This window comes from Triturus cristatus, chromosome 6 (assembly GCF_964204655.1).
Source record: "Triturus cristatus chromosome 6, aTriCri1.1, whole genome shotgun sequence".
Classification (NCBI taxonomy): Eukaryota; Metazoa; Chordata; class Amphibia; order Caudata; family Salamandridae; genus Triturus; species Triturus cristatus.
Genome location: NC_140589.1, coordinates 850,924,920 through 850,997,008, shown reverse-complemented (window position 1 = coordinate 850,997,008; position 72,089 = coordinate 850,924,920).

The following is a 72,089-nucleotide window of genomic DNA, read 5'->3' as shown; positions in this document are numbered from 1 at the left end:
GTGTTTGGGGTGCAATAGCATTTTTTGGGTGTGTGCTAAACAAATTGGGCTATTTTGGCCTGCATGTAAGGCAAGGGATTCAGCTCGCGAACTTTCGGTAACTCTGCACAGCGCGACAACGCGGACTTACAGTTTTCGTCATTTTTGCGCTCGCAATATGCGTGTTCGCGCACGCGAGAAAGCCTTTTTGTACAGTTCGCGATCCCGAACACGCAGCTTTTGCAATCTGGCAAACAATATCTCGCGAGCAACATAGACCCTTCTCGAAAACGCTTTTTTGTGCATTTCTGCACAAAAAACTCCTCAGGCTGTCATTGAGCTGTAGGTTTGGAGCAGGGAGAAGCTGTTATTTGTCTGGAAAACATTTTTATGAGAGGGATTAAGTTCCGCAGACACTACAACTTCCTCTTCCTGTCCTTTGCAATCACTTTTTGTGTGTTATTGTGGTGGGTGGGCTGGGCATGTGTGTGGCGGCCATTTTAGGAAGGCATGCATTGTGCCTTTGCCATAGGCGTCCAAACTTGTGGCCTAGTCGTACAGTAGGCCCAGGGGTACAACTCAGCAATCATCACGGCGGGTTTTTGTTCCTTGCTATTCTTCTTCCTAAGTGTACACTACAGTACAAATACAACAGGATCCCTGGCCTTGTCAGTCTCTTAATGGCTGGCTATACTGTTGATGTTGTTCACTGACTTCATGAAATTTAATAATTGTGATGACCACCCACGAGACACTAATAAGTTATATATTATATTATGGATCTTTTGACTGATGTTCTTCTGGCTTTTTTGCTTTTAGGTGCACAAAAGACAGAGGTGTGTCATCATCATCCACTGTTGTGGTGCCAGACCGACGTCCTGCTGCTGTAGTGTACACAACGTGACGTGTCAGTGACCTGACCAGGCATCTCTGCAACTTGTGCAACTGAGTGCTGTTTTGACATCTGTTGAAGATGCCCCCAAAGAAAGCAGGTAGCAGGTCCTCCGGTACCAAGAAAGTTGCCATGGAGAAGAAGGAACAGAAGAAGAAGGAAGTGTCACTTAAGTCTGGTGTGCCTCCCAAAACCTTTTTTGGTTCACCAAAAATGAGGCCTGCAGCAGCGGTGTTGGGGGGGCAAGCTGGGGGCAGCACCTCCACATCAGTGGGCCCAACCCACCAACCCATGCCCAAGCAGATGAGTGTGGAAGAGGTAGCCAGCCTTATGGTAGAAAGCAGTGATGCTGAGCCTGAACTAAACTTATCGCTATCTCAAAGTAGTACACAATCAACGCAGGAGGGAACATCATCAACACAGCAGATAAGTGGTCAACAGCTGCAGCCACCGCCCGCAATAGTAGCTGTTCCTCCCGAAGTAGGGGCAGTTCAGGAAATTGAGCCTCATGCAGAGGAAGAAGAGGAAGCCACTCCTTTAGAAGTTGCATTGGCTTTTAAATCCCCAGCAAGGAAAAGGAGGGTTAGTACATCAAGTTCTTCACCAAGCCCCCCTTCTGATGATCTAGATGTCACTTGGAAGCCACAAACTGAGTCTGAGAGGGAAACACATCACAAGAGCAGGCATGGCAAAAGGAAGGTTCCAGAAAGCCTTACACTTATGGATGTTGATGTAGAAGAGCAGGTTGATGATGATGATGATGATGAGCCAGTCATCACAAACATCACTCCCGGGCCTGAGGAGATGGAGAGCAACATTTTTACATTATCCAAAATGGATGCGAGGGATGTAGCACGCATACCTCCAACACAGGTAACACCAACACGACCTCCAGCTTCCATATTTACATTAGCAAAGGGCCGGCAGCGTCCTACATCCAGCACAACAAGCACCACCTCAGCAGAAGTAGGTAGTGGTCCTGCACAGAGTCAAATTCAACACACACCCTCCAGTTCATCCGGCATTGGAAGTGGGAGTGGCACCTCCAGCAGGAGACAAAAGTTAAGCTCCCCAGTGTGGGACTACTTTACGGTTAGCCCAAAGGAGGAGAACATTGCTGTATGCTCCGTTTGTCATTCCTGTGTTAGCCGTGGAAAGCTTGGTACAAACTATGGTACCGGAGGCCAAATGACCCATCTGAAAAAACACCACGCAATCCAGTGGGAGGAGCACCTTAGGCTCATCAAAACTGGAACCATTGCTGTTGGGCATAAACGAGTAGAAAGTCCGCTCACGGTGGAACAGGAAGAAGAGGGAGACATTCTCTGTGCTAGTGGTACACAAAGTAGCCCTGTCCCCAGCACTGCAGTGGTAACGCCCACATCCTCAGCCACATCTCATTGGCCCAAGAGTAAGAGCCAGCCTGAGACACCAAGGAGTACTGCTGGCCCAAAAAGTGCGACGTCGACCACAGGAAGGAATACCATGCAGCCTACCATTCTTAGCATGTTTAGTAGGCCGGAGGGGCAGTACGAACGCAATCACCCAATAGCACGTTTGTACAATGCTAAGCTGGCAAAAATGTTAGCACTGGACCTTCTCCCTTTTTCTTTTGTTGAAGGGGTGGGTTTTCTTGAGTTTGTGACCACCATCTGCCCAAAATGGAAAGTTCCCAGCCGCTACTATTTTGCAAGAGTTGCTGTTCCAGCACTACATCACGACGTGCTGGAATTGCTTGGAAAAGCCTTAAAAAAGAGTGCTGTTCAGAGTATACACCTGACAACAGACATGTGGACCAGTTGCCAAGCCACTGATTACATGTGCATCACTGCACACTGGGTCTCTTTTTCGGGTGTTAAAGATAAGATATCTGACGGCGTTGTTGACACCGCTGAGATTTTTAAAGACACTCGCAAACATGCAACTGTAGCCATGTTTGCAATGGAGAAATCTCATACTGCTGCTAACATTTTGGATGAGTTTAACAGCAAGGTGTTTGAGTGGCTGCGACCAAGAGGTCTTACCATTGGTTTTGTTGCCACGGACAATGGCAGTAATGTAGTTCGGGCCATGAAAGATGGTGGGTATTTCAGGGTGCCATGTTTGGCACACTGCATTAACATTGTTGTGCAAGACTTTCTGAAAAATGAAAGCAAAGTCAGCAGCTTACTGACCACCTGCAGAAGAATATGCACACATTTCAACCATTCTTTTAAAGCCCGGAAGGAGCTGAGGGTGATTCAACGTGAGCATAAAATGCCAGTCAAAGCACTCATCCAAGAGGTGCCAACACGTTGGAACTCAACGTATTACATGCTTGAGCGTCTGTTTGAGCAGTACATACCACTTAATGCTTATGTCATGAAAAGGTCAGGGGATCCTACAGTGAAAGGCATGAGAGTTGAGATGGCCCAATGGGACCTTGTCAAAAGCCTGACAGAGATGCTACTTCCTTTTGAGGTCTTCACCCGTGAAGTGAGCCGGGAGGACTGTACTATGGCAAGCTATCCCATTGTTGTACATGCTAGAGCAACAGCTGAAGGAGGTGGCAGAAATGTACGCAGGTGTGGATGACAAAGTAGACGCACATTCTTTGGCAGACACCTTATCCGCTCGCTTATCTCACAATACAAGGATTCAAAATAACATTCTGTCAGATCCACATTACATTACTGCCTCAATTTTGGATCCACGTTACAAATTATTGCTGCGCAGTAATGAAGTCATTCCTTTTTCAGAAGTGAATGTTGCCCAGTACAAAACTTTGATAGCTGAGGAAGCCACTGAGTTTGAAAACGAAAGGATCTTCATTAAAGGCCTGCCCCTCCAGGGCAGAAAAAGTACTGCAGGGCACCCAGAACGAAGTTCTACTTCAGATGCCAAGAGCAGTGCGTTTGCCTCCCAGCAGTCAACACTGCCAGCAGCAATAACATCAACAGCACCAACAGGATCATCAGGCACATTTACAAAAACGGCAGGTGATTGGTTTCTACGGAAAGGGTATTGCACATCAATGACTGATGCAAAGGCAAAAGAGGCCCAGGAAATCGGAGCACCCCTGAACATTGAGCGGATGGTTCAGGCCTATCTAGATGACACAACAGAGGTCTACATGGAGCAAAGCCCATTGGTGTATTGGTATGGGAAAAGAAGCCAATGGCCAGTGCTCAGCAGGCTGGCGATAAAGTATGTGGCTTGCCCTGTTGCAAGTGTCTCTTCAGAGCGTGTTTTCAGTGCTGCTGGTGCCATTGTTGCTGTCAAAAGGACCAGTCTCTCGCCCAAAAGTGTTGAGAGGTTAACCATGATCAAAATGAATCAACACTTTATACCACCAGAGTACAAAATACGTGAATCACAGGAGGAAGAGGAGAGCGACTTTGATGACATAAGTAGTGGATTGTTAGACGTACTGCTGTCCGAACCACCAGAGTTTGAGGACGAGCTCCTCTTCCCTGACAACCAGGCTTTCAAATTGTTCTCCCTTCCTTTATTTGTGAGTGACTGTGTGTATCTGTTTTTCTGGTTCAAAATCTACATTCACAACAAAGCCATCAACAGTCTCCTCTTGTTATTTCCCTATTGGAGTTGCACGTCTGTGCATAACTGTCCACTCCACTCCTCAGGGTCCTGCTCCATGTTCCTTACTCTCCCTAAGTACATTTCAAGCAAGTCAGACATTATATGGAGATGGAGAATAGTACAATACAGGTTGCCTCTAACAGTCCCTCCATAAGAAGTGAAACGTGACTCCACCTATATTCCATTTTGTTTCCAATCCGAAAGAAACTCATCACTGACTGGCAGAAGGCTAGGCAGGCATCAGATCAGACAGCCAAAGAGAACACCAAGACAGGTAATGAGTGATTATTGTGAATGATGGTGGCATGGATTGCATTGGATGCTGGCTGACTACGAAGAATTGTGCATGCCATGAAGAAGAACTATACTAGTTTATCGACAAAGTAAAAGTGACTCAGGTGTGGTGACAGTTAATGTTTCCATGTTGTTTAATAATGACCACATTGTACTCCTACCACTGCAGGTGCCGGCCAATATCCGTTGCAATTTGGTAATATGGAATATATTATAAACTTAATCAGTCACTACAGACTGAGTTGGTGTTGGAGAATACGTACCACACGGTCACCATCATTGAGGATGCTGAGCATACTATCTTTGCACACAGTCAGTTGGATTGGAGAAAATTGATGGAATAACTGCGTTTCATGGGCTGACTTAAAAGGTAAAAAGTTTGAACAAGAACCACAGCAGACCTAGGCTAGATGTCCGTGTAGTGGTGTGGACTGGAGTAGAGTGTAGTGGTATGACGGACTGTGGCGCATTGATTTAGTCACTTCATTGGGAAAATTCTAGGTTGCTGCAGTGCATATGACATTTCTCTGGCTCGGTCAAAATGTAAGTAAGGGGTAGGGTGCCTGGCCTGTGCCGCGGTTCTCCTGTTCTGTGGCTGTGCTGGCTCCTGAATCCTGTCCCGTTGTTGTTGTACCTTAATGCTGTAGAGTAGACACACTATGTTGCCTATCCAAGCTGCCTCAGTCTGAAAGTGTTCTCTCCAGAGTGTTGTCTTGCACTCCACTGTAATTGAGTTTATTGTTGTAAAGGCTGTAATTTTTCAATACCCCGTTTGTTTTTCCATCTATACTTACAGGCCGGCCTTTACCCTGTGCTACAGTGGGAGAAACGACTCACACGTACCTTACCAATCCGCATCAGGCATTTCATGGGCTGACATAAAAGGTAAAAAGTTTGAACAAGAACCACAGCAGACCTAGGCTAGATGTCCGTGTTGTGGTGTGGACTGGAGTAAAGTGTAGTGGTATGACGGACTGTGGCGCATTGATTTAGTCACTTCATTGGGAAAATTCTAGGTTGCTGCAGTGCATATGACATTTCTCTGGCTCGGTCAAAATGTAAGTAAGGGGTAGGGTGCCTGGCCTGTGCCGCGGTTCTCCTGTTCTGTGGCTGTGCTGGCTCCTGAATCCTGTCCCGTTGTTGTTGTACCTTAATGCTGTAGAGTAGACACACTATGTAGCCTATCCAAGCTGCCTCAGTCTGAAAGTGTTCTCTCCAGAGTGTTGTCTTGCACTCCACTGTAATTGAGTTTATTGTTGTAAAGGCTGTAATTTTTCAATACCCTGTTTGTTTTTCCATCTACACTTACAGGCCGGCCTTTACCCTATGCTACAGTGGGAGAAACGACTCACACGTACCTTACCAATCCGCATCAGGCGTTTCATGGGCTGACATAAAAGGTAAAAAGTTTGAACAAGAACCACAGCAGACCTAGGCTAGATGTCCGTGTAGTGGTGTGGACTGGAGTAGAGTGTAGTGGTATGACGGACTGTGGCGCATTGATTTAGTCACTTCATTGGGAAAATTCTAGGTTGCTGCAGTGCATATGACATTTCTCTGGCTCGGTCAAAATGTAAGTAAGGGGTAGGGTGCCTGGCCTGTGCTGCGGTTCTCCTGTTCTGTGGCTGTGCTGGCTCCTGAATCCTGTCCCGTTGTTGTTGTACCTTAATGCTGTAGAGTAGACACACTATGTAGCCTATCCAAGCTGCCTCAGTCTGAAAGTGTTCTCTCCAGAGTGTTGTCTTGCACTCCACTGTAATTGAGTTTATTGTTGTAAAGGCTGTAAGTTTTCAATACCCCGTTTGTTTTTCCATCTACACTTACAGGCCGGCCTTTACCCTGTGCTACAGTGGGAGAAACGACTCACACGTACCTTACCAATCCGCATCAGGCGTTTCATGGGCTGACATAAAAGGTAAAAAGTTTGAACAAGAACCACAGCAGACCTAGGCTAGATGTCCGTGTTGTGGTGTGGACTGGAGTAGAGTGTAGCGGTATGACGGACTGTGGCGCATTGATTTAGTCACTTCATTGGGAAAATTCTAGGTTGCTGCAGTGCATATGACATTTCTCTGGCTCGGTCAAAATGTAAGTAAGGGGTAGGGTGCCTGGCCTGTGCCGCGGTTCTCCTGTTCTGTGGCTGTGCTGGCTCCTGAATCCTGTCCCGTTGTTGTTGTACCTTAATGCTGTAGAGTAGACACACTATGTAGCCTATCCAAGCTGCCTCAGTCTGAAAGTGTTCTCTCCAGAGTGTTGTCTTGCACTCCACTGTAATTGAGTTTATTGTTGTAAAGGCTGTAATTTTTCAATACCCCGTTTGTTTTTCCATCTACACTTACAGGCCGGCCTTTACCCTGTGCTACAGTGGGAGAAACGACTCACACGTACCTTACCAATCCGCATCAGGCGTTTCATGGGCTGACATAAAAGGTAAAAAGTTTGAACAAGAACCACAGCAGACCTAGGCTAGATGTCCGTGTAGTGGTGTGGACTGGAGTAGAGTGTAGTGGTATGACGGACTGTGGCGCATTGATTTAGTCACTTCATTGGGAAAATTCTAGGTTGCTGCAGTGCATATGACATTTCTCTGGCTCGGTCAAAATGTAAGTAAGGGGTAGGGTGCCTGGCCTGTGCTGCGGTTCTCCTGTTCTGTGGCTGTGCTGGCTCCTGAATCCTGTCCCGTTGTTGTTGTACCTTAATGCTGTAGAGTAGACACACTATGTAGCCTATCCAAGCTGCCTCAGTCTGAAAGTGTTCTCTCCAGAGTGTTGTCTTGCACTCCACTGTAATTGAGTTTATTGTTGTAAAGGCTGTAAGTTTTCAATACCCCGTTTGTTTTTCCATCTACACTTACAGGCCGGCCTTTACCCTGTGCTACAGTGGGAGAAACGACTCACACGTACCTTACCAATCCGCATCAGGCGTTTCATGGGCTGACATAAAAGGTAAAAAGTTTGAACAAGAACCACAGCAGACCTAGGCTAGATGTCCGTGTTGTGGTGTGGACTGGAGTAGAGTGTAGTGGTATGACGGACTGTGGCGCATTGATTTAGTCACTTCATTGGGAAAATTCTAGGTTGCTGCAGTGCATATGACATTTCTCTGGCTCGGTCAAAATGTAAGTAAGGGGTAGGGTGCCTGGCCTGTGCCGCGGTTCTCCTGTTCTGTGGCTGTGCTGGCTCCTGAATCCTGTCCCGTTGTTGTTGTACCTTAATGCTGTAGAGTAGACACACTATGTAGCCTATCCAAGCTGCCTCAGTCTGAAACTGTTCTCTCCAGATTGTTGTCTTGCACTCCACTGTAATTGAGTTTATTGTTGTAAAGGCTGTAATTTTTCAATACCCTGTTTGTTTTTCCATCTACACTTACAGGCCGGCCTTTACCCTATGCTACAGTGGGAGAAACGACTCACACGTACCTTACCAATCCGCATCAGGCGTTTCATGGGCTGACATAAAAGGTAAAAAGTTTGAACAAGAACCACAGCAGACCTAGGCTAGATGTCCGTGTAGTGGTGTGGACTGGAGTAGAGTGTAGTGGTATGACGGACTGTGGCGCATTGATTTAGTCACTTCATTGGGAAAATTCTAGGTTGCTGCAGTGCATATGACATTTCTCTGGCTCGGTCAAAATGTAAGTAAGGGGTAGGGTGCCTGGCCTGTGCCGCGGTTCTCCTGTTCTGTGGCTGTGCTGGCTCCTGAATCCTGTCCCGTTGTTGTTGTACCTTAATGCTGTAGAGTAGACACACTATGTAGCCTATCCAAGCTGCCTCAGTCTGAAAGTGTTCTCTCCAGAGTGTTGTCTTGCACTCCACTGTAATTGAGTTTATTGTTGTAAAGGCTGTAATTTTTCAATACCCCATTTGTTTTTCCATCTACACTTACAGGCCGGCCTTTACCCTGTGCTACAGTGGGAGAAACGACTCACACGTACCTTACCAATCCGCATCAGGCGTTTCATGGGCTGACATAAAAGGTAAAAAGTTTGAACAAGAACCACAGCAGACCTAGGCTAGATGTCCGTGTTGTGGTGTGGACTGGAGTAGAGTGTAGTGGTATGACGGACTGTGGCGCATTGATTTAGTCACTTCATTGGGAAAATTCTAGGTTGCTGCAGTGCATATGACATTTCTCTGGCTCGGTCAAAATGTAAGTAAGGGGTAGGGTGCCTGGCCTGTGCCGCGGTTCTCCTGTTCTGTGGCTGTGCTGGCTCCTGAATCCTGTCCCGTTGTTGTTGTACCTTAATGCTGTAGAGTAGACACACTATGTAGCCTATCCAAGCTGCCTCAGTCTGAAAGTGTTCTCTCCAGAGTGTTGTCTTGCACTCCACTGTAATTGAGTTTATTGTTGTAAAGGCTGTAATTTTTCAATACCCCGTTTGTTTTTCCATCTACACTTACAGGCCGGCCTTTACCCTGTGCTACAGTGGGAGAAACGACTCACACGTACCTTACCAATCCGCATCAGGCGTTTCATGGGCTGACATAAAAGGTAAAAAGTTTGAACAAGAACCACAGCAGACCTAGGCTAGATGTCCGTGTAGTGGTGTGGACTGGAGTAGAGTGTAGTGGTATGACGGACTGTGGCGCATTGATTTAGTCACTTCATTGGGAAAATTCTAGGTTGCTGCAGTGCATATGACATTTCTCTGGCTCGGTCAAAATGTAAGTAAGGGGTAGGGTGCCTGGCCTGTGCTGCGGTTCTCCTGTTCTGTGGCTGTGCTGGCTCCTGAATCCTGTCCCGTTGTTGTTGTACCTTAATGCTGTAGAGTAGACACACTATGTAGCCTATCTAAGCTGCCTCAGTCTGAAAGTGTTCTCTCCAGAGTGTTGTCTTGCACTCCACTGTAATTGAGTTTATTGTTGTAAAGGCTGTAAGTTTTCAATACCCCGTTTGTTTTTCCATCTACACTTACAGGCCGGCCTTTACCCTGTGCTACAGTGGGAGAAACGACTCACACGTACCTTACCAATCCGCATCAGGCGTTTCATGGGCTGACATAAAAGGTAAAAAGTTTGAACAAGAACCACAGCAGACCTAGGCTAGATGTCCGTGTTGTGGTGTGGACTGGAGTAGAGTGTAGCGGTATGACGGACTGTGGCGCATTGATTTAGTCACTTCATTGGGAAAATTCTAGGTTGCTGCAGTGCATATGACATTTCTCTGGCTCGGTCAAAATGTAAGTAAGGGGTAGGGTGCCTGGCCTGTGCCGCGGTTCTCCTGTTCTGTGGCTGTGCTGGCTCCTGAATCCTGTCCCGTTGTTGTTGTACCTTAATGCTGTAGAGTAGACACACTATGTAGCCTATCCAAGCTGCCTCAGTCTGAAAGTGTTCTCTCCAGAGTGTTGTCTTGCACTCCACTGTAATTGAGTTTATTGTTGTAAAGGCTGTAATTTTTCAATACCCCGTTTGTTTTTCCATCTACACTTACAGGCCGGCCTTTACCCTGTGCTACAGTGGGAGAAACGACTCACACGTACCTTACCAATCCGCATCAGGCGTTTCATGGGCTGACATAAAAGGTAAAAAGTTTGAACAAGAACCACAGCAGACCTAGGCTAGATGTCCGTGTAGTGGTGTGGACTGGAGTAGAGTGTAGTGGTATGACGGACTGTGGCGCATTGATTTAGTCACTTCATTGGGAAAATTCTAGGTTGCTGCAGTGCATATGACATTTCTCTGGCTCGGTCAAAATGTAAGTAAGGGGTAGGGTGCCTGGCCTGTGCTGCGGTTCTCCTGTTCTGTGGCTGTGCTGGCTCCTGAATCCTGTCCCGTTGTTGTTGTACCTTAATGCTGTAGAGTAGACACACTATGTAGCCTATCCAAGCTGCCTCAGTCTGAAAGTGTTCTCTCCAGAGTGTTGTCTTGCACTCCACTGTAATTGAGTTTATTGTTGTAAAGGCTGTAAGTTTTCAATACCCCGTTTGTTTTTCCATCTACACTTACAGGCCGGCCTTTACCCTGTGCTACAGTGGGAGAAACGACTCACACGTACCTTACCAATCCGCATCAGGCGTTTCATGGGCTGACATAAAAGGTAAAAAGTTTGAACAAGAACCACAGCAGACCTAGGCTAGATGTCCGTGTTGTGGTGTGGACTGGAGTAGAGTGTAGCGGTATGACGGACTGTGGCGCATTGATTTAGTCACTTCATTGGGAAAATTCTAGGTTGCTGCAGTGCATATGACATTTCTCTGGCTCGGTCAAAATGTAAGTAAGGGGTAGGGTGCCTGGCCTGTGCCGCGGTTCTCCTGTTCTGTGGCTGTGCTGGCTCCTGAATCCTGTCCCGTTGTTGTTGTACCTTAATGCTGTAGAGTAGACACACTATGTAGCCTATCCAAGCTGCCTCAGTCTGAAAGTGTTCTCTCCAGAGTGTTGTCTTGCACTCCACTGTAATTGAGTTTATTGTTGTAAAGGCTGTAATTTTTCAATACCCCGTTTGTTTTTCCATCTACACTTACAGGCCGGCCTTTACCCTGTGCTACAGTGGGAGAAACGACTCACACGTACCTTACCAATCCGCATCAGGCGTTTCATGGGCTGACATAAAAGGTAAAAAGTTTGAACAAGAACCACAGCAGACCTAGGCTAGATGTCTGTGTAGTGGTGTGGACTGGAGTAGAGTGTAGTGGTATGACGGACTGTGGCGCATTGATTTAGTCACTTCATTGGGAAAATTCTAGGTTGCTGCAGTGCATATGACATTTCTCTGGCTCGGTCAAAATGTAAGTAAGGGGTAGGGTGCCTGGCCTGTGCCGCGGTTCACCTGTTCTGTGGCTGTGCTGGCTCCTGAATCCTGTCCCGTTGTTGTTGTACCTTAATGCTGTAGAGTAGACACACTATGTAGCCTATCCAAGCTGCCTCAGTCTGAAAGTGTTCTCTCCAGAGTGTTGTCTTGCACTCCACTGTAATTGAGTTTATTGTTGTAAAGGCTGTAATTTTTCAATACCCCGTTTGTTTTTCCATCTACACTTACAGGCCGGCCTTTACCCTGTGCTACAGTGGGAGAAACGACTCACACGTACCTTACCAATCCGCATCAGGCGTTTCATGGGCTGACATAAAAGGTAAAAAGTTTGAACAAGAACCACAGCAGACCTAGGCTAGATGTCCGTGTAGTGGTGTGGACTGGAGTAGAGTGTAGTGGTATGACGGACTGTGGCGCATTGATTTAGTCACTTCATTGGGAAAATTCTAGGTTGCTGCAGTGCATATGACATTTCTCTGGCTCGGTCAAAATGTAAGTAAGGGGTAGGGTGCCTGGCCTGTGCTGCGGTTCTCCTGTTCTGTGGCTGTGCTGGCTCCTGAATCCTGTCCCGTTGTTGTTGTACCTTAATGCTGTAGAGTAGACACACTATGTAGCCTATCCAAGCTGCCTCAGTCTGAAAGTGTTCTCTCCAGAGTGTTGTCTTGCACTCCACTGTAATTGAGTTTATTGTTGTAAAGGCTGTAAGTTTTCAATACCCCGTTTGTTTTTCCATCTACACTTACAGGCCGGCCTTTACCCTGTGCTACAGTGGGAGAAACGACTCACACGTACCTTACCAATCCGCATCAGGCGTTTCATGGGCTGACATAAAAGGTAAAAAGTTTGAACAAGAACCACAGCAGACCTAGGCTAGATGTCCGTGTTGTGGTGTGGACTGGAGTAGAGTGTAGCGGTATGACGGACTGTGGCGCATTGATTTAGTCACTTCATTGGGAAAATTCTAGGTTGCTGCAGTGCATATGACATTTCTCTGGCTCGGTCAAAATGTAAGTAAGGGGTAGGGTGCCTGGCCTGTGCCGCGGTTCTCCTGTTCTGTGGCTGTGCTGGCTCCTGAATCCTGTCCCGTTGTTGTTGTACCTTAATGCTGTAGAGTAGACACACTATGTAGCCTATCCAAGCTGCCTCAGTCTGAAAGTGTTCTCTCCAGAGTGTTGTCTTGCACTCCACTGTAATTGAGTTTATTGTTGTAAAGGCTGTAATTTTTCAATACCCCGTTTGTTTTTCCATCTACACTTACAGGCCGGCCTTTACCCTGTGCTACAGTGGGAGAAACGACTCACACGTACCTTACCAATCCGCATCAGGCGTTTCATGGGCTGACATAAAAGGTAAAAAGTTTGAACAAGAACCACAGCAGACCTAGGCTAGATGTCCGTGTAGTGGTGTGGACTGGAGTAGAGTGTAGTGGTATGACGGACTGTGGCGCATTGATTTAGTCACTTCATTGGGAAAATTCTAGGTTGCTGCAGTGCATATGACATTTCTCTGGCTCGGTCAAAATGTAAGTAAGGGGTAGGGTGCCTGGCCTGTGCTGCGGTTCTCCTGTTCTGTGGCTGTGCTGGCTCCTGAATCCTGTCCCGTTGTTGTTGTACCTTAATGCTGTAGAGTAGACACACTATGTAGCCTATCCAAGCTGCCTCAGTCTGAAAGTGTTCTCTCCAGAGTGTTGTCTTGCACTCCACTGTAATTGAGTTTATTGTTGTAAAGGCTGTAAGTTTTCAATACCCCGTTTGTTTTTCCATCTACACTTACAGGCCGGCCTTTACCCTGTGCTACAGTGGGAGAAACGACTCACACGTACCTTACCAATCCGCATCAGGCGTTTCATGGGCTGACATAAAAGGTAAAAAGTTTGAACAAGAACCACAGCAGACCTAGGCTAGATGTCCGTGTTGTGGTGTGGACTGGAGTAGAGTGTAGCGGTATGACGGACTGTGGCGCATTGATTTAGTCACTTCATTGGGAAAATTCTAGGTTGCTGCAGTGCATATGACATTTCTCTGGCTCGGTCAAAATGTAAGTAAGGGGTAGGGTGCCTGGCCTGTGCCGCGGTTCTCCTGTTCTGTGGCTGTGCTGGCTCCTGAATCCTGTCCCGTTGTTGTTGTACCTTAATGCTGTAGAGTAGACACACTATGTAGCCTATCCAAGCTGCCTCAGTCTGAAAGTGTTCTCTCCAGAGTGTTGTCTTGCACTCCACTGTAATTGAGTTTATTGTTGTAAAGGCTGTAATTTTTCAATACCCCGTTTGTTTTTCCATCTACACTTACAGGCCGGCCTTTACCCTGTGCTACAGTGGGAGAAACGACTCACACGTACCTTACCAATCCGCATCAGGCGTTTCATGGGCTGACATAAAAGGTAAAAAGTTTGAACAAGAACCACAGCAGACCTAGGCTAGATGTCTGTGTAGTGGTGTGGACTGGAGTAGAGTGTAGTGGTATGACGGACTGTGGCGCATTGATTTAGTCACTTCATTGGGAAAATTCTAGGTTGCTGCAGTGCATATGACATTTCTCTGGCTCGGTCAAAATGTAAGTAAGGGGTAGGGTGCCTGGCCTGTGCCGCGGTTCACCTGTTCTGTGGCTGTGCTGGCTCCTGAATCCTGTCCCGTTGTTGTTGTACCTTAATGCTGTAGAGTAGACACACTATGTAGCCTATCCAAGCTGCCTCAGTCTGAAAGTGTTCTCTCCAGAGTGTTGTCTTGCACTCCACTGTAATTGAGTTTATTGTTGTAAAGGCTGTAATTTTTCAATACCCCGTTTGTTTTTCCATCTACACTTACAGGCCGGCCTTTACCCTGTGCTACAGTGGGAGAAACGACTCACACGTACCTTACCAATCCGCATCAGGCGTTTCATGGGCTGACATAAAAGGTAAAAAGTTTGAACAAGAACCACAGCAGACCTAGGCTAGATGTCCGTGTAGTGGTGTGGACTGGAGTACAGTGTAGTGGTATGACGGACTGTGGCGCATTGATTTAGTCACTTCATTGGGAAAATTCTAGGTTGCTGCAGTGCATATGACATTTCTCTGGCTCGGTCAAAATGTAAGTAAGGGGTAGGGTGCCTGGCCTGTGCCGCGGTTCTCCTGTTCTGTGGCTGTGCTGGCTCCTGAATCCTGTCCCGTTGTTGTTGTACCTTAATGCTGTAGAGTAGACACACTATGTAGCCTATCCAAGCTGCCTCAGTCTGAAAGTGTTCTCTCCAGAGTGTTGTCTTGCACTCCACTGTAATTGAGTTTATTGTTGTAAAGGCTGTAAGTTTTCAATACCCCGTTTGTTTTTCCATCTACACTTACAGGCCGGCCTTTACCCTATGCTACAGTGGGAGAAACGACTCACACGTACCTTACCAATCCGCATCAGGCGTTTCATGGGCTGACATAAAAGGTAAAAAGTTTGAACAAGAACCACAGCAGACCTAGGCTAGATGTCCGTGTTGTGGTGTGGACTGGAGTAGAGTGTAGTGGTATGACGGACTGTGGTGCATTGATTTAGTCACTTCATTGGGAAAATTCTAGGTTGCTGCAGTGCATATGACATTTCTCTGGCTCGGTCAAAATGTAAGTAAGGGGTAGGGTGCCTGGCCTGTGCCGCGGTTCTCCTGTTCTGTGGCTGTGCTGGCTCCTGAATCCTGTCCCGTTGTTGTTGTACCTTAATGCTGTAGAGTAGACACACTATGTAGCCTATCCAAGCTGCCTCAGTCTGAAAGTGTTCTCTCCAGAGTGTTGTCTTGCACTCCACTGTAATTGAGTTTATTGTTGTAAAGGCTGTAATTTTTCAATACCCCGTTTGTTTTTCCATCTAGACTTACAGGCTGGCCTTTACCCTGTGCTACAGTGGGAGAAACGACTCACACGTACCTTACCAATCCGCATCGGGCAGGCAGTGATACCCAAGATTGATGTGCGGAGTGTCCATGGAAGGGAGGACCAAGAAGAATGACGAGAATGATGCAACTCCACATTTGGACCAGGATAATACAGTAACTTTAGTATCATCATTCGACTTTACATTTATTTGCTTGCTTTTTTCTCTTTAATCATTACGACTGTGTGTTGTGGTTTGTTTGTTAATTGATCCAACTTTTTTTTAGTTTCCTTACCTAGCTTGAAAAATAAAAGTAAGCCCGGTACAGCATGTAATTGGGTTCGGTCTGAGCTCTGAGGGCGTCAGACAGGCAAGGCAAATTTCAATTTCGTCCCTGACTGTACTGTCTCATTGGGTCATAGTAGTTATAGTACAACTCATTATCATTAACCATCAAGTTATCCTCCTCAGCATGCATGCATTTGCTTTTTCTCACTTCATACTTTGATTTCCTTGATAATGGATCATGGTTGTCTTACAAGATTGTGTTTTACTTTTGTTGTGTCCATGCATATTGTCTGTTTTTCTTTCTCAAACCTTTCCCAAAACCCCACTTCCCATCCAATCATCAATCCCTAACCCTCTTCCCCCGGGCTGTGTGATTTATATTGAGGTGTGATGTGATGACTATGTACACCAATTGATCACACGCTTGCTGGGGCAGATGTGGTGAAAGCAACACTAATTGAATTTCAACTAAGGCAGGGCAAGGATCTTCTTCTGCTTGACCACCCATGCTGTAGTTTACTTTGTGATCTGTTCCACTCCTCCTCCCAGAGTCTCAGTCAAGTGACTTTCTCTTTCTTTTTTCAAACGCTATTGCCAGTGTCTACTACTACCACCACAATAATGGCATCTACTCCGTCAATTTGGGAAACCAACCATGCAGCCATCAGTGTGCCGAACTTCATCATCAATCACAGGTAAGATAAGTTTGGTGGGAGGTATGGACTAGGAGGAGAGACTGACAGTACTATTATGACAATTAAAAATAACTCAGTGAGGGGTACTGCATCTATCGGTTTGTGTGTTACAAAATCGGCAGATCTTTTAAATCAAACACTGGCTGTGGGCATGCAGCAGCACGGAAACAAAGTAAACAACCATGTAACTTACATTGAATTCGGCAAACTGTAACCCACCACAAAAAACATTAACATCGTATAAATAAATAGTAAGTATATTTTTAATGTCCTCTAACAAAAATAAACTATCCCGCTCTGACCTAACCCACCCCCCTCCCTAACCCCAACGAAACGAAAGTCCAAAGTCCCAATGTCTGTAGAAATCCCCAACGCCCACAAACCCACCCACCAACAAAAGGAATTAAAAAAGGGGCAAACGACGAGGTCCTCTATTGTCGGCGGGCCTTAAGATGTTTGTCCACCAGGATCTTTACCCGCTCCTCCATGTTCTCCTCCAAGCAGGCCATCCGGCGGAGCAGCTGGCGGCGAAATGCCCTACAGTTACATCCAGGGTGGGGGGCAGCAGTGCTGGAAATAGAGGCGCGGCGGCGGGCGAATGCCGGACAACGGCGCCGTGAAAGTGGAGGCCGGGCCTGACTGGGGCCCGGGGCATTGGAGGAGGCTGCAGCTGCAGCCGCCTCCTCCTCCTCCTCCTCCTCCTGAGCCACCAGCCGGCGATAATGCTCGCAGATGGCCTCCAGTTTCCGGCGCCGGGCCCTAGCAGCCAACTCCTTCCTTGATGGTTTAGTGGAAGGAGTATCATCTATATCAAGAAAGAAAAAGAACATGTTGGAGCCAATACTCTTAGCAAAACAGGAACACTAAAATCATTCAACACATAGTGTCACAGTATCACTAGCAAGCACACTTCATAACATTTGGGATTTGGTGCTGGGGTAAGTATCTCTAATCCTACTTCCTTGGACTCTAACATTTGTGACCGTTTCAGACATTATTTATAAATATAATCGTACTATGTATGTACTCCGGTACACCAGTCGTGCTGTTCTTATCTGTAGTTTAGCCCAATTACATAACCTTGTTGTAGGCGGCATGCCAGGTCCATCAGCTAAGCTTGCACCCAAGAGAAACAGATATGAGCCACATGATGCAGACTCACGTTAGTTTTATTTACTACTACTGTCTGCAGGTGGGGAAGCTCATCTTTTTGTCTGACGCCTTACGGCCGTTGGCACTGGTCATACTCTGTTACATGAGGGCAAATGGCATGCACAATTTCACTTACACCCTGCCATGGGTACTAGAAAAAGGCTGATTATTTATTTATCGGATCCAACGATCATTGCTTATATTCATATTATAGATGCTGCTAGTGCTAATACGATATACGACATCAGGTCGGTAGCGGTCGGTGGTGGGAGTGCTGCCGGTCGGTGACGTGGGAAGGTGCAGGGTGGGGATAGTAAACGATGGATTAAGGACATTCACAGGTAATTAAAGAATACATAAAAAAAAAACATTGCTGCACACAGTAGCACACACTGCATCGCATTCGGCGGTGCAGTGCGCACCTTGAAAATAGTTTTATTTATTTTTATGTTGATTACCTGTATTTGGCCGTAACAGTAATACACAGTTTACTCGCCAGTGCCACCCACCCGTCCCCTCCCCATGTCACCGCCCGCCAACAATCCCACCACCAACCGCTACTGCAGAGGGTACTTTGCTTTCATTGATTGTGTAACCAATATACATAAACATTAAACAACAGATAGGCCACCCTTTGCAGGCTGGCTGCCCCAATCGAAAATACATTAATATTAATAGGTAGGGAGTGGTCCCCAGAGTGGGAGGAAGGGGTTTCCGCTTGATAATATGACGTGCTTGCACACTACTGCAAGTGTACTGTATGCTCATAATACTACCTTGATTCCTCTAGGCTTTGCTACTGTCGCGCAGTTTCTGTTACATTTTCTTCAAAGTAAGAATCTCCAGTGACACTTTCCACCTATACTGTCTCTTGGTGATAGTACATCCAGGCATACAACCATTAAAGTAAACGTCTATCCTTTTGTATATATCTCTTAACAAACCTTAGTTGGTTTCACCAACAAACACCCATGCTTCTGCTCCTTCCTTCCTTGCCTTGGCTTTGAGTTTGAACCAAAAACACCGCTGATTCTTGCTATCTAGTACTATCCACCCATACTGTGTCGCCCACCCAGGCAGGCATTCTTTCACCTTCCACCCATCCTTCAACAACCCATGCATCTGATCTTATTACTATCAGACTCCTATACATGCTTCCAACAACATATCCTTCTCTGCCGGTCAGTCATATTGTTTATCTCGCCCGTCCTTCCACCCTTAGTGCTTTCCCTCTATGTTCAACACATCCATGAAGGTCATCTGATCTGAGTTTGTCTTCTCCATAAAACATTCACAGCTGATTTTGGAGTCAAATAGAAGAGCCCATTGGTTACTCTACTCACGCTGGTAATGCTACGTAAAGGGTGTCTTCTTCAACCTTTGTATAATAAGTCGCACAGTACAGTGAAATAGTGAACACAGTTCCATCTAGCTGTAATGTAAAGAAGTAATGAATATAACTTACCGCCGCCGGCCACTGCTGCTGGATCCCCCCTGGGCCCTGTGTCTCCTGCAGGTGCCGCCAGTTCGCCTGCCCCCTCCGGAATGGCCGCATCGCTGGCCCCTTACGGCACTGGTGGATGGTAGTGTGCCTAGAAAAAAGCATCACAAATTTTTTAGATGCCTGTAAACCTCCCCCTATTTTAAGTGTTCACTTGGAACATTGAAAAAAAAGTTAATGCGATCCAACATACATCAGCACTAGACAGTAAGTACAGTCAGTAGACAGACACTAGTAGGATATGGTTCCACTTCCTAGGGTCATCTAGTCCTACTCTACTCTTTTGAAAGTTAGCCTGAGCCATGAGTAACCCTTTTAGATTCATCATGTCGACTACTACTCTTTTGGTGCATATTATACATGCCAGCTTATTGACATGTGCAGTAGATGCCTTTAAGTCCGCTTGACTGTTGCGTACAAGTGAAGAGGTCGAAAAAAAACCAACTTATTGACTTTGTTTAGTTTATATTGCTTAGCCATCACACATACATGCTATACTTTTTGGCATGACTGCAAAATGCTAGCATTCACCAGTATACTATCTAACGGCTAACTCGCAGCGTTTTTCTCATATATCATAGGCGGAACATTCCCTTCTACAAACCAGAGATTTACAGAGCATATTGGATGCAAGATGATGTAACCAGTATTTCTACGTTCTACGGTGAGGGATCTTCCAGAATTAAAAAGATCTTGGCTCTTGTTCTTGTTGTCAATCATGCACTTGTAAATGTTTACTGTTTTAATGTTAGGCTTTTTGCTGGCTTATTGACTATGGCTGTCGTAAATTAAATTTCATATTAACGGTGTACAGAGTTTGATACTTGTTTCAAATAAACCTTTTGAACTTACACATAGACTCTGTGGTATTTGGTTTGGTGGAGTGGACTTACACAAGTGTGTGAGCAAAATGGTGTTTGTTATTATGTTCTGGGTTGTCTCTGTCTCAGTCATCATCAACATTGTGTATCGTCTTCGTGGGGGGGTCGGGAGTGGGACCCTAATGTGAGACACTATAGCTAGTCGGTTAGGGGATCCTGGGTTCTTCGGACTGAGGTGTGATCAGTAAGATCCAACCCCCCATCAGCACCATCCTATTTTGTTGTGCATAGTTCTGTATGTTGCTCTGCAGAATCCTAGACAATAGTAGTATCATGTACTATCCGATCAAAAATACTAGTCAAATATCTGGTTGGGCATTTTGTTTGTGGTAATTGTCAAAGCCTCAACATTGAGAAGACTTGAAGAGGACAACCCAAAGGACAGGACCCAGTGGCTAGAGCTATTGGTCAATCAGAGTTTTATTGTTGCAAAGAAAACCTTCTATTAAAGAGTGGGCAACTGTGCAAGCTTCGCTACACACAGAGTAATAATAGTAATAGTAGTAGTAGTATTAGTAGCACAGAGAGTCATAGCAGAGGGAGTTAGAAGCAACTTCGAGGCAGGGATAAACAGAATTAGTAAACAGATAGTCAAGGTCAAAGAAGTAAGCTTTTGTAAAAAAGAGATTCAGAAAGTGGAACCATAATTTAGAGTTTGGGAAAAAAAAGATCCAGTAACATAACATTTAGGGAAATATAAATGTCAATCTAACCAATGGAGGACTTACTGGGGCCAGCTGCAGGAGCCTCAGTAGAGGAGAGGTCCTGGGGTTCCCCCGCCGACTCCGACCCCGTCTTCTTGCCCCTGGGTGGTGCTGATGATCATGTAAAATATAATAAAGAAAGAGACCAACATTAAGGAGTGCTGTGAGAAAAATAATAAATCATTTGGAAAAACAATAAGTCAAAGAACATTTTAGGAAACAACAAGTGCAAGAAAATTGACCTATCTAATCAGATGGATCGACTACTGGCTGCTTCCTAGTGCATTTACGGATCGTCTACTTATTTATGAACACTCCAGTGTTCCTTGATCATTCTGATTCCAAATACTAACAAAGCCTAGTAAGTACCACCTGACCTACACCACCTATTCCAGACGGGCCAATTGTTCACTAAGTCTGCACTTCAATTTTTTTCAGCCATCAAATGCATAGATGAGATGGAGGACACATGCATAGTTGCATACATTAGTGCATACGTACAACAAATTGTGGGTTGGTTGCATAATGCTGATCTAGTTCTGCTACTGACTGACCATGCTAAGCGTACCACTCACTAAACAAAGTACAAAAGGTTCGACGGAGGACTGGGGTAAGCAGCACTCAGTGACAGAGGATGCGTCACGCAGACCGCATAAAACAATTAGTAACTACTACTAACAAACTAAACCTAGTATCCAATATCCATCCACCACTATTTCACAGTAGGACAATGGAAGGACTAGAGTCTCTCTAGCAAATCGCATTACCTAACTTCAGTTCTGTAAAGTAAACTCTTACATAATCAGCATCAGCACAAGCTAGCGCAAACTACGTTGCAAACAAGTAAGAGTACCACCGTGCACCTGGGTCCTTAAATCAAAGAACATTTTGCTTTTTGGAACGTAATTTACCAGCAACGCTTGGCATGCAGCAGTAATCTTGTTGTTCATCTAATTTAATATACACAATCAGTTACTCACCAAGCCTGATGACCTCGACACCTAGCAGGTCCAACAGGTCCTGCTCCCGGTCCAGGATGTCGGACCACCGGTGAGCTAGCTGGTTGTGGGTGCGCCGGATCCCAGTGCACCGGAACACGGCCCGGCTCACCTTCGCCCACCGACGGTGCCGCTCCTGGGTAGCGTACCCGGAGCCGGGCCTGCCGCCTGCTGCCAAGGTCAAGGGGAGGAGGCGCTGGATAAAGAAAACAAGAGCCGCCACCTCCTCCTCCCCAAACAGTTGCCGGGCCTGCACCCCTGCAGGACGCATTCTGCCGCAAGGCAGGCAGCGCTTCTCTGCGCCTGCAGGTCCCTTGCCCTTGGGACTTGGTGTGCCCTTGGCCATGGTTCTGGGGTGGGTGGGAGGCGGAAAAGAAAAGTCCGAAGGGGAAAAAAAGTTAGGGGGAAGAAGATAGAAATAACTTTATAAAAGTAACAAAAACACAGTAAAAGTAGAAATAAAATGCAAAATATAAACTGAGGCAAACAGAGAGATAGATAATAACTAAAAAAAGTCAGAAAAAAGGCTTTAAAGACAAAGGATTGCTATGATAAAGGGAGGATACAAAAGTAGGCCCAGAAACATGGCATAGAGTGAAAAACAAGATGGCCGCGCCCATTCGCGACCGCGTGGGTAATTTCGCGTGATATTTCTCGCGAACATGTACTATTTATCGCGAACAAGTAAAATGCGCTCCCGAACACGTCAATGCACATCGCGAACACGCTATCCGCGACCCGGAACAGGAAATAAGGCATCGCGAGCGGGCGGGACTATAGAAAAACAAGATGGCCGCGCCCATTGGCGACCGCAGAGATATATCCCCTGAGCATGCAAACAGTTCCCCGAACATGCTTACCGCGCTCGCGAACAAGAAAAAGCCATTGCGAACAGGTTGCCACAAGCAACTACGCAAGCTCGCGAAGCTTCGCGAAGGTCGCGTAGTGCAATGACATCTTCGCGAAGCTTCGCGAAGCGCGACTACGCTAACTACGCCCAGGGTTAGTTGACTGCCTCCCACCAGGGTCTGTTACCCAGAATCCCTTGTAAACCTAAATAATTGTAAAAAAAAAACCACATTTTCCAAACATTTCTGTGGTGGAAAGTTCTGGAATCTGCATGGATACACAAATTTCCACATACCCCCCGTTCCCCCAAAGTCTTACGAGAAAAATGGTACCTCACTTGTGCGGATCGGCCTAGTGCCCGCAACATGAAACGGCGCAAAACACAACGTGGTAACACCTCAATTTCGCAGTGAAAAATTACCCTTTTCGGGCAAAGTGCCTAGCTGTCGTTTTTGAACCATAGGTCTGCCGGGACCTAGAGAAACCCAGCAAACCTATATTTTTTTTAAAACTAGACACCAAGGGGAATCCAGGATGGGGAGACTTGACTGCCTCCCACCAGGGTCTGTTACCCAGAATCCCTTGCAAACCTAACAAATTGTCCAAAAAAAACACAAATTCTCCACATTTCTGTGGTGAAAAGTTCTGGAATCTGCGTGGATCCACAATGTTCCACCCACCCCGCGTTCCCCATAGTCTTCCGAGAAAAATGGTACCTCACTTGTGTGGGTCGGCCTAGTGTCCGCGAAAGGAAACGGTGCAAAACGCAATGTGGTCGCACCTCAATTTCGCAGTGAAAAATAACCCTTTTTTGGCAAAGTGCCTAGCTGTAGTTTTTGAACCCTAACTCTGCCGGCACCTAGTGAAACCTACTAAACCTATACATTTTTGAAAACTAAACACCCAAGGGAATTCAGGATGGGATGACTTGACTGCCTCCCACCAGGGTCTGTTACCCAGAATCCCTCGCAATCCTAAACAATAGTCCAAAAAACCACAATTTCCCCATATTTCTGTGGTGGAAAGTTCTGGAATCTGCGTGGATCCACAAATTTCCACCCACCCCGCATTCCCTAAAGTCTTACGAGAAAAATGGTACCTCACTTGTGCGGGTCGGCCTAGTGTCAGCGATAGGAAACGGCACAAAACGCAACGTGGTCACAGCTCAATTTCGCAGTGAAAAATGACCCTTTGTGGCAAAGTACCTAGCTGTAGTTTTTGAACCCTAGCTCTGTGAGCACCTTGGAAAACCTAGCAAACCTATACATTTTTGAAAACTAGACACCCATGGGAATTCAGGATGGGGTGACTTTACTGCCTCCCACCAGGGTCTGTTACCCAGAATCCCTTGCAAACCTAAACAATTTTCCAAAAAAACACATTTTCCCCACATTTCTGTGGTGGACAGCTCTGGAATCTGCGTGGATCCACAAATTTCCACCCACCCTGCATTCCCCAAAGTCTTACGAGAAAAATAGTACCTCACTTGTGCGGGTCGGCCTAGTGCCCGCGACAGGAAACGGCACAAAACGCAACGTGGTCACACCTCAATTTCGCAGAGGAAAAGGACTCATTTTTGGCAAAGTGCCTAGCTGTAGTTTTTGAACCCTAGCTCTGTGAGCACCTTGGGAAACCTAGCAAACCTATAGATTTTTGAAAACTAGACACCCATGGGAATTCAGGATGGGGTGACTTGACTGCCTCTCACCTGGGTCTGTTACCCAGAATCCCTTGCAAACCAAAAAAAATATTTAAAAAACAAATTTTCCCCACATTTCTGTGGTAGAAAGTTCTGGAATCTGAGTGGATCCAAAAATTTCCACCTACGCCGCGTTCCCCAAAGTCTTTCTAGAAAAATGGTACCTCACTTATGCGGGTCAGCTTAGTTCCCGCGACAGGAAACGGCACAAAACGCAATGTGGTCACACCTCAATTTCGCAGTGAAAAAGGACCCTTTTTTGGTAAAGTGCCTAGCTGTAGTTTTTGAACCCTAGCTCTGTGGGACCTTTGCAAAACCTTGCAAACCTATACCTTTTTGAAAACTAGACACCCAGGGGAACTCAGGATGGGGTGACTTGACTGCCTCCCACCAGGGTCTGTTACCCAGAATCCCTTGCAAACCAAAAAAACTGTAAAAAAAACACATTTTCCCCACATTTCTGTGGTAGAAAGTTCTGGAATCTGAGTGGATCCACAAATTTCCACCTACGCCGCGTTCCCCAAAGTTTTACAAGAAAAATGGTACCTCACTTATACGGGTCAACTTTGTTCCCGCGACAGGAAACGACGCAAAACGCAACGTGGTCACACCTCAATTTCGCAGTGAAAAATGACCCTTTTTTGGCAAAGTACCTAGCTGTAGTTTTTGAACCCTAGCTATGCGAGCACCTTGGGAAACCTAGCAAACCTATATATTTTTAGAAACTAGACACCCAGGGGAATCCAGGATGGGGAGACTTGACTGCCTCCCACCACGGTCTGTTACCTAGAATCCATTGCAAACCTAATAAATTGTCAAAAAACCCACAAATTCTCCACATTTCTGTGGTGAAAAGTTCTGGAATCTGCGTGGATCCACAATTTTCCACCCACCCCGTGTTCCCCATAGTCTTCCAAGAAAAATGGTACCTCACTTGTGTGGGTCGGCCTAGTGTCCGCGAAAGGAAACGGTGCAAAACGCAATGTGGTCGCACCTCAATTTCGCAGTGAAAAATGACCCTTTTTTGGCAAAGTGCCTAGCTGTAGTTTTTGAACCCTAGCTCTGCCGGCACCTAGGGAAACCTACCAAACCTATACATTTTTGAAAACTAAACACCCAAGGGAATTCATGATGGGATGACTTGACTGCCTCCCACCAGGGTCTGTTACCCAGAATCCCTCGCAAACCTAAACAATAGTCCAAAAAACCACAATTTCCCCATATTTCTGTGGTGGAAAGTTCTGGAATCTGCGTGGATCCACAAATTTCCACCCACCCCGCATTCCCCAAAGTCTTACGAGAAAAATTGTACTTCACTTGTGCGGGTCGGCCTAGTGTCAGCGATAGGAAACGGCACAAAACGCAATGTGGTCACAGCTCAATTTCGCAGTGAAAGATGACCCTTTTTGGCAAAGTACCTAGCTGTAGTTTTTGAACCCTAGCTCTGTGAGCACCTTGGGAAACCTAGGAAACCTATACATTTTTAAAAACTAGACACCCATGGGAATTCAGGATGGGGTGACTTGACTGCCTCCCACCATGGTCTGTTACCCAGAATCCCTTGCAAACCAAAAAAACTGTAAAAAAAACACATTTTCCCCACATTTCTGTGGTAGAAAGTTCTGGAATCTGAGTGGATCCACAAATTTCCACCTACGCCGCGTTCCCCAAAGTTTTACAAGAAAAATGGTACCTCACTTATACGGGTCAACTTTGTTCCCGCGACAGGAAACGACGCAAAACGCAACGTGGTCACACCTCAATTTCGCAGTGAAAAATGACCCTTTTTTGGCAAAGTACCTAGCTGTAGTTTTTGAACCCTAGCTATGCGAGCACCTTGGGAAACCTAGCAAACCTATATATTTTTAGAAACTAGACACCCAGGGGAATCCAGGATGGGGAGACTTGACTGCCTCCCACCACGGTCTGTTACCTAGAATCCATTGCAAACCTAATAAATTGTCAAAAAACCCACAAATTCTCCACATTTCTGTGGTGAAAAGTTCTGGAATCTGCGTGGATCCACAATTTTCCACCCACCCCGCGTTCCCCATAGTCTTCCAAGAAAAATGGTACCTCACTTGTGTGGGTCGGCCTAGTGTCCGCGAAAGGAAACGGTGCAAAACGCAACGTGGTCGCACCTCAATTTCGCAGTGAAAAATGACCCTTTTTTGGCAAAGTGCCTAGCTGTAGTTTTTGAACCCTAGCTCTGCCGGCACCTAGGGAAACCTACCAAACCTATACATTTTTGAAAACTAAACACCCGAGGGAATTCATGATGGGATGACTTGACTGCCTCCCACCAGGGTCTGTTACCCAGAATCCCTCGCAAACCTAAACAATAGTCCAAAAAACCACAATTTCCCCATATTTCTGTGGTGGAAAGTTCTGGAATCTGCGTGGATCCACAAATTTCCACCCACCCCGCATTCCCCAAAGTCTTACGAGAAAAATTGTACCTCACTTGTGCGGGTCGGCCTAGTGTCAGCGATAGGAAACGGCACAAAACGCAATGTGGTCACAGCTCAATTTCGCAGTGAAAGATGACCCTTTTTGGCAAAGTACCTAGCTGTAGTTTTTGAACCCTAGCTCTGTGAGCACCTTGGGAAACCTAGGAAACCTATACATTTTTAAAAACTAGACACCCATGGGAATTCAGGATGGGGTGACTTGACTGCCTCCCACCATGGTCTGTTACCCAGAATCCCTTGCAAACCTAAACAATTTTCCAAAAAAACACATTTTCCCCACATTTCTGTGGTGGACAGCTCTGGAATCTGCGTGGATCCACAAGTTTCCACCCACCCTGCATTCCCCAAAGTCTTACGAGAAAAATAGTACCTCACTTGTGCGCGTCGGCCTAGTGCCCGCGACAGGAAACAGCACAAAACGCAACGTGGTCACACCTCAATTTCGCAGAGGAAAAGGACCCATTTTTGGCAAAGTGCCTAGCTGTAGTTTTTGAACCCTAGCTCTGTGAGCACCTTGGGAAACCTAGCAAACCTATACATTTTTGAAAACTAGACACCCATGGGAATTCAGGATGGGGTGACTTGACTGCCTCCCACCTGGGTCTGTTACCCAGAATCCCTTGCAAACCAAAAAAAATATTAAAAAAACAAATTTTCCCCACATTTCTGTGGTAGAAAGTTCTGGAATCTGAGTGGATCCGCAAATTTCCACCTACGCCGCGTTCCCCAAAGTCTTTTGAGAAAAATGGTACCTAACTTAAGCGGGTCAGCTTAGTTCCCGCGACAGGAAACGGCACAAAACGCAATGTGGTCACACCTCAATTTCGCAGTGAAAAATGACCCTTTTTTGGCAAAGTGCCTAGCTGTAGTTTTTGAACCCTAGCTCTGTGAGCACCTTGGGAAACCTAGCAAACCTATACATTTTTGAAAACTAGACACCCATGGGAATTCAGGATGGGGTGACTTGACTGCCTCTCACCTGGGTCTGTTACCCAGAATCCCTTGCAAACCAAAAAAAATATTTAAAAAACAAATTTTCCCCACATTTCTGTGGTAGAAAGTTCTGGAATCTGAGTGGATCCAAAAATTTCCACCTACGCCGCGTTCCCCAAAGTCTTTCTAGAAAAATGGTACCTCACTTATGCGGGTCAGCTTAGTTCCAGCGACAGGAAACGGCACAAAACGCAATGTGGTCACACCTCAATTTCGCAGTGAAAAAGGACCCTTTTTTGGTAAAGTGCCTAGCTGTAGTTTTTGAACCCTAGCTCTGTGGGACCTTTGCAAAACCTTGCAAACCTATACCTTTTTGAAAACTAGACACCCAGGGGAACTCAGGATGGGGTGACTTGACTGCCTCCCACCAGGGTCTGTTACCCAGAATCCCTTGCAAACCAAAAAAACTGTAAAAAAAACACATTTTCCCCACATTTCTGTGGTAGAAAGTTCTGGAATCTGAGTGGATCCACAAATTTCCACCTACGCCGCGTTCCCCAAAGTTTTACAAGAAAAATGGTACCTCACTTATACGGGTCAACTTTGTTCCCGCGACAGGAAACGACGCAAAACGCAACGTGGTCACACCTCAATTTCGCAGTGAAAAATGACCCTTTTTTGGCAAAGTACCTAGCTGTAGTTTTTGAACCCTAGCTATGCGAGCACCTTGGGAAACCTAGCAAACCTATATATTTTTAGAAACTAGACACCCAGGGGAATCCAGGATGGGGAGACTTGACTGCCTCCCACCACGGTCTGTTACCTAGAATCCATTGCAAACCTAATAAATTGTCAAAAAACCCACAAATTCTCCACATTTCTGTGGTGAAAAGTTCTGGAATCTGCGTGGATCCACAATTTTCCACCCACCCCGCGTTCCCCATAGTCTTCCAAGAAAAATGGTACCTCACTTGTGTGGGTCGGCCTAGTGTCCGCGAAAGGAAACGGTGCAAAACGCAATGTGGTCGCACCTCAATTTCGCAGTGAAAAATGACCCTTTTTTGGCAAAGTGCCTAGCTGTAGTTTTTGAACCCTAGCTCTGCCGGCACCTAGGGAAACCTACCAAACCTATACATTTTTGAAAACTAAACACCCAAGGGAATTCATGATGGGATGACTTGACTGCCTCCCACCAGGGTCTGTTACCCAGAATCCCTCGCAAACCTAAACGATAGTCCAAAAAACCACAATTTCCCCACATTTCTGTGGTGGAAAGTTCTGGAATCTGCGTGGATCCACAAATTTCCACCCACCCCGCATTCCCCAAAGTCTTACGAGAAAAATTGTACCTCACTTGTGCGGGTCGGCCTAGTGTCAGCGATAGGAAACGGCACAAAACGCAATGTGGTCACAGCTCAATTTCGCAGTGAAAGATGACCCTTTTTGGCAAAGTACCTAGCTGTAGTTTTTGAACCCTAGCTCTGTGAGCACCTTGGGAAACCTAGGAAACCTATACATTTTTAAAAACTAGACACCCATGGGAATTCAGGATGGGGTGACTTGACTGCCTCCCACCATGGTCTGTTACCCAGAATCCCTTGCAAACCAAAAAAACTGTAAAAAAAACACATTTTCCCCACATTTCTGTGGTAGAAAGTTCTGGAATCTGAGTGGATCCACAAATTTCCACCTACGCCGCGTTCCCCAAAGTTTTACAAGAAAAATGGTACCTCACTTATACGGGTCAACTTTGTTCCCGCGACAGGAAACGACGCAAAACGCAACGTGGTCACACCTCAATTTCGCAGTGAAAAATGACCCTTTTTTGGCAAAGTACCTAGCTGTAGTTTTTGAACCCTAGCTATGCGAGCACCTTGGGAAACCTAGCAAACCTATATATTTTTAGAAACTAGACACCCAGGGGAATCCAGGATGGGGAGACTTGACTGCCTCCCACCACGGTCTGTTACCTAGAATCCATTGCAAACCTAATAAATTGTCAAAAAACCCACAAATTCTCCACATTTCTGTGGTGAAAAGTTCTGGAATCTGCGTGGATCCACAATTTTCCACCCACCCCGTGTTCCCCATAGTCTTCCAAGAAAAATGGTACCTCACTTGTGTGGGTCGGCCTAGTGTCCGCGAAAGGAAACGGTGCAAAACGCAACGTGGTCGCACCTCAATTTCGCAGTGAAAAATGACCCTTTTTTGGCAAAGTGCCTAGCTGTAGTTTTTGAACTCTAGCTCTGCCGGCACCTAGGGAAACCTACCAAACCTATACATTTTTGAAAACTAAACACCCGAGGGAATTCATGATGGGATGACTTGACTGCCTCCCACCAGGGTCTGTTACCCAGAATCCCTCGCAAACCTAAACAATAGTCCAAAAAACCACAATTTCCCCATATTTCTGTGGTGGAAAGTTCTGGAATCTGCGTGGATCCACAAATTTCCACCCACCCCGCATTCCCCAAAGTCTTACGAGAAAAATTGTACCTCACTTGTGCGGGTCGGCCTAGTGTCAGCGATAGGAAACGGCACAAAACGCAATGTGGTCACAGCTCAATTTCGCAGTGAAAGATGACCCTTTTTGGCAAAGTACCTAGCTGTAGTTTTTGAACCCTAGCTCTGTGAGCACCTTGGGAAACCTAGGAAACCTATACATTTTTAAAAACTAGACACCCATGGGAATTCAGGATGGGGTGACTTGACTGCCTCCCACCATGGTCTGTTACCCAGAATCCCTTGCAAACCTAAACAATTTTCCAAAAAAACACATTTTCCCCACATTTCTGTGGTGGACAGCTCTGGAATCTGCGTGGATCCACAAGTTTCCACCCACCCTGCATTCCCCAAAGTCTTACGAGAAAAATAGTACCTCACTTGTGCGCGTCGGCCTAGTGCCCGCGACAGGAAACAGCACAAAACGCAACGTGGTCACACCTCAATTTCGCAGAGGAAAAGGACCCATTTTTGGCAAAGTGCCTAGCTGTAGTTTTTGAACCCTAGCTCTGTGAGCACCTTGGGAAACCTAGCAAACCTATACATTTTTGAAAACTAGACACCCATGGGAATTCAGGATGGGGTGACTTGACTGCCTCTCACCTGGGTCTGTTACCCAGAATCCCTTGCAAACCAAAAAAAATATTTAAAAAACTAATTTTCCCCACATTTCTGTGGTAGAAAGTTCTGGAATCTGAGTGGATCCGCAAATTTCCACCTACGCCGCGTTCCCCAAAGTCTTTTGAGAAAAATGGTACCTAACTTAAGCGGGTCAGCTTAGTTCCCGCGACAGGAAACGGCACAAAACGCAATGTGGTCACACCTCAATTTCGCAGTGAAAAATGACCCTTTTTTGGGAAAGTGCCTAGCTGTAATTTTGGAACCCTAGCTCTGCGGGCACCTTGGGAAACCTAGCAAACCTATACATTTTTGAAAACTAGACAAGCAGGGGAATCCAGGATGGGGTGACTTGACTGTCTCCCACCAGAGTCTGTTACCCAGAATCCCTTGCAAACCAAAAACAACTGTAAAAAAAACACATTTTCCCCACATTTCTGTGGTGGAAAGTTCTGGAATCTGAGTGGATCCACAAATTTCCACCTACGCTGCGTTCCCCAAAGTCTTACAAGAAAAATGGTACCTCACTTATACGGGTCAACTTTGTTCCCGCGACAGGAAACGACGCAAAACGCAACTTGGTCACACCTCAATTTCGCAGTGAAAAATGACCCTTTTTTGGGAAAGTGCCTAGCTGTAATTTTGGAACCCTAGCTCTGCGGGCACCTTGGGAAACCTAGCAAACCTATACATTTTTGAAAACTAGACAAGCAGGGGAATCCAGGATGGGGTGACTTGACTGTCTCCCACCAGAGTCTGTTACCCAAAATCCCTTGCAAACCTAAATAATTCTAAAAAAAAACACATTTTCCAAATATTTCTGTGGTGGAAAGTTCCGGAATCTGCGTGGATCCACAAATTTCCACCCACCCTGCGTTCCCCAAAGTCTTACAAGAAAAATGGTACCTGACTTGTGCGGGTCAGCTTAATTCCCGCGACAGGAAACGGCACAAAACGCAATGTGGTCACACCTCAATTTCGCAGTGAAAAAGGACCCTTTTTTGGCAAAGTGCCTAGCTGTAGTTTTTGAACCCTAGCTCTGTGGGAACTTTGGGAAACCTTGCAAACCTATACCTTTTTGAAAACTAGATACCCAGGGGAACTCAGGATGGGGTGACTTGACTGCCTCCCACCAGGGTCTGTTACCCAGAATCCCTTGCAAACCAAAAAAACTGTAAAAAAAACACATTTTCCCCACATTTCTGTGGTAGAAAGTTCTGGAATCTGAGTGGATCCACAAATTTCCACCTACGCCGCGTTCCCCAAAGTCTTACAAGAAAAATGGTACCTCACTTGTGCGGGTCAACTTTGTTCCCGCGACAGGAAACGACGCAAAACGCAACGTGGTCACACCTCAATTTCGCAGTGAAAAATGACCCTTTTTTGGGAAAGTGCCTAGCTGTAATTTTGGAACCCTAGCTCTGTGGGCACCTTGGGAAACCTAGCAAACCTATACATTTTTGAAAACTAGACAAGCAGGGGAATCCAGGATGGGGTGACTTGACTGCCTCCCACCAGAGTCTGTTACCCAAAATCCCTTGCAAACCTAAATAATTGTCAAAAAAAACACATTTTCCAAACATTTCTGTGGTGGAAAGTTCCGGAATCTGCGTGGATCCACAAATTTTCACCCACCCAGCGTTCCCCAAAGTCTTACGAGAAAAATAGTACCTCACTTGTGTGGGTCAGCCTAGTGTCCACAACAGGAAACGGTGGAAAACGCAACGTGGTCACACCCCAATTTCGCAGTGAAAAATGACCCTTTTTTGGCAAAGTGCCTAGCTGTAGCTTTTGAACTCTAGCTCTGCTGGCACCTTGGGAAACCTAGCAAACCTCTACATTTTTGGAAACTAGACACACAGGGGAATTTAGGATGGGGTGAGTTGAGTGCCTCCCACCAGGGTCTGTTACCCAGAATCCCTTGCAAACCTAAATAATTGTAAAAAAAAACCACATTTTCCAAACATTTCTGTGGTGGAAAGTTCTGGAATCTGCATGGATACACAAATTTCCACATACCCCCCGTTCCCTCAAAGTATTACGAGAAAAATGGTACCTCACTTGTGCGGATCGGCCTAGTGCCCGCAACAGGAAACGGCGCAAAACACAACGTGGTAACACCTCAATTTCGCTGTGAAAAATTACCCTTTTCTGGCAAAGTGCCTAGCTGTTGTTTTTGAACCATAGGTCTGCTGGGACCTAGAGAAACCTAGCAAACCTATATATTTTTTAAAACTAGACACCAAGGGGAATCCAGGATGGGGAGACTTGACTGCCTCCCACCAGGGTCTGTTACCCAGAATCCCTTGCAAATCTAAAAAATTGTCAAAAACAACACAAGTTCCCCACATTTCTGTGGTGAAAAGTCCTGGAATCTGCGTGCATCCACAATTTTCCACCCACCCCGCATTTCCCAAAGTGTTCCGAGAAAAATGGTACCTCACTTGTGTGGGTCGGCCTAGTGTCCGCGAAAGGAAATGGTGCAAAACGCAATGTGGTTGCACCTCAATTTCGCAGTGAAAAATGACCCTTTTTTGGCAAAGTGCCTAGCTGTAGTTTTTGAACCCTAGCTCTGCCGGCACCTAGGGCAACCTAGCAAACTTATATATTTTTGAAAACTAGACACCCAGGGGAATCCAGGATGGGGTGAATTGACTGCCTCCCATCAGGGTCTGTTACCCAGAATCCCTTGCAAACCTAAACAATTTTCCCCAAAAACACATTTTCCCCACATTTCTGTGGTGGACAGCTCTGGAATCTGTGTGGATCCACAAGTTTTACGAGAAAAATAGTACCTCACTTGTGCGGGTCGGCCTAGTGCCCGCAACAGGAAACGGCACAAAACGCAACGTGGTCACACCTCAATTTCGCAGTGAAAATGGACCCTTTTTTGGCAAAGTGCCTAGCTGTAGTTTTTTAACCCTAGCTCTGTGGGAACTTTGGGAAACCTTGCAAACCTATACATTTTTGAAAACTAGACACCCAGGGGACTTCAGGATGGGGTGACTTGACTGCCTCCCACCAGGGTCTGTTACCCAGAATCCCTTGCAAACCAAAAAAAAGTTAAAAAAACATTTTCCCCACATTTCTGTGGCAGAAAGTTCTGGAATCTGAGTGGATCCACAAATTTCCACCTACGCCGCGTTCCCCAAACTCTTACGAGAAAAATGGTACCTCACTTGTGCAGGTCAGCTTAGTTCCCGCGACAGGAAACGACGCAAAACGCAACGTGGTCACACCTCAATTTCACAGTGAAAAATGACCCTTTTTTGGGAAAGTGCCTAGCTGTAGTTTTGGAACGCTAGCTCTGCGGGCACCTTGGGAAACCTAGCAAACCTATACATTTTTGAAAACTAGACACGCAGGGGAATCCAGGATGGGGTGACTTGACTGCCTCCCACCAGAGTCTGTTACCCAGAATCGCTTGCAAACTTAAATAATTGTCAAAATAAACACATTTTCCAAACATTTCTGTGGTGGGAAGTTCGGGAATCTGTGTGGATCCACAAATTTCCACCCACCCCGAGTTCCCTAAAGTCTTAAGAGAAAAATGGTACCTCACTTGTGTGGGTCAGCCTAGTGCCCAAGACAGGAAACGGCGGAAAACGCATCGTCGTCACACCTCAATTTCGCAGTGAAAAATGAACCTTTTTTGGCAAAGTGCCTATCTGTAGCTTTTGAACCCTAGCTCTGCTGGGACCTTGGGAAACCTAGCAAACCTATGCATGTTTGAAAACTAGACACACAGGGGAACTCAGGATGGGGTGACTTGACTGCCTCCCACCAGGGTCTGTTACCCAGAATCCCTTGCAAACCAAAAAAACTGTAAAAAAAACACATTTTCCCCACATTTCTGTGGTGGAAAGTTCTGGAATCTGTGTGGATACACAAATTTCCACGTACCCCCCGTTCCCCCAAAGTCTTACGAGAAAAATGGTACCTCACTTGCGCGGGTCGGCCTAGTGCCCGCGACAGGAAACGGCGCAAAACGCAACGTGGTAACACCTCAATTTGCAGGGAAAAATTACCCTTTTTTTGCAAAGTGCCTAGCTGTCGTTTTTGATCCATAGGTCTGCCGGGACCTTGAGAAACCTAGCAAACCTATATATTTTTGAAAACTAGACACCAAGGGGAATCCAGGATGGGGAGACTTGACTGCCTCCCACCAGGGTCTGTTGCCCAGAATCCCTTGCACACCTAATATATTGTCAAAAAAACACAAATTCCCCACATTTCTGTGGTGAAAAGTCCTGGAATCTGTGTGGATCCACAATGTTCCACCCACCCCGCGTTCCCCAAAGTCTTCCGAGAAAAATGGTACCTCACTTGTGTGGGTTGGCCTAGTGTCCGTGAAAGGAAACGGAGCAAAACGCAATGTGGTTGCACCTCAATTTCGCAGTGAAAATGACCCTTTTTTGGCAAAGTGCCTAGCTGTAGTTTTTGAACCCTAGCTCTGCCGGCACCTAGTGAAACCTACCAAACCTATACATTTTTGAAAATTTAACACCCAAGGGAATTCAGGATGGGATGACTTGACTGCCTCCCACCAGGGTCTGTTACCCAGAATCCCTCGCAAACCTAAACAATAGTCCAAAAAAACACATTTTCCCCATATTTCTGTGTTGGAAAGTTCTGGAATCTGCGTTGATCGACAAATTTCCACCCACCCCGCATTCCCCAAAGTCTTACGAGAGAAATGGTACCTCACTTGTGCGGGGTCGGCCTATTGCCTGCAACAGGAAACGGCACAAATCGCAACGTGGTCACACCTCAATTTTGCAGTGAAAAAGGACCCTTTTTTGGCAAAGTGCCTAGCGGTAGTTTTTGAACCCTAGCTCTGTGGGAACTCTGGGAAGCCTTGCAAACCTATACATTTTTGAAAACTAGACACGCAGGGGAATCCAGTATGGGGTGACTTGACTGCCTCCCACCTGAGTCTGTTAGCCAGAATCCCTTGCAAACCTAAATAATTGTCAAAAAAACAACATTTTCCAAAAATGTCTGTGGTGGAAAGTTCTGGAATCTGCGTTGATCGACAAATTTCCACCCACCCCGCGTTCCCCAAAGTCTTACGAGAAAAATGGTACCTCACTTGTGCGGGTCGGCCTATTGCCTGCAACAGGAAACGGCACAAATCGCAACGTGGTCACACCTCAATTTCGCAGTGAAAAATGACCCTTTTTTGGCAAAGTGCCTAGCTGTAGCTTTTGAACCCTAGCTCTGCTGGCACCTTGGGAAACCTAGCAATCCTATACATTTTTGAAAACTAGACACACTGGGGAATTCAGGATGGGGTGACTTGACTGCCTCCCACCAGGGTCTGTTGCCCAGAATCCCTTGCAAACCTAAAAAATTGTCAAAAAAAACAAATTTTCCCCACATTTCTGTGGTGGGAAGTTCTGGAATCTGCGTGGTTATAAAAATTTCCACCCACCCCGCGTTCCCCAAAGTCTTCCGAGAAAAATGGTACCTCACTTGTGTGGGTTAGCCTAGTGTCCGCGAAAGGAAACGGAGCAAAACGCAATGTGGTTGCACCTCAATTTCGCAGTGAAAAATGACCCTTTTTTGGCAAAGTGCCTGGCTGTAGTTTTTGAACCCTAGCTCTGCCGGCACCTAGGGAAACCTAGCAAACTTATATATTTTTGAAAACTAGACTCCCAGGGGAATCCAGGATGGGGTGAATTGACTTCCTCCCACCAGGGTCTGTTACCCAGAATCGCTTGCAAACCTAAAAAATTGTCCAAAAAAACACATTTTCCCCATATTTCTGTGGTGGAAAGTTCTGGAATCTGCGTTGATCGACAAATTTCCACCCACCCCGCATTCCCCAAAGTCTTCCGAGAAAAATGGTTTCTCACTTGTGCGGGTCGGCTTATTGCCTGCAACAGGAAACGGCACAAATCGCAACGTGGTCACACCTCAATTTCGCAGTGAAAAAGGACCCTTTTTTGGCAAAGTGCCTTGCTGTAGTTTTTGAACCCTAGCTCTGTGGGAACTTTGGGAAACCTTGCAAACCTATACATTTTTTAAATCTAGACAGCCAGGGGAATTCAGGATGGGGTGACTTGACTGCCTTCCACCAGGGTATGTTACCCAGAATCCCTTGCAAACCAAACAAACTGTAAAAAAACACATTTTCCCCACATTTCTGTGGCAGAAAGTTCTGGAATCTGAGTGGATCCACAAATTTCCACCTACGCCACGTTCCCCAAAGTCTTACGAGAAAAATGGTACCTCACTTGTGCGGGTCAGCTTAGTTCCCGCGACAGGAAACGACGCAAAACGCAACTTGGTCACTCCTCAATTTCGCAGTGAAAGATGACCCTTTTTGGCAAAGTACCTAGCTGTAGTTTTTGAACCCTAGCTCAGTGAGCACCTTGGGAAACCAAGGAAACCTATGCATTTTTAAAAACTAGACACCCATGGGAATTCAGGATGGGGTGACTTGACTGCCTCCCACCATGGTCTGTTACCCAGAATCCCTTGCAAACCTAAACAATTTTCCAAAAAAACACATTTTCCCCACATTTCTGTGGTGGACAGCTCTGGAATCTGCGTGGATCCACAAGTTTCCACCCACCCTGCATTCCCCAAAGTCTTACGAGAAAAATAGTACCTCACTTGTGCGCGTCGGCCTAGTGCCCGCGACAGGAAACAGCACAAAACGCAACGTGGTCACACCTCAATTTCGCAGAGGAAAAGGACCCATTTTTGGCAAAGTGCCTAGCTGTAGTTTTTGAACCCTAGCTCTGTGAGCACCTTGGGAAACCTAGCAAACCTATACATTTTTGAAAACTAGACACCCATGGGAATTCAGGATGGGGTGACTTGACTGCCTCCCACCTGGGTCTGTTACCCAGAATCCCTTGCAAACCAAAAAAAATATTAAAAAAACAAATTTTCCCCACATTTCTGTGGTAGAAAGTTCTGGAATCTGAGTGGATCCGCAAATTTCCACCTACGCCGCGTTCCCCAAAGTCTTTTGAGAAAAATGGTACCTCACTTAAGCGGGTCAGCTTAGTTCCCGCGACAGGAAACGGCACAAAACGCAATGTGGTCACACCTCAATTTCGCAGTGAAAAATGACCCTTTTTTGGGAAAGTGCCTAGCTGTAATTTTGGAACCCTAGCTCTGCGGGCACCTTGGGAAACCTAGCAAACCTATACATTTTTGAAAACTAGACAAGCAGGGGAATCCAGGATGGGGTGACTTGACTGTCTCCCACCAGAGTCTGTTACCCAGAATCCCTTGCAAACCAAAAAAACTGTAAAAAAAACACATTTTCCCCACATTTCTGTGGTGGAAAGTTCTGGAATCTGAGTGGATCCACAAATTTCCACCTACGCTGCGTTCCCCAAAGTCTTACAAGAAAAATGGTACCTCACTTATACGTGTCAACTTTGTTCCCGCGACAGGAAACGACGCAAAACGCAACGTGGTCACACCTCAATTTCGCAGTGAAAAATGACCCTTTTTTGGGAAAGTGCCTAGCTGTAATTTTGGAACCCTAGCTCTGCGGGCACCTTGGGAAACCTAGCAAACCTATACATTTTTGAAAACTAGACAAGCAGGGGAATCCAGGATGGGGTGACTTGACTGTCTCCCGCCAGAGTCTGTTACCCAAAATCCCTTGCAAACCTAAATAATTGTAAAAAAAACCACATTTTCCAAACATTTCTGTGGTGGAAAGTTCCGGAATCTGCGTGGATCCACAAATTTCCACCCACCCTGCGTTCCCCAAAGTCTTACAAGAAAAATGGTACCTGACTTGTGCGGGTCAGCTTAATTCCCGCGACAGGAAACGGCACAAAACGCAATGTGGTCACACCTCAATTTCGCAGTGAAAAAGGACCCTTTTTTGGCAAAGTGCCTAGCTGTAGTTTTTGAACCCTAGCTCTGTGGGAACTTTGGGAAACCTTGCAAACCTATACCTTTTTGAAAACTAGATACCCAGGGGAACTCAGGATGGGGTGACTTGACTGCCTCCCACCAGGGTCTGTTACCCAGAATCCCTTGCAAACCAAAAAAACTGTAAAAAAAACACATTTTCCCCACATTTCTGTGGTAGAAAGTTCTGTAATCTGAGTGGATCCACAAATTTCCACCTACGCCGCGTTCCCCAAAGTCTTACAAGAAAAATGGTACCTCACTTGTGCGGGTCAACTTTGTTCCCGCGACAGGAAACGACGCAAAACGCAACGTGGTCACACCTCAATTTCGCAGTGAAAAATGACCCTTTTTTGGGAAAGTGCCTAGCTGTAATTTTGGAACCCTAGCTCTGTGGGCACCTTGGGAAACCTAGCAAACCTATACATTTTTGAAAACTAGACAAGCAGGGGAATCCAGGATGGGGTGACTTGACTGCCTCCCACCAGAGTCTGTTACCCAAAATCCCTTGCAAACCTAAATAATTGTCAAAAAAAACACATTTTCCAAACATTTCTGTGGTGGAAAGTTCCGGAATCTGCGTGGATCCACAAATTTTCACCCACCCAGCGTTCCCCAAAGTCTTACGAGAAAAATAGTACCTCACTTGTGTGGGTCAGCCTAGTGTCCACAACAGGAAACGGTGGAAAACGCAACGTGGTCACACCCCAATTTCGCAGTGAAAAATGACCCTTTTTTGGCAAAGTGCCTAGCTGTAGCTTTTGAACTCTAGCTCTGCTGGCACCTTGGGAAACCTAGCAAACCTCTACATTTTTGGAAACTAGACACACAGGGGAATTTAGGATGGGGTGAGTTGAGTGCCTCCCACCAGGGTCTGTTACCCAGAATCCCTTGCAAACCTAAATAATTGTAAAAAAAACCCACATTTTCCAAACATTTCTGTGGTGGAAAGTTCTGGAATCTGCATGGATACACAAATTTCCACATACCCCCCGTTCCCTCAAAGTATTACGAGAAAAATGGTACCTCACTTGTGCGGATCGGCCTAGTGCCCGCAACAGGAAACGGCGCAAAACACAACGTGGTAACACCTCAATTTCGCTGTGAAAAATTACCCTTTTCTGGCAAAGTGCCTAGCTGTTGTTTTTGAACCATAGGTCTGCCGGGACCTAGAGAAACCTAGCAAACCTATATATTTTTTAAAACTAGACACCAAGGGGAATCCAGGATGGGGAGACTTGACTGCCTCCCACCAGGGTCTGTTACCCAGAATCCCTTGCAAATCTAAAAAATTGTCAAAAACAACACAAGTTCCCCACATTTCTGTGGTGAAAAGTCCTGGAATCTGCGTGCATCCACAATTTTCCACCCACCCCGCATTTCCCAAAGTGTTCCGAGAAAAATGGTACCTCACTTGTGTGGGTCGGCCTAGTGTCCGCGAAAGGAAATGGTGCAAAACGCAATGTGGTTGCACCTCAATTTCGCAGTGAAAAATGACCCTTTTTTGGCAAAGTGCCTAGCTGTAGTTTTTGAACCCTAGCTCTGCCGGCACCTAGGGAAACCTAGCAAACTTATATATTTTTGAAAACTAGACACCCAGGGGAATCCAGGATGGGGTGAATTGACTGCCTCCCACCAGGGTCTGTTACCCAGAATCCCTTGCAAACCTAAACAATTTTCCCCAAAAACACATTTTCCCCACATTTCTGTGGTGGACAGCTCTGGAATCTGTGTGGATCCACAAGTTTTACAAGAAAAATAGTACCTCACTTGTGCGGGTCGGCCTAGTGCCCGCAACAGGAAACGGCACAAAACGCAACGTGGTCACACCTCAATTTCGCAGTGAAAATGGACCCTTTTTTGGCAAAGTGCCTAGCTGTAGTTTTTTAACCCTAGCTCTGTGGGAACTTTGGGAAACCTTGCAAACCTATACATTTTTGAAAACTAGACACCCAGGGGACTTCAGGATGGGGTGACTTGACTGCCTCCCACCAGGGTCTGTTACCCAGAATCCCTTGCAAACCAAAAAAAAGTTAAAAAAACATTTTCCCCACATTTCTGTGGCAGAAAGTTCTGGAATCTGAGTGGATCCACAAATTTCCACCTACGCCGCGTTCCCCAAAGTCTTACGAGAAAAATGGTACCTCACTTGTGCAGGTCAGCTTAGTTCCCGCGACAGGAAACGACGCAAAACGCAACGTGGTCACACCTCAATTTCACAGTGAAAAATGACCCTTTTTTGGGAAAGTGCCTAGCTGTAGTTTTGGAACGCTAGCTCTGCGGGCACCTTGGGAAACCTAGCAAACCTATACATTTTTTAAAACTAGACACGCAGGGGAATCCATGATGGGGTGACTTGACTGCCTCCCACCAGAGTCTGTTACCCAGAATCGCTTGCAAACTTAAATAATTGTCAAAATAAACACATTTTCCAAACATTTCTGTGGTGGGAAGTTCGGGAATCTGTGTGGATCCACAAATTTCCACCCACCCCGAGTTCCCTAAAGTCTTAAGAGAAAAATGGTACCTCACTTGTGTGGGTCAGCCTAGTGCCCAAGACAGGAAACGGCGGAAAACGCATCGTCGTCACACCTCAATTTCGCAGTGAAAAATGAACCTTTTTTGGCAAAGTGCCTATCTGTAGCTTTTGAACCCTAGCTCTGCTGGGACCTTGGGAAACCTAGCAAACCTATACATGTTTGAAAACTAGACACACAGGGGAACTCAGGATGGGGTGACTTGACTGCCTCCCACCAGGGTCTGTTACCCAGAATCCCTTGCAAACCAAAAAAACTGTAAAAAAAACACATTTTCCCCACATTTCTGTGGTATAAAGTTCTGGAATCTGAGTGGATCCACAAATTTCCACCTACGCCGCGTTCCCAAAAGCCTTACAAGAAAAATGGTACCTCACTTATACGGGTCAACTTTGTTCCCGGGACAGGAAACAACGCAAAACGCAACGTGGTCACACCTCAATTTCGCAGTGAAAAATGACCCTTTTTTGGGAAAGTGCCTAGCTGTAATTTTGGAACCCTAGCTCTGCGGGCACCTTGGGAAACCTAGCAAAACTATACATTTTTGAAAACTAGACAAGCAGGGGAATCCAGGATGGGGTGACTTGACTGCCTCCCACCAGAGTCTGTTACCCAGAATCCCTTGCAAACCTAAATATTTGTCAAAAAAAACCTCATTTTCCAAACATTTCTGTGGTGGAAAGTTCCGGAATCTGAGTGGATCCACAAATTTCTACCCACCCCGCGTTCCCCAAATTCTTATGAGAAAAATGGTACCTCACTTGTGTGGGTCAGCCTAGTGCCCACGACAGGAAATGGCGGAAAACGTAACATGGTCACACCTCAATTTCGCAGTGAAAAATGACCCTTTTTTGGCAAAGTGCCTAGCTGTAGCTTATGAACACTAGCTCTACTGGCACCTTGGGAAACCTAGCAAACCTATACATTTTTGAAAACTAGACACACAGGGGAATTTAGGATGGGGTGAGTTGACTGCCTCCCACCAGGGTCTGTTGCCCAGAATCCCTTGCAAACCTAAAAAATTGTCAAAAAAGCACATTTTCCCCACATTTCTGTGGTGGAAAGTTCTGGAATCTGTGTGGATACACAAATTTCCACGTACCCCCCGTTCCCCCAAAGTCTTACGAGAAAAATGGTACCTCACTTGCGCGGGTCGGCCTAGTGCCCGCGACAGGAAACGGCGCAAAACGCAACGTGGTAACACCTCAATTTGCAGGGAAAAATTACCCTTTTTTTGCAAAGTGCCTAGCTGTCGTTTTTGATCCATAGGTCTGCCGGGACCTTGAGAAACCTAGCAAACCTATATATTTGTGAAAACTAGACACCAAGGGGAATCCAGGATGGGGAGACTTGACTGCCTCCCACCAGGGTCTGTTGCCCAGAATCCCTTGCACACCTAATATATTGTCAAAAAAACACAAATTCCCCACATTTCTGTGGTGAAAAGTCCTGGAATCTGTGTGGAACCACAATGTTCCACCCACCCCGCGTTCCCCAAAGTCTTCCGAGAAAAATGGTACCTCACTTGTGTGGGTTGGCCTAGTGTCCGCGAAAGGAAACGGAGCAAAACGCAATGTGGTTGCACCTCAATTTCGCAGTGAAAATGACCCTTTTTTGGCAAAGTGCCTAGCTGTAGTTTTTGAACCCTAGCTCTGCCGGCACCTAGGGAAACCTAGCAAACTTATATATTTTTGAAAACTAGACTCCCAGGGGAATCCAGGATGGGGTGAATTGACTGCCTCCCACCAGGGTCTATTACCCAGAATCCCTTGCAAACCTAAAAAATTGTCCAAAAAAACACATTTTCCCCATATTTCTGTGTTGGAAAGTTCTGGAATCTGCGTTGATCGACAAATTTCCACCCACCCCGCATTCCCCAAAGTCTTACGAGAGAAATGGTACCTCACTTGTGCGGGGTCGGCCTATTGCCTGCAACAGGAAACGGCACAAATCGCAACGTGGTCACACCTCAATTTCGCAGTGAAAAAGGACCCTTTTTTGGCAAAGTGCCTTGCTGTAGTTTTTGAACCCTAGCTCTGTGGGAACTTTGGGAAACCTTGCAAACCTATACATTTTTGAAATCTAGACAGCCAGGGGAATTCAGGATGGGGTGACTTGACTGCCTTCCACCAGGGTATGTTACCCAGAATCCCTTGCAAACCAAAAAAACTGTAAAAAAAACACATTTTCCCCACATTTCTGTGGCAGAAAGTTCTGGAATCTGAGTGGATCCACAAATTTCCACCTACGCCACGTTCCCCAAAGTCTTACGAGAAAAATGGTACCTCACTTGTGCGGGTCAGCTTAGTTCCCGCGACAGGAAACGACGCAAAACGCAACTTGGTCACTCCTCAATTTCGCAGTGAAAAATGACCCTTTTTTGGGAAAGTGCCTAGCTGTAGTTTTGGAACCCTAGCTCTGCGGGCACCTTGGGAAACCTAGCAAACCTATACATTTTTGAAAACAAGACATGCAGGGGAATCCAGGATGGGGTGACTTGACTGCCTCCCACCAGAGTCTGTTACCCAGAATCCCTTGCAAACCTAAATAATTGTCAAAAAAAACACATTTTCCAAACATTTCTGTGGTGGAAAGTTCCGGAATCTGCGTGGATCCACAAATTTCTACCCACCCCGCGTTCCCCAAAGTCTTACGAGAAAAATGGTACCTCACTTGTGTGGGTCAGCCTAGTGCCCACGACAGGAAACGCCGGAAAACTCAATGTGGTCACACCTCAATTTCGCAGTGAAAAATGACCCTTTTTTGGCAAAATGCCTAGCTGTAGCTTTTGAACCCTAGCTCTTCTGGCACCTTGGGAAACCTAGCAATCCTATACATTTTTGAAAACTAGACACACAGGGGAATTCAGGATGGGGTGACTTGACTGACTCCCACCAGGGTCTGTTGCCCAGAATCCCTTGCAAACCTAAAAAATTGTCAAAAAAAACACATATTCCCCACATTTCTGTGGTGGAAAGTTCTGGAATCTGCGTGGTTACAAAAATTTCCACGTACCCCCCGTTCCCCCAAAGTCTTACAAGAAAAATGGTACCTCACTTGTGCGGGTCGGCCTAGTGCCCGCGACAGGAAACGGCGTAAAACGCAACGTGGTAACACCTCAATTTCGCAGTGAAAAATTACCCTGTTTTGGCAAAGTGCCTAGCTGTCGTTTTTGAACCATAGGTCTGTCGGGACCTAGAGAAACCAAGCAAACCTATATATTTTTGAAAACTAGACATCAAGGGGAATTCAGGATGGGTAGACTTGACTGCCTCCCACCAGGGTCTGTTGCCCAGAATCCCATGCAAACCTAATAAATTGTCAAAAAAAACACAAATTCCCCACATTTCTGTGGTGAAAAGTCCTGGAATCTGCGTGGATCCACAATTTTCCACCCACCCCGCGTTCCCCAAAGTCTTCAGAGAAACATGGTACCTCACTTGTGTGGGTCGGCCTAGTGTCCACGAAAGGAAACGGTGCAAAACGCAATGTGGTTGCACCTCAATTTTGCAGTGAAAAATGACCCTTTTTTGGCAAAGTGCCTAGCTGTAGTTTTTTAACCCTAGCTCTGCCGGCACCTAGGGAAACCTACCAAACCTATACATTTTTGAAAACTAGACACTCAAGGGAATTCAGAATGGGATGACTTGACTGCCTCCCACCAGGAATGTTGAATGTTTTTATACCTGCTAGGATATCCAGGATTCGGGTCAATAAACCTAACCCATGGTACAATGCAAAACTGGCTGACCTGCCCAAGCTGTGCAAGAAGTTGGAGAGAGTCTGGCGACGGGATTTTGATCCATCTTCTAAGGTTCTCTATCGAGCGGCTATAAAGCGATATCATAGGGCTCTCTATGTTGAACGTGCTGCTTTCTACGCCGAGCAGATCAGGGTTAGTTATAACCCGGCCAAGACCATCTTCTCCAGAGTGACGGGGCTTAAAACTCAGAAGGATGTTGTAGGTTCAGGGTTTACTTCAGACTCACAGTGCGAAGAATTGGCCAATTTCTTCATTAAGAAAGTCGAGTATATTTATAAAAACTTTCCTATGGTTCCTACAGGCCTTTCTGAGACCTCTGGTAAATCTAACTATGGGGTTCTTGAAACTTTTCCTCCCATAACACGAGAACTGTTAATGACACTCTGCACCAAGGTTAAATCAGGCTCTCCTGCTTACCCTTTGAAGCCTGATCAATTCAAAAGAATATTATCTACTATTATTCATCCTTTGGAAGTGGTGATCAATGGGTATTTGAGTGAGGCAGTTGTGCCCAGGGCCTGGAAACAGGCCAGGGTTCTTCCGCCGCTCATGAAACCCTCTTTAGACCCCCGTAAACCAGAAAGCTTTCGCCCCATCTCCTTGTTACCTTGGGTTGCGAAAATCACTGAGGCCTATATTACCTCCCTCCTTACCAATTTTTTTACGGTACATCGGAGGTTTGACCCGTCTCAAAATGGCTTTTGACCCGGCCATAGTACCGAGTCAGCACTTTTGGCCGTTACTGAACACCTGTGGGCGGCCTTAGACGCAGGGTAGACGTCGGCACTGATCCTTCTGGATCTCAGTACCGCATTTGACACTGTGTCTCATGTCATCCTGCTGAAACGCCTATCTGAGGCTGGGGTCTCTGGGTTAGCTCTTAGATGGCTGTCTTCCTTCCTGGCTGGCAGGACGTTTCAGGTAGTCGCCCCCCCTTTTGCCTCTGGTACCTTCCCTATTGGTCAGGGGGTCCCACAGGGCTCGTCCTTGAGCCCACTGCTCTTTAATCTTTATGTTCAACATTTGGCGGAGGTTGCCAGGAGCAGGGGGTTGACCATGGTTTCCTATGCCGACGACATTCAGCTGGTGGTGGCCCTCTCGAGTGACCCCGAGCAGGAAGCCAGGAAATTTCAGGGCAACCTCTCTGCAGTCGCTGAGTGGATGACCGCCAACTGTGTACAACTGAATACTAACAAGTCTGAGGTGTTGTTGGTGGGGGGGAACCATGGTCACTGGAGTGACCTGTGGTGGCCTGCCAGTCTGGGCACGGCACCTACCCCCAAGCCGGTAGTAAAGAACTTGGGGGTTTGGATGGACAGCTCACTTAACTTTCAGATCCAGACGAAGAGGGTAGCAGGCACTTGTTTTGGTCTGCTAGGTGGGCTTAAACCTATTCTGGCCTTTTTTGATGCTACAACCAGGCAGACTATTATTCAGGCCCTGATTTTGTCAAGGCTCGATTATGCCTGCTCGTATGTATTTAGAAGTAAATAAATCTGAAATACAGAGGCTACAGAGAGTCCAGAATGCAGCCGTCAGATCTCTCCTGGGCCTGCGTAGAACCTGCTCAGTGACCAGTGCTATTCGTCGCCTTCACTGGCTACCGGTAGCCAGGCACATTGAGTTTAAGGCACTCTGTTTTGCCTTTAAAATTCTGAAGCTGGCATCCCCCTATATCTTGTCCGATCTCCTTTTACCTTATATTCCCACACGATCACTTTGTTCTATGGGACAATGTCTAGTAGTGGTTCCCCGGGTGAGGAAAGCCCGCGCTGGCGAACGCTCCTTCCGGCATAGAGCAGCCCTGCTGTGGAACTCTTTGCCGGTTCACATTCGGGAGCTTACTAACTATCTCCATTTCAGGAAAGCAATCAAGACATTCCTGTTTCTGCCCTCGTAGGCCTTGATCGTTTTTTGCGTACTGCTCTGTTGTTGCTTAGCGCCGGGACGCCTCTTAGCTGAGGTAGCTGTTGCGCTTTATAAAACTGCTTAACATAACGTAACATAACAAATAATTAATTATTTAAATTATTAATAATAACAATGTTACATTATTTTTACAATTACAAAGTTTCTGTAAATAGTTACAATTAAAATATAAATACATTTTATTTATAGATATTTTATTATTAAATTGCAAATATTTATATTTTTAAATTGTTCTAATAATTTATTTTAACCTAACATTACCTTGTATGGAGTTTTATTTTACATCCAATTATTTTCTATGAGGAGGTGATGCAGTACCAGTGGTTGTTCATGTATGGTGCTGGACTTACTCCACCGCTGAGGTGTTTTGAGTCTTTTTTAACTGTACTAACTATAGGAATGCAGTTTGCGAATCGCAATTGGCTGTCTCGACCATGGCTGGTTGCATGTTTCCCTTTGAACCCCAATTTACTCCTTCCTTAACCTCTCCCGTTTAGTCATAAACATTACCCATTTTCCAGCCACTCACCCCTGTTCTTCTTACATTTACTACTGAAACCTATACTGACGTGTGCAGAGATCTCCACAGTGAGGGTGGAGATCTCCTCACATAAAAGAAAGGCAAGGCTTGAGGCATAGAACTCTGCACATAGGTATTTGAATAGCTTTTGTAGTACATGCATAGCACTATTGTAGTACTACTAAACGTACTACAAAACACAGTTTATGATAAGGCCTCTATGACTGCAACAACTCCCAATGAGACTTTCAAGCCCTCCTGTCCTTCTAAAAAAAAGGGGGGCTTCTTGCAGAAAAAACTCTGAAAAGGTGTTTCAAATGCCCCAGAGTTTTTATTTATTTTACTGTGTTCTCTCCACTGAAGGCTCAAACTGCATGAGCTAGCTTGTGCACTGGGAGGATTTTGCTTTGCTTCTGCAGATTAACAGAATAAAAAATGCTGTGTGTTCCATTAGCCCTAGAAAGAACCAAATAAGATGTTCTCATGCACAATATGTGGTTTTGCTGGATCAGTAATCTTACACATGTGCATGTGTAAAGCTTTTGTACAATTATGCTTCTCTATATCACACAAACTACATGATAAAAGCTACATATACACAACAGCACGGCACGTTATTTTGAACTCTCCCAAAATAAACACCATTTGATTTAAATCACTCCACATTCATCTGAGTTATTAACAGAAGATATACGCCCACAATGATTTTGTATGCTCTGTATAAACAATGTAAACACCTTAAAAAACAAAAAATAAAATGTGTTCAAATGAACTCTATGCTTATGATTTGGACACTTAATAGAAAGACATATTGTTTAATCTCCCAAAAGGGCAAACGTTTTCGAGTAATCTTTGCTAACTTGAATGATACAGGAATGCACAGCTAAAAACATAAAGAGGGTAGACCTTTTTCCTGCTGGTTGTGCAGCCATTACGCGTTTAATAGCAGTCATTTCCGATTTATGAAGGGCCAAGTAATGAAGGTATATGTGCCGCTGCTCTTAGAGGTTTGATGGAACTAATGTGACATTCAACTTTCAGCTTTTCCTGCTGCAGTTGCCAATCATGTGGGCTCATTGAGCTCTTTCCTTTGTTAATAATCTACAATTTGATTCTTTATGATTGAAAGGAGATGACGATGATTGACTTTTCACCTTAAAAACTTTCTTTTAAAGGCTTGGACGTGATATTTCAACGGAAGCGAAAGGAAATTACTTTTATAGACGACGCCATGAAAAGTTTCACTGCATTAACACACAGGTGTCCAACGGACTTTGATGAAGTTTATGGGAATTTCTCTATTTTCATTTTTATATATTTTCTACCAAAACTCTTTTAATGTATGCATTTTCATTTTCTGAGTGTTTTATGGTTATTGCTTTAGTGGAAATATTAAGGCACTTATGTGTCCATTAACTATTGCAGAAGTGGGGGATCCATCAATGACATTACTTGGATTGATTACAAAATGGCTCGGATTACAAATGGGCCTGCACCAGTGCAGAGTGGAAAAATGGGCATAAATCTTGTAATTGTGCAAAATTACAGCAAAATTGCACAAAATTACACATAATTAAAGAAAATACATCTCACACTCAAAAAAGTACCCAAACTGTCCTTTTTGATACAAATTTGACTCAAAAATGTAATGTTGAGTTGATTTGCAGTTGCTTGCATTCAAAACACTGCCACTCGCATTCTGATTTGTAGTTTTATACTCGATATGACCTGGTCAAAAATCTATCTTGTGTTAAAAAACTGATTAGAATGGTACATCTCTCATTTAAATTCGTCCCCGAAATTACATGATGAGGTGAACTGTTGTAATCTGTGTAATTTTCCTTACATTTCATTTCACAAAAATAACCAAAATTACGCCAATTATTCCAGCGTAATACAATTTTTTTGCCCGGGCCTAGTTAGCAGAATTACCAGTGGAAACAGTATTTTCCACTGGGTATTAGCTCAAACTACTGGTCCTAATCTAAATATTATTTTTAATTGGGTCCAATATTTTAAACATTGACAAAGATTTTGAGTTCTAACTGGAGCAAAAATAAGTTCATCGAGCGATTTCCACAAGTATTTTCCAGCAGTAAATGGCAACCAGACACATCCCTGGCAGGTTCCAGTAGGTGTGCTGTATTATATGTGCACATCATGGTATTACAGCACAAAGTTCTAGAAACTACGGAGCACATTTTAATACTCCAGAAAGGAAACATACTGGTTGAAGAAGAAAACACCATTTCATGCTCACTGAGAAGAATGTTAGCTCTTTATGACAAGACAATACAACAGGTATCCCCACTCACATAATCTTCAAGTTTGACTTTGCCAACAGCCTATACCTCAGCACACCCAGATTCATCATATGCAAAAAAGAAATAAAAACATAAAATGGTGCTGCAGGACTCACTCTCTGCCTCATCCAAGAGAACACACAACTTCAGTCAAGCAGTCACTCCACAGGCCACCCATAGTAAAAAAAGGGCAATGTTCAAGGCACTCGGCATTGACTACAAAGCTTCCAAAGGGAAAGGAGCATGACACCTACATGTTAAATTCAAGCAATACAAACAAAATAGAACACTGCACTCCAGGTTTTCATCACAAATCATACCACCATTCCATAAGAAATCCAGAGCAGGCACTTCTTTCTCAGTATAGGCCTCCAAGGTTTAGAACTCACTACCAGCCAAGACAAGAAGAATCCAGGAAAATATATACTGCAATACACAGCTGAAACGTGGCGATTTCCAAGATAACTGCATCATCCCACAACCATTACATTGAACACAAAAAGATAATCACACATTCAAGTTCAATCTACAGTTTACATCCCACAGATATGGGACAACCCAAAAGCACATACTTTCTATATCCACATAATCTAAGAAGGGCTAACCTATGATTAGTAATACCAAAATATCAGACAAGACTGATATGTCAAGACCATCAAGAGTTCTCACGCAGGAACTTTTTGTCTCACTCTTTTGGGGAACCTAAGGGCCCTAATTACAATATTTTGCTGTAGGGCAGCTCCGTAAGCCTTCCCGCTGCACTGTGCAACAGCAAAAGAATAGGCCATGAATATGCCACATCCATCAGTTACAGCGCATTCCTGTCCCCTTGGTCCGCACAGGTGCTCAATTGACTGCCATGCCCCAAAGCAGGCACCCTTGCACCATGATGCAAGGGTGACAGCCTTGTAAGGATGATTCTTTTTGTGCAGGAAGGAATACCTTCCTACACAAAAGCAATGAATGAAGATGATTTTCGCTTTCTATGTGTGCTGCAGAATGGAAAAGGAAAAAGCGAGGGTAAATAATATTATTTCTCCTTGTTGAGCCTCCCTTACTTTACCGCTGGGGAGGCACAGGCTTTTAATGCATTCTCACGTTTGCAGATTGTTGCAAATGTCAGAATGTGGCAAATGCTATGGGTGTTACATGGGAACACCCATTGTAATGTCCATGGCATGCCTCCCCATCGTAGTGTGAGGCAACGCAGCGACTTGCCCTGCGTTGCCTAACCCCATATCTACAAGGCCATGAAAAGTCAAGCAGGGTGGCTTTGCATGGCCTTGCAGATATGGCTAAGCCCAGTGTGCCATGAGAATGTGACAAAAAGTGACATTCTGACAGAGCTCAGGGCTTGTAAATGAGCCCCTAATAGTCCTCTATGGTTACGTATATCTAAGGACCAACGATTCATACAAAAATGTATTACAAGATCTCACACACTATCCTGGGCATCAGGCTTCCTCATCATCCTGCCACTCTCACCAGAGAATATACTAGTGGCAAGAAGGCTCCCTGTATTATCAGCGAGTGCTTATTGGGGTAGTGGAGTCAGTGATCCAATTTATATGTATAGAAATCTCTGGCACCTTCACAGTTAATTTCCTTAACTATTGAGAGGGCTTAAGAGATGGTTAACATGTTTTTTGTCATGCTTAAGATGCTAAATACATTTGCATCCCCTTGGCCAACACGTTTCAGGCTTTTTTAGGCACCTGTTTGGGGTTTCTGGCTTCCTTCAGGAGCAGGATCCCTACTATCGTACCTTGAATGATAAACATCATTATACAGTATGCATATTACCAATGTTTGGAGGTTAGCAGTGAAATACTGTTTTTTTCAGTGCTTTGATGGTGGGTCTGTAGTACATAAATAGCTTAAAATAAGTACAAATAGGTCAAACAGACATGACAGGTTATAAAAACATGTACATGTTGGAATTGTGACACTGCACTAGTTCCAAACACATGTGGTAAAACACTGCAAACCACTGCAGATCATATTGTGGCTGTGGTTCCTATTGTGTACAACAAGAGCATGCCACATCCATTTATCTTGTCTTACTCTAAACTAATTAGAAGAGGGCCCCATGGATGAGCTCACAGGAGGCAGCCTTGTTGTCAACTCTAACAAGAGAGGTACTCTGATTAGAGAAACTCTTTTGTATGCCAAAAGTTAGATCCCTATCTTAGGCTATACGTTAGAGATCTCCTGCACTTACTTTATCAAAGGCTCATCCTCGTAGACCTATATGAATGCACAGGCTCTCCATATTTTTTCGGTGTCCAGAGAGCCCGTGTTTATGAAGTTACCAGTGTGCATAGTCTGTGCACATCATGGCCATTCCTATGAACCTATGATTAGCCTGGGTGTTACATTGTAATGACATTTCATATTTAACCCTTCTGGCCCACACTAAGACTAATACCATAACACTCAGCAGTCAGCAGCCTACTACAACTTAATCATCTTACACTCACATAAAACATATATGTTATGGGTCTTGTCCATCACCCAGTACTGTACCAGCCAATAAAACTGCCATCCTCAACTGAACAGGCATGGAATACCTAATGAGATCTGCGAAATACTGCTGGTTAACCAAAGAACTCTAATCTAGTACGTCACTGCGGGTCCCAACTAGTTGCATGTTATGACTGCTTCTTTACATCTCACAATGACATTCAGCCATGGGATGATAGCATCAAAGTACAGCAGATCTCCATCACCATTTCTCTCTCCAACCATGCTACTCAGGACCAAAAACTTCAAACTAAATTTCAGGTTGGACAATTGAGTGCAGTAACCAAATAATGTGACTATGATCACAAAAAATAGCACAAAAGGGCCTGCAGAGCTGTTCAAAGCTGTCAGTCTGCAAAAAAACATAAACTGTGCATATCCTTCTCACTCTTCATCCACAACATTGTTAAGCGCCGCGTCCCATAACACAATACCCGCATGTCGCTGCTCGTCAAGCACAACATGGAAACACTTCCCACATAGAAACAAAAAACAGACAACACCCTCCTAACTTCACACTCTACACTGTATGCAGTGAGATTAAATACTACTAGCAGAATTATATTTCTGTGAGAAGTGATTGCAATATGCAATCTGTATGTCAATGAGCAACGAACGATGTTTTCTTAAAGCATTTGACTGTGCTGTGATCTCAACAGCATGCGTATTAAGGGGCATATCAGCAACAAGCGGTGATAATTGTCGCTCAGCGCTCTTAGCGTGAGGATAACTATCGCCGGGTAACGTGGATTTTTATCGTTGAGATAGCGTGCTATTAGCAACGCTTATCTCCTCAGCGATAAAAATCCCAGCGCTAAGTGCCTAACGTGAGATTATCGCTGGAAACCCAGCGATAATCTCACGTAGTGTGGCGTTAGCTTGCTGATAGGGCCTCACAAACTTAGCCATGATATCCACCTTCCATAGGATATCATGGCTAAGTCAGTCCTGAAGCAGGCGTAAGGAAAGTAGCGATAATATAGGATATCGCTACTTTTCCTGCCGCTATGCTTCATAGCGTGGGGCTTGATGATAGGAGAAATGTTGCTTAGCGACATTTCTCCTGTCATGTTAGGTCAGGAACGCCCACTTTGCATCTCATTAGAGATGCAAAGCTGGGCGTTAGGAATCCCCACGCTAAAGCAAGGTTTCACGCGTTAGCGTGGGCTTGCTAATTAGGCGATAACATTATCGCCGCTTTTCGGACGAAAACGGCTGCAAAAGCGGCGATAATTTTTTATCGCCAGCTTGTAAATATGCCCCTAACATTGTTAACTATTTCCATGTTCCCACGTTCCCTTCCACATACTCAGTGTACACTCCCTCTGTCATTTCTCACTCACTTTCTCCCTTTACTCTTACCTCTAGGATATTTAGATAATCAAATTATAAGGGATTGCTTTGCTGCCCTCCTATATACAACATACAAATATGCATAAAAAAATAAATGTCGAGCTAATCATCGATTACAGTATCATGTTAGTGACAGCAAATCTACACACACACCGTTGTGCCAGGATGCCACGTTGTTTGAAAAACATTTTGGAAGCATGAACCCTAGACTGTGAATTGCATAAAAACATTTAAAATGGTTGAGTTAGCTAAAAATTAAAGATTCGAAAAACACAATTAACATTGGTAGCCAAATTCTGGCTAAGAATACAACGAAAGTAAATCGTCACAACAAAATAGAAATGTACAATACAAAAGAAGGTGCATCGAAAGATTGCTTTGAAAAACAAAACATCGGATGAAAGATTAGTAAATAATAATAGACTATCCGAAAACTCAGAAAAGTAGCACAAATATTAGAATTCATGCGCACATATAAAATGTAATTATCGCAATAAGGCGCAGCAATCCAAGACTGTTTCCACGGAGATGTGAATACCTGCTAAACTGCATCACCTTTGCTACATAGTTATGATCCCTGCGGGGAACCGAAATTATAGCAATAGGCATACAATATGCATTGCCGATCTTCACATAAATAACGTTTTATTGCTACACATTATACATTTTTACATTTTCACAGCTGTCTACATGAAACATGTTTATTTCATTGTCTTGCAACTTAGGTTTTTCAAAAATGGATAACAGGAATGCATGTCAGTATGTTATTAGCAATATATATTTTCTTACTTCTCTATGTATGTCAGTGAAATCCCTTTTGTAGAGATACTACGCTGTGCCTGGTGTGCCACCCGTTTTTTTTTTTATATTTGTGTCTCCCTCCTTTTGTGTTCCCCTTTCCTCGTTTGCATGCTTTCACGTATTCTCATTTTTATTTAATATATTTTACAACATACTTATAGGAACAATATTTTCTACTTTGATTGGAGCCATGTTTCTATTTATCATCTCACAAAATGAAAATAATAACTAAAAATACTATTACATTCAGCACGTTAAAATTGTATTCGAGTTTTTTAATTGAAGGCTGTGGTTGGTCTTTTTCACTTGAGACCTGTGCTCTCATCATTTGTGATGCAGCTGCATTGCGCAGATTCAGACAGATCCTGGGCACCATGGGCCTCATTTACAAGAAGTGTGCACCACCTGATCTACGCTTTTAATGACTGTCTGGTGGTGCAGGCCTCTCAATCATATCTACCAAGCCACGCACAGCCACACTAAGCGACTTTTCATAGCCTTGTAGATATGGTGTAAGGCAATGCAGGAACCTTGTTTTTATGCAGGAAGGTTTTCCTTCCTGCATAAAAACAATCATTCCAACAACGCAGACATCCTTGCACCATGGTGCAAGGATGCCTGCATTGGTGCAATGCAGCCATTTGTATGCCAGAGCAGTGAAAGAATGCAGGAATGCACCATATCACATAGATGCAGCGCATTTCTGCCCTTTGCTTTTGATACAAGGCAGGGGGGTAACACAGGCCCCCGCATCCCCCGCGGTGCAGGGGGCCCGTGAGCTGCAGGGGGCCCCCTCAGCCCAGCACTAAAGCCTTCGAGGTCTGGATTAAATCTGGAGTGGGGGACCTTGCAGGGGGGTCCCCTGAGCTTTCGTTATGCCACTGACGCAGGGCAGTGCAGCAAAGTGACTTACTGCGCTGCCCTGCATCAAATCTTGTAAACGAGGCCTCATATTTTAAAGGGAACAAACATTTCATGTTTGGAAACAAAGTGCATTAAGAATGCATGAGGATATGAAGGAACAATGCTTATCCTCACCAAGTCATGGACTGTCTCCTGAATGTTCAAAAATGAATACAACAAAACGGCTCATTCCTGACAAACTCAAAAACACAGATCTTTTTTATCAATCCAAGCAATGCTAAGGTTAAGATGTGCTATACATTTGTGCACAACTAACATAAAACAGCCCAATCATCAGCAAAGCTCATCTTTGGTGCACATAAAATATTGCATGCATAAAGTTGAACTTTGCACAGTACAAAAACCGCTTTGCTCTAACCAGGGGTGCTGATTTACCAAGATTTCAGGAGTGGTGGAAGTGACACCACATATCCGTTGACCTTAATGACATAACAGGAGATTACATCATATGACATTTGGAAGGCATGCCACATAACTCTAACATTACACTCTCTCTGGAGACGTCCATTAAAACGCAGGCATTACATCGTAATGCCTTTACAACGCAACATTTACAACGCAGGTGATATTACATTGCATGCCATTGCGGCGCATGTGCCATTACAACCCATGCCATTACAATGCATACCATAACAACGCATTGTAAGGTAAGTAATCCATGTAATTGAGGTAAATTGTTAATTTGGATTATTTTTAAAAGTAATAGCAGAATCACTGACAGAATATCGACTGCAAGAATATTGACGTCAAAAATATCGGAGGCGAAATATCGAGATCCAGAATATCGACATCCTATCTACATTAAGGAAAGTACAAATATATCCCCAAAAAATATTGATGTCAAAAATATCGTGAAAAAAATTGTTTGTTATTTAAGTTTTAAAAATAATTTAAAATAAAGTAAGTAATACATATAATTAAAATACACATAGTTAAAAAAAGTTTAAAATGTTTAAAATTTATAAATAATATATATATATATATATATATATATACAATGTAAAAATAAATTAAACATATACATATAATATATAATATATAATATATATATATACTTATTAATAACTTATATTTATTATAATAATTTTAATAAGTTATTTAAAAAAATCATATATTATAAATACATATATACGCATTAAACAATAATATAAATACAAATTAAATAAATATATAACAAATAAAAAAATATATAATATACCAACTCAAAACAGTGCAACACTAAGGAAAATGTTGGATAGTGTAAGGAAAAACATTACTATTCCCACTCCATTGAGTGCAACAGTAGGGTAAGTGTTGGATAGCGTAGGGGTAACATTTACAATTCCCACTCCTGAGAGTGCAACAGTAGGGAAAGTGTTGGATGGCGTAGGGGTAAAAATTACTATTCCCACCCCAGTGAGTGCAACAGTAGGGAAAGTGTTGGATAGCGTAGGGGGTAACATTACTATTCCCACTCCAGAGAGTGCAACAGTAGGGAAGATGTTGGATAGCGGAGGGGTAAAAATGACTATCCCCACTCCAGTGAGTGCAACAGTAGGGAAAGTGTTGGATAGCGTAGGGGTTAACATTACTATTCCCACCCCAGAGAGTGCAACAGTAGGGAAAGTGTTGGATAGCCTAGGGGTAAACATTACTATTCCCACTCCAGTGAGTGCAACAGTAGGGAATGTGTTGGATAGTGTAGGGGTTAAATTAACATACTTATCAATTAAATACTTTTTGTAAAATCAATAACATATTAAAATTAATTAACTAAGAAATTAATAACAAATACCAATACAATTAAATTCATATTTACTTAAATAAAATGCAATTACTTCCCACCCTATTCCCCCACAAACACACAACCCGCTACACATAAAAAAAACACAATTTAATTTGCTGATAATTTATTAATAAAAACGAATTACCAATTCATAATGAATTAATTAACAATTGAAACAATAACAAATATTAATAAATTCATTATACTTATTATAATTATAAATTATCCAATTAATATAAATTAAGTACCAATTATTAAGTAATTAACAATATATTATTTATCAATAAAAATAAATTGAAAAATAATAATTAATTTATAATTAATAAATTACTTCCCATACTATTCACCGATAAACCCACAACCTGCTACACATAAAAAATAACATAATTTATGTAATTATCAATTAATCATTTAATACAAATTAATCACCAATTATTAATTAATAAACAATACATTAATTAACAATAAAAGTAAAATAATACATTCTTTCCAAATAATATAATAATGAATTATTCAATTAATAAAAATGTACTACCAATTAATAATTAACAATAAATTATTTATCAATAACAATAAATTAAAAAATATTTATTAATTTGTAATTATTAAATTACTTCCCACCCTATTCCCCTATAAACCCAAAACCCACTCTGATACTAAAACGCAACTTTAAAAAAACGTACTAATGTCTAAACATTCAATACATATATTTAGAAATAATTAAAATATTTTACAAAATGTTTTAAACATACATATAAAATACATACTAAAATACATAACACTAATATAAATATCGATATTATTAACAACATCATTTTTGCTTACGATATTACTTACTTTGATATTACTAACTTCGATATAAAAAAAAACAATATTACTTACCTTAAGGTCCATATTCTGGTCAACGACATTCTTGACATCGATATTCTGTCCCTACGATATTGTAAACGCAATATAATTGTAGGTCGATAGTAAAAATTCGATATTTTGACTGCTCACCGTAATAGTATTAATTTACAAATATTAATCTAGTTTTATTTTTTTAATTAGTTTTAAAAAATATATATCATATAACATATTTAATTGAGCTAGGGTTGGGTTGGGGAGTGTATTAATAATCTGTTTAATTATTTTTTATTGAGTATTAGATTAGGAGTTATTCTTAAAAAAAATAATAAAAATCTATAATATAATGTAATACATTCAAATATATTAAATATGCTTTGCATTTTTTTCTCCTGGGATTGGATGTACTGGAATAGGGGTTTTGGTTGGGAAACTGTCGATGCCACTGGAGTCCAGCTATCCTGGCTGAAGAGGGGTGAAACCCCGAAATCGGTCCTAGGATGCTTGTTTCTAGTCCAGGGAGGACCTGGCCTGGCAGTTCGGGCTGGACTGTTCCAATTGGGCACAGGGTCAAGACTGATTTGCATATGGCTGGGTTCAAACTGGAACGGCATGGTGAGCAAAAAAACAATGGATTTAGGCCCAGATCTCTGTACTGGGGTGAATGTATGACATTGTTCTGTATTCTGTCCATCAACTGTTGTTTTTGCATTTGTCACCCCGAGTGGGACGGGTATACCCAGACGTGGGTCCCGTGCTCTCCATGCCACTGGAATAAAGCTATCCTGGCTGAAGAGGGCTGAAACCCCGAAACCGGTCCTAGGATGCTTGTTTCCAGTCCAGGGAGGACCTGGCTTGGCAGTTCAGGCTGGACTGTTCCCATGAGGCACAGGGTCAAGACTGATTTGCATATGGCTGGGTTCAAACTGGAATGGCATGGTGAGCAAAAAAACGATGGATTTAGGCCCAGATCTCTGTACTGGGGTGAATGTGTGGCATTGTTCTCCATATCCCAGATAAACTTTGATAACAAGATTTTGGCAAAACTGCTATCCACAAGACTATCTTTACTCCTGGACCAGATACTTTCGCCAGTGCAGTCTGGTTTTATTCCACACAGGTCCACTGCCCTGAACCTCCGAACGGTCTTCTCAGTAATTAATAGAATTGAGCCGAGTGTCCCCACGGAGATAGCTCTTCTCAATGCAGAGAAGACTTTCGACTCCTTGAAATGGCCATTTCTTATCGCTACGCTCTGCAAACTGGGCCTCCCAGCCAACTTCATTGCATTGATTGCACTATTATATACGGCCCCCACGGTGCAGATTCGGGTGAATGGCTCCCTATCACCTCCGATTCCTATTTCACGAGGGACCTGACAGGGCTGTCCCTTATCGCCTCTACTTTTTATAATAGCCATGGACCCCCTGGTAAGAGACCTGCAGGAAAAACACATGTTTTGTGCCTCCAGTTTCAGTCAGGACTCATGTTAATGTCTATGTATGCAGACGACATACTGCTTTTTATTAGAGACCCAAACACTAACTTGCAGCCTATAATTGACTAAATAAGTTGCTTCGGTGCCATGTCTGGGTTGCGGATTAACTGGATCAAACCGGGAGCTGTTTTCAATCACTGATTCTGCTACCCCGGGGGAGATGGAGTTGCCACTTAAATGGGCCGGGGATACCCCCAAATACCTTCACATTGTATCAGTTTGCAATTTGAGAGGTGGATTCAGCTACCAATTTATATGGCAGTGCGCAACGCTCTTATCAAAATGAATGTCCTCCCCCGGTTCTTATACTTCTTTGTTAATATACTCATTCCATTCACTAATGCCTTTTTCACAAAATTGTGGGGTCCGCTTATATGACTGATCTGGAGAGGGCGCAAACCACAATAGCATGGGACACTCTAATGCTCCCCTATGACCGGGGAGGGTTTACAGTCCCAGACTTTCACCTTTACTATTTGGTCACGCAGGCATAGTTTGCCCGTCATTGGTTCCACCCGGACGCCCACAATTCATACACCAAACCTGAATGGGACTGGGCATCTCCCACTCCTCTTGGGGCACTATTTCCACAGGGTGTACCAGTTGACCCAAATGACATACAACCCCTATCTACGGCATGCTGGGCCTGGCATAGGCTTAGCCGAATGTTGGGTACTGGCTCCCTGTATTCCCCAGAGCTCCCACTACACCAAAGCGCACTCCTGCTACTCACATCTGAAACAGTGGGTCAACATACACTTAGCAAATTAAAACTGTGCACCCTTGGTTCCCTCTTCCTGGATGGGCAGGCAATAACCATGGCAGACCTACCCACGCGCTCTGAACTGACGTATATGGATGCATTTGTGGCGACTAGACTGCACGCCGCTCGACAACTTCTACATTCCCATCCCCATCTGTAGAATATACACCACTCACATTACTCATAATCGACAAGGAAGGGGACCACCTTGTCACTAAGTTATACAGAGCATGTTCGGCACTTAAGCAGGCTCGGGACAGGGGGGTAGGATGACAATGGTAGGAAGACCTGGGCCAGTTACTGACTGATGAGGAATAGACCTGTTGTCATGAACAAATACATAGGGTATCTCCCAACCACAGGCATAAACTCCTCCATTTTAAATTCATTCATAGCGCATATATCACACCACAACAGCTAACCAAGTATGAATTCACTAAGCCTTCCAATTGCCCGAAATGCCAGGCCTTGGAGGCGGACTTTGCTCATATGACTTGGACATGCCCCTGGTTAGCCACATTTTGGATCGACGTATTTCAGCCGATCTCTGACGTGATCTCCACTCCGCTTCTTCCCCCTCCTAAACTGGCCTTGCTGGGAATAGTCAGTACTATAAAACGATGTCACCGAAGGTTCCTCGCCATGGCACTGTTGCTAGCGAAAAGGGAAATTACCGTACACTGGGGAACAAAAATCAGTCCCACGAAAAACATGTGGCTGCGCAGCATGTCATACTGCAGTATGCAAACAAATCTATGCAAGACTTCAACCACCGACCTCACGGCCCAAGGATATCTGTCATATTTATCGCTGCTACCTGCGGCAGACACGGCAGCCATCTCCATCCTCCTCTCCCGGGCAACCCCAGGCGGTCGAGGGACCTATATCCCACGCTCCTATAGACCCGAGCACCGCACTGACTCCTTAGTGCAAATACATATCTGTATTCAGGGTAGACAGGGCATGAACTGTCTGTTAGTTCCGAGAACTCCCACGGTACAGCAAAGGGAAAATGAGAAGTACCGCTACTCCACTCGATAGGCGCTTTGTACTTACAGTAAACATATGAGAGAAGCCCCCCTCTTCCCCCAGTAAGTATCCTTTTGAATGTTGGATGTTTGATTTGGGTTACACATCAATGTTTGAACAATATGATGCCATGTCATGAAAACTATGGACACTTAAAATTGTGATGTGCTTAAGTTTATATTGCATTCAATAAAACTCTATTGAAAAAAAGCAACAGCAACAAAAGCAAAGTGCAGGAGCAAATGATTGACAGCTCCCCTATGCCCTGTAAATGTTTTTCTCCCAAAACAAGAAATCACACTTTTACGAAACATCCATTTGAACTGACTATAAAATGTCCCAGGAGCTTTTGATGAAGATGGTGAAAGCCAGGCTGCCCTCTTCTAGATCCTTCCGCCCCTCTTCCTGATCTGGGAACAGATGTCTTGCCTTTTGAGAGCAAAGGGCTTGCTGGGACCCTTTGTTATACCATCGGTTCTGTCCTCTCCCAAATGTGCCTCGCCAGGTAAGGGTTTGGTTAAACACCATCTATGGCTTCACCTTTTGAAACGGCGCTTAATCGTTTCTTGGAAGAGCAACTTTTCACATCTCGTGAGAATACCAATTACTTCCATTGCAGGGTAGAAAATAAAGCGGTATTGTATTTTTTTATTTTCAGTTTTGAAGTCAACACAAAGTATCATTTTTAAAAGTTGACTTTACATTACATAAATAGTAAAAAGGAATGTTTAATCAAGTGTTTAATATTTTCCTAGCTAAACATGAAAAATGTGTATTTTATTCAATATCGAGCCTCTCCATAAGAAAATACTACTTAACTTTAGACACCCACACTGAAATGTGCATTTTGAAGCTATTCACAGTAGAGAAATACTTTTCCCTAATGTACGGCATATCCTTCTTGTATACGCTAATGACTCTACCCCCTGGGCTACAAAGCAAACAGATGGAAAACTTATCCAATGCAAAAATATGTATTCTACATGGCAGAGAACTTTTCTCAAACTGCATCCAGACTACGATGTTTTGCCTGGAACAATATTTTTTCAGTAACATTGGGGCATATCAACAAGGGCTTTATCTCTGCTTTTTTGGCTTTAAAAGCCAAAAAAGCAGAGATAAAACTAGCGCCCTATCAACAACAGGGTGCTAACACGCAAATTTGCATGTTAGCACCCTTTTACTCTACGCTTCCCCTTGCATCTCTAATGAGATGCAAAGGGGGCGTTCCAGAGTAAAATATTAGGAGAAATGTCGCTAAGCGACATTTCTCCTATTATCAAGAATGTCGCTAACCCGGTTAGAGACAAAAAAGCAGCGCTAACCGCGGTTAACGCTGCTTTTTTACGTCTGCTAATTTTCAGACTTAGCCATGATATCCTATGGAAGGAGGATATCATGGCTAAGTTTGCCTGTCCCTATCAACAAGGTAACGTGTGATTATCGCTGGGTTTCCAGCGATAATCTTACGTTAGCCTGTTAGCGTGTAGATTTTTATCGCTATTGAGATAAGCGTTGCTAATAGCACGCTACCTCAGCGATAAAAATTCACGCTAGCCGGCGATAATTATCCTCGCGCTAAGAGCGCTGAGCGATAATTATCGCCGGTTGTTGTTGATATGCCCCATAATTTGTAGGCTCAATATACCCTGCAAGCCACATGTGATATTTAATTTTCAGTCAATTTGTGCTTTGTCAGTGTCTATTTTCCATGACCTTACAGGAAAGGGACAAGCCAACTGGGTATAAAAACTTTAATCTCAGATTGTAGAAACGGAGAACACACACTGTGGCTCTAAATGGCAGTGTCACTGTGCAATGAGTGCAAATACCAACAAAAGAAGTCCATAAAAAGAAAATCCGTCGATGGAGACCAAAGAGGAAAAAATACTTTGCTACATCTCCGTTTAATCTGGGATGCTCCAACAGGGGAAGTCTTTTTACATAGCCAGCCAAAATACTTTTATCATCAGATGGACACTACCAATAAGAACCTATATTATTTAAATGTAAAGAAGTAATACTTACAGGAAAAATCACTGGACAGGTGGCTTGAGGAGAGGGCAGTGGCTTGAGGAACATGGCGGCAGGCTGACGCCGGCCGTGAGAGGCTCCGACTTTTTGTCAGATGTCTGCCCGGTCTCCCTTTCAAATTAGCCGTGTCCCCTGCATGGAGTTCCTCGCCTAGGACGGAATGGTGAGGATTTGATTTTCTCCATATTACTTACCGGTGTGCTACGCTCACAGGGGGTTTTCTTTCCTTTTCTCCCCCCGGATATCTCGCGCTGCTGTGGAGAGTGGAGAGTGGAACAGGAACAGGCTTCGGCGAGCGCTTGGACCCAGGGGGAGAGAAACAGCGGATGACAGTCCACGACTCGTCACACCCTGCGTCGCCGGCGCACAGTGAAGAGAGGTGCAGAGAGACCTTGGGAGGATCTCGGTGTGCGGGCAGAGGTTTCGCAGGGGAGTGGAGGAGAGTGACAGCAGCGTCTGCGAGGATTTATCCCACCCATACCCGTGGTACGGTGTCCTATGTCCGCTCCAACGTTGGTCAGCGCTCATGGTCGGTAAGGCGGTGAAAGGGAGGGGAATTTTGGCCTCGGACCCTCAGCATAGCCGTTACAGCCACAGGTGAGATCTCCCAGGTTGTTGCAGATACTCTCTCTTTCAACCCCTTACGTTGTTATCAGAACCTATTAAATGTTCAGTCTGTTGAGTATATCTACCCGCGAACTATTTTTCAAAGCATAGGGATGGACCCTGCTGGCATAGAGCCTATCCCCAGTACTGTGGTTGCAGATCACGAGATAGCGAACGTGAGGGAGGGGGTTTCAGTAGCCTTGGCTAGTAATTCCTCCGCGGAAAAAGAGACGGAGAAAGACAGTGGTGGTCAAAGGAAGGGACCCGCCTTAGCTCCTAGAAACAGGTACCAATTGCGTTCAATACCTGAGAGAGAACTGACGTCGCAAGAACCTACTGTGGCACCCAAGTCACCTTGGCACAGGAAAAAAAAAGATAGGAGGGAGAAGAACAAGTCGGGGGACGATAGAAAAGGTGGGCGTAGTATTGTAAAAACTACTCCATCACTGAAATCATATTTTAAAATAATGGAGAAGGAGACCCTCCGCAGTTCTATACCCTCCAGCGGCTCTAGTCAGGATCATACTTCTTTACATGCTCCACATGCTCCACAGAATCCTTTGATGCCTTCGATGCCTCACACGGAGATCATCCCCCTAGCAAATAAATTCACCCCTCTATTATCTGAACCAGATATAGAAGTTGACATGGGTCTGAGTAAAACACCAGGGAGTTCAGACACAGGAGGACACTTAGACGGGGCATTGCAATCAGCTGTTCATGAGGACAATGCATCCTGTAGTGGTAGTGAGACCGCAGAGGAATCCCCTAGTGGGGAACACCCCGGGGGGGGGGTAACCAGTTGAAGAATCTTCTTTTCTCCCTCCGTGAAGACCTATTTGCGAAATTGCTTCCCAGGTTTGAAATCTCCGAAGGGAATCAGAAGGTAATCTCAGAGAAATGTACAGCCCTAGAGTCAAAACTAGACGATATTTGTACCAGAACAGAGGCACTCGAAAATAAAGTTGACAATTTAGTAAAAAGTTCTCAAAATCACTCGGATACCATCTCTGCTCTGCAGACGCAGAATCGGGCTCTTCAAGGCGATATTGAAAGATTAGAGATCCACGCCAGAAGGAACAACTTGAAATTTTTGAAGATCCCTGAAGGAATAGAGAATGGTGATGTAAAGTCTCTGTTTTGTAAACTATTGAGAGAGGGGGTCCTAAAAGACAGACCAGACATTGATCTGGAAAAGGAGATCCAGCGAGCCCATAGAGATCCATTTAGACAACACCCAGACAGGAAGGCTCCAAGGAAGATCCTGGTTAATTTTCTCTCTTTCTCAATTAAGGAGTTGATCTTGGGGCGAGCTTTGAAAGACACTTCACTGCACATCAACTCCGCCAAATATTTAATACGTTCTGATGTGGGCAGCGCTACAGCCAAAAGACAGTGGGAATTGGGCTCTCGAATGTCCGAGTTAAGAAGCCTGGGAGCGCAGGTGATGATGAAGTTCCCCGCTGCCCTAAGAGTGGTATGGAGAAATAAGACGCACAATCTTTCCTCCGTCCAGGAGGTTGATACCTTTATATCACGCATGAAGGAGATTTAATAGAGACTACCACATTAATAGCGACAATAGCGACATATCACAAAAAAAAAAAAAAAACATCCATTTATGACTCATGCACAATATCTGAAAAAAAAAAAAAAAAAAAATTATATACAACATAAACAAGGTGTGTGTGTAGATATAAGGGATTACATAATAGTAACAAGGTTATTGGGTCACTGGCTAAGTAAAATATGTGTAATTGAGAGTGGTGGGCTCTGTACGAAAAACGGGGCCTCTCAAATAGGCGATTATTATCGCCATGGTAGTTGTGGGGGGGTTCCTCATGGTGGGTGGTGGAGGGGGGGGATAGGGTGGGTGGAAAAAATAAATAAAACATTTCCTCATAGAGCCAGCAGCATGAGTTGTAGTAAATTATTTAATATTCTTTGTGTATATAAGTCAGATCTGGATATCGTCTGGTGTATAAGAAAATTTACTCTCCGGAATAATGAATTCTCTAAATAAAACTAAAATAATCAGTTGGAATGTGAATGGATTGAGAGATGGGAGGAAACTCAACAGAGTCTGCGAATTTCTGAAAAAATCAGGAGCCCATATATGCCTTCTACAAGAAACCCACCTGGAGTTTCAAGAATGCAAGATTGCCTTTGAGAAACAAAGCTGGGTTCAGGATCTCCTGTGCTCTCGTCAAAGTGGAAGTACAAGAGGGGTAGCGATATTAATTCGAGGAAATAGTAAAATTAGAATAGAGAACCATGACACGGACACGTCAGGCAGATGGCTGTCCGCTCAGTTAAAAGTAGATAGTTTTTCTCTAACATGTGCAGTCTATTATGGCCCCAATCAGGACTGTCCGGAACATCTGGCCAATTTGAAGTCATCTCTCTTCAATTTAAATGCCCCTATTATTTTGGGGGGTGACTTCAACTTGGTTTTTGATAAAAACTTGGATAGGACCTCTAGAGCCACTGCCGCTTCTCTTCCCAAAACAAAATTAGAACTTAAGAACGCAATGAAAGACTTCAATTTACTGGATATTTGGAGGACTAGGAATGTTACGGGTAGAGACTATTCTTTTTATAGTCATAGATATAGGCATCATTCCCGGATTGATTTTTTTCTGATAGATCAGATGCTTCTTGCCCAAGTAGTCTCCTCCTCTTACATTCCCGCTCTACTCTCGGATCACTCTTCAGTGGAATTAACAGTTAATTTCGTAAAAGAAGTACAAACGAGAAGGTGGACTCTTGATAGATCACTATTACAAACGGACGAAGTAAAATTACAATTTTTGGTTGGGAGGCCTTTAAGCCCTTTATGAGGGCGATAATAACCACACTCACGATTATGAGAAATAGGGACAAAAGGAAAGCAGAAGCGGACTCCCTTATAAAAATTAAGTTGAAAGAACAACAATTTCAATTAGCCTCCCTAATGCAATATCCTAGTCTGGATGTACTACTGAATGAGTTAAACTCCTTAAAAGCAGAATATCAGGCTCTCCTCGATAAAACCATTAAGGAAAGATGGGATGCGAGCAGACTAAGTAATTTCTGTTATGGGGAGAAGTGTGGTCGTTTCCTGGCCTGGAAGGCCAGAACAGATCGAGCCAAGAACCAAATTGGGAGCTTGATCTTACAAGACTCAGGGACTTTGACCTACAACAACCATGAGATATCCAAAGAAGTCCATAATTATATGTCAAAGATGTGTGCAGAACAAGGAGATTCCTCTTCAGAGAAGGCTGAAAAGTGGCTTAACCAATTAGTCTTACCACATTTTACAGAAGCAGATAGGGTCTTTTTGAGTTCACCAATCAAGGAGGGTGAAGTTTACAATCAACTAAAGAGCATGGCAAAAGGCAAAGCAGCGGATCCGGACGGCCTCCCAGTTGAGGCATATCAAATAAACTCAGAATTAGTTGTACCAATTCTTACAACCTTATTTAATAAAATACACCGCTCCGGCGAGGCTGTGCCACAAACATGGTCCGAGGCAACAGTGACTCTAATATTAAAACCTAATAAGGACCCTCTGATGGTCGAATCCTATCGGCCAATCTCGCTGCTGAATACTGATTATAAAATTTTTGCAGGCGTATTGGCAACGAGATTGGCCAAGGTTATTAAATCAGTGGTCCACAGTGATCAAAGAGGCTTTAGGCCGGGTAGGCAGCTAAACGAACTTACATTTCAGGCCATCGCTGCCATAGATGTAGCGACTAATGAAAAGTCTCCCCTAACTATTGTGGACATTGATGCCGCAAAGGCTTTCGACCAAGTTAGTTGGCCGTATCTCTGGGAAACATTAGCTGCATTCGGTATGCCATTTAACTTTATAGCCTCGATTCGATCCTTATATTTTAGTCCCAAAGCCAAAATCTTAGTAAATGGTTTTCTCACTAAGTGGGTACACATATTCCGTGGCACTAGACAGGGATGTCCCCTTTCCCCTCTTTTGTTTAATTTGTATATCGAGCCTTTAGTTGTTAAGTTGAGATCTGACTCGACTTTCAAACCTTTTAATATCGCGAGTTTGGAGTTGAAGTTTGCTCTCTATGCGGACGATCTCTTAATGTTCACATCGAACCCAGAAGAGGCCATCCCTAGACTATTTGCATGTGCAGAAGACTTTGGGGCAATCTCTGGTTATAAAATAAACAGAGATAAAACCGAGGTTATGCAGTGGAATTCGGTAGAGGAACATTTGGCTGTTAAATCTAAGATGAGATATCTCGGAATATATCTAGTTCAAGATATAAATCAGACAACTAAAATAAATTTCGATAGAGTTTATAAGGAAATCTGTCATCTCCTTCAACGTTGGTCTGGGCTTCCGCTCAACATATTTGGCAGAGTGAACCTTGTGAAAATGACTATTTTGCCTAAAATTACTTTTTTATTTAACTCTATTCCGTTATCTTTTGATCTAAAAGACATAGCTAAATTGCAGGGAAAAATAGGTTCATTCATTTGGAACTCTAAATCGCCGAGAATATCTTGGAAAAAATTGACGCGAAAATTAAAAGTTGGGGGCCTTGCCCTTCCAGACTTACTTATCTACTGTCATTCGTTCCAATTTAAAAATTTCAGACGATTGGCAGATAAGGCAGACACTACTGTTTTAGGCTCCCTATTTCAGGCTTTGTTACACAATCTACCCCAGGGTCAGGAATACTTTCTGTTCAAATTTGGCGATCCCAGGTTTTAAAAAAAAGTCAGATTGAAGATTCTGTTAGCTGCCCTAAAGAACTGGGTTTTTTTCAGGAAAAAGTTGGGAATCCCCTATTATGCTCCCCAGGCCCCGATATGGGACTCACCAGGGACCCCAGAGTGTTTGAAAGATCAGCTAGCTCGCCCTTTGAGGTCGGCCGGTATTACACATTGGGGAGATCTTCTAAAGGATACACAGCTCATTGATTGGGATTCTCTCTATACCCTCACGGAGGGCTCTCTCACCAGGTTTAAATATTATCAACTATCAGGTTGGTGGGCTACTCTCGCGCCGGTGTCTTGTACATCTAATCCAAGCTTTGACCTGGTAAGCAAGAAAGGGACCTGGAAAAGAGAGTTGGCATTCTGGTATTGGGCCATGATGGGAGCAGAAGAAGTTCCGGAGATTGAACTCTCAAAAATATGGGGCGAACAGGTTGATTTGGATTATAATAATCTTAAGGAGTTGTGGGAGGATTCCTTTACTATGCTACATAATGTGGTTAAGCCAGCTGCACTTAAAAGGAACCATCTGTTCACCCTGTACAGAGTATATATCTCGCCCAAGAAACTTGTAAGATTCACCAACCTGGAACATCGGTGCCCTCGTTGTAGATTACTCGCCGCTGATGACATACATATGTTTGTGGATTGTCCTTCTCTGGCGCAGTATTGGGCTAGATTAGGTGAATTCACTGCAGCAGTATTAAATGTACAACTTACCATAAACCCAAAGACAATTTTGTTTGGGTTAGTTAACGATTATCAAATATGTGCTACTGATTCTACTGATTCTAAACTTATTTTCTATATTATGTTGTTAGCAAGGCGAGAAATATGTAGGGCATGGAAAAACGAGAAGGCACCTATCTTCTCAGATTGTTTGAAACATATTATGTTTACCTGTGAGTCAGATATTGCCTGCGATCCCTCTAGTGAAGCAAAGGTATGGGCACCCTTAATGGCCTGGCGGAATAGATGATGGAAGTATTCCGATGATTTCACCTGGGCACTGTTGGGGCTCAATCTCTAACATCATTAATGGGCCTCTCAGTGAGTAAACGTTGGAGTTGACAGAGCAAACAGTAAAATGCCAGAGAGGTTAGACCCCTCCCCCTCTCCCCCCAGGGTCCTAAAATCGGAATCGTACTTTTCCAGTGGGGGTTGAGGGGAGGGGGCTTCCTCATTTGGACTGCCCTTCCCTGTCTGGTGGTATATGAGGAATAAAAAAAAAGAAAAAAAAAAAAAAAAAGAAGTAATACTTACACACATAGGGCCTTAATATGAATTTGGCAGTGAAAGAACTGGCTGCCAGATCAGGAGTTTTCTCCCGGTCTGGCAGCCGGTTCTTTGGTGTTCCCAGGGTGGTGGCTATGAACATTGGCAGTACAATGGGAATGTCAAAGGCAGTACCTGCACGGCATGGACTGCTGCAGTCCATGCTGTGCATGTACTGGGGTGTATACACACAGGGGGGCACATGTTGAGCCTCTCTCCGTGCATCTACATGGCGTGAGGCACCGGGGGGTTTTCTCACTGCCACACTTTGCATCACCATGAAATGAGTGGTTGTGAGGAAAGTCATAATATGCTTGGCGGGGCCACAGCGGCCTCTCCAAGCATATTGGGGCCTCAAGACCGCCATGCCACCACAAGAGATCTCTGATCCCTGGCGGTTGCAATGGTCCCAGGGTGGCCCGTACGCCCTGGTCATAATAAGGTGGGTCAGAAGATGGCCACCGCCGCACCCCCACGAGTACTACAAGACTCACAATAAGCCCCATTTATTTAATTTTCAACCTAAAAAAATGCTACTTTGTTTAATATTTTGGAATTTAAGTTTATTTGGCTGTGACATGGCCAAACGGTTCTTGAGAAACCATTTCTGTTGGGGTGCATTGTGACTGACTTACAGAATGGATCTCTTGCACCTGTCCATGATCGGCTTCCGTAGTGCGCAGAATTTGATTTTGTTTTAGTTGTGGGTGCTGGAGGTTGGCGCCTGGCCCTGGCATTACCCTTCCTCAGGTCTTCCTTTGCTAACAGAAGTGTCTGTGCAGAAGAGAAGGACTAGTAAAACTTAAAACCAGTGAAAGCATGTATAACGAACCCCCAACCACGCAATGCTGAACACGGAGTAAACTTTTCAACACAAATCCCGGGAACCGCTGCCACCTGGTGTTGTGCTGTGCTGACGCGTGGAGGGGGACTACTGCTCCCACACTGCCCTGTGCGGACGCTGCCGCCACCCAAACGCGCATAAATTCCAGTGCGGCTCCCGCTTCACGGGAACCGCTGCCACCTGGTGTTGTGCTGTGCTGACGTGTGGAGGGGGACTACTGCTCCCACACTGCCCTGCCCTGTGCTGACGCTGCCACCATTCTAACGCGCCCGGAGGCGCATAAATTCCCGCGTGGCTCCCGCTTCGCGGAACAAGCGCGGGCGCGCGCCGTGCGAAGCCCGGGCCAAGGGTGGGCCCGTCTGTGCCCGTCTGTGCCCATCAGGGCCCAACAGGGGCCGGGCTGGGCCAGCCCCCTAAACCCCCACAATACTAGCACCCTGGTGGACGATGTGGTGATCGGACAATGGACTAAGGATTCTTATCCACAGAAGTAAGCTTGTTGAAAACACTTGCTTTATTTGTACTGCTGTCCTGCTATTGTTTAACATTTAATTATGCCAAAAATGAAAATGAATCATGCAGTAATTACTGCAAATGTAGAGGCTAAGGCCGTGGGCCAGACATCATTATTGTCATATCTCACAGGGGCTATGGGGGCTATCGAGGAGCAAATTAGTACGGTGGAGGAATCGTTATCGAAGGGAAGGAGGGGCACAGCAAGGGAGGAGGTAGGCCTTAACTCCAATAACCCCTTAGTACAATGTGAAAACAATTCTGCTCTGGGCCCCCAAAATGGTTTCATACAGAACATCTCGGCCCACATAGCTCAGAGTGACCTGAGTGATTTGGTAGAGGATATTCAACCACCACTGAAGCGTAGTAAAAATCCTGGCAGCCCAGAGAGCATACTTATACAAAAACTAAAGGGCAAGCTCTAGGGAGGTGTAAAAAGAGCGCCCAAGGCAAGAAAAGGGCAACCCAGAGCAAAGTGCCATCTCAACTACCATCTGCACGTAATAACATAGGGGGCCTAAGAAAACCTACTGCGCACGCCCAGCTAGCGAAACAATCTTTGGCATTAGAAAAAATATCAAAAAGCATAGACGATTTGCACAGGTACATAGAGAACGCACTGGGGAAATTAATTGAGAGAGTGGTAAACCTGGAGGGGAATATAATGGGCAAGCTTTGTACAAAAAACCAGGAGAATCTAATACATGTCCAGGAAAAGACTCTTTTAAGTGGGCCGACAAGCACAACCAATATGGCTATCTCTAACCTAGTGACCAGGGAGAGTATCTCTGGAACCCCCCATCCCTGGAAATAACGCTGACATGGGTGACCAAAACATTATCATTGAGACAAATAAATTGGTGGGGGAGGAGTATAGATATAAAAATAGACTAGGGCATAATGATAGGGATTTCAGGCCATTTCAGGAACCCCAAACACATATTCGCCTTGACTTGCCACCGGAAGCTACACCATATGTGGTAATCTTGGCTAATGCTCCAGTACTAAGGTTACCTGAACCAGAAACATGGA